The sequence below is a fragment of the Camellia sinensis genome, chromosome 12 (genome assembly GCF_055761805.1).
Source record: "Camellia sinensis isolate YWXY chromosome 12, ASM5576180v1, whole genome shotgun sequence".
In the NCBI taxonomy this organism is placed as follows: domain Eukaryota; kingdom Viridiplantae; phylum Streptophyta; class Magnoliopsida; order Ericales; family Theaceae; genus Camellia; species Camellia sinensis.
The window spans coordinates 101,947,101-102,019,189 of NC_138972.1; the positions used below are offsets into that span (position 1 = coordinate 101,947,101).

The 72,089-nt window shown below is 42.2% G+C and overlaps 1 protein-coding gene across 1 annotated transcript; it reads right to left on the reverse strand.

The window, feature by feature from the left end:
• Window positions 1-17,370: 17,370 nt before the first annotated feature.
• LOC145803778 (uncharacterized) lies at window positions 17,371-52,576 on the reverse strand. The gene is made up of 6 exons (XM_082897119.1): window positions 52,416-52,576; window positions 19,397-19,533; window positions 18,934-19,295; window positions 18,630-18,827; window positions 18,360-18,413; window positions 17,371-17,961 (listed from the first exon to the last, which is right to left on the reverse strand). Exons 1-6 carry the CDS (start codon window positions 52,574-52,576, stop codon window positions 17,371-17,373), a joined length of 1,503 nt encoding a protein of 500 aa, XP_082753245.1.
• Window positions 52,577-72,089: the final 19,513 nt, after the last annotated feature.

Here is a 72,089-nt window from a genome sequence, read left to right on the forward strand (position 1 = left end):
GAAAAACCCTAGTTAATTATATTCTCTTGCTTTCAATTTAGGTTTCAATGTTGATTTGGGTTCGATTGCTGTGAATGTTCCCAGATTCTTAATGAATTTGAGTAAAAAACCCAAGTTAATCATATTCTCTTACTTTTCATTTAGGTTTCAATGTTGAGTATCATGTGATTGCTGTGAATGTTCTCATATTTTGAGTCAATTTGAGTGAAAAACTCTAGTTAATCATATTCTCTTACTTTCAATTTAGGTTTCAATGTTGAGTATCGTGCGATTGTTGTGAATGTTCTCATATTCTGAGTCAATTTGAGTGAAAAACCCTAGTTAATCATCTTCTCTTGCTTTCAATTTAAGTTTCAGTATAGATTTTGCTGCGATTGTTGTAAATGTTCTCATATTCTGAATCAATTTGGGTGAAAAATCCTAGTTAATCATGTTCTCATGCTTTCAATCTAAGTGTCAATGTTGATTTTGGTACCATTGTTGTTAATGTTTTCAGATTCATATTGAATTTGAGTGAAAAATCCTAATTAATCATTTTCTCTTGCTTTCAATTTAGTTTTCAATGTTGATTTTGGTTTGATTGCTGTTAATATTCTATTTGAGTAAAAACCCTAGTTAATCATATTTTCTTGCTTTCCATTTAGGTTTCAATGTTGAGTATCGTGCGATTGTTGTGAATGTTCTCATATTTTGGGTCAATTTGAGTAAAAAACCCTAGTTAATCATATTCTCTTGCTTTCTATTTAGGTTTCAATGTTGAGTATCGTGCAATTGCTATTAATGTTGTCATATTCTGAGTCAATTTGAGTGAAAAACCCTGGTTAATCATCTTCTCTTGCTTTCAATTTAGGTTTCAGTGTAGATTTTGCTGCGATTGCTATGAATGTTCTCATATTCTGAATCAATTTGGGTAAAAAACCCTAGTTAATCATGTTCTCTTGCTTTCCATTTAGATTTTAATGTTAAGTATCGTGCGATTGCAGTTAGTGTTCTCACATTCTGAGTCAATTTGAGTAAAAAACTCTAGTTAATCATATTCTCTTGCTTTCAATTTAAGTTTCAATGTTGATTTTGGTGCAATTGCTGTGAATGTTTTCATATTCTGAATCAATTTGAGTGAAAAACCCTAGTTAATCATATTCTCTTGCTTTCAATTTAAGTTTCAGTGTAGATTTTGCTACGATTGCTGTGAATGTTCTCATATTCTGAATCAATTTGGGTGAAAAATGCTAGTTAATCATGTTCTTATGCTTTCAATCTAAGTGTCAATGTTCATTTTGGTACCATTGCTGTTAATGTTTTCAGATTCATATTGAATTTGAGTGAAAAACCCTATTTAATAATTTTCTCTTGCTTCCAATATAGTTTTCAATGTTGATTTTGGTTTGATTGCTGTTAATATTCTCAGATTCTTAGTGAATTTGAGTAAAAACCCTAGTTAATCATATTCTCTTGCTTTCCAATGTTGAGTATCGTGCGATTTCTGTGAATGTTCTCATATTTTGAGTCAATTTGAGTAAAAAATCATAGTTAATCCTATTCTCTTGCTTTCCATTTAGGTTTCAATGTTGAGTTTTGTATGATTGCTGTTAATGTTCTCATATTCCGAGTCAGTTTGAGTGAAAATCCTAGTCAATCATATTCTCTTGCTTTCAATTTAAGTTTCAATGTTGATTTTGGTGCAATTGCTGTGAATGTTCTCATATTCTGAATCAATTTGAGTGAAAAACCCTAGTTAATCATCTTCTCTTGCTTTTAATTTAAGTTTCAGTGTAGATTTTGCTGCGATTGTTGTGAATGTTCTCATATTTTGAATCAATTTGGGTGAAAAATCCTAGTTAATCATGTTCTTATGCTTTCAATCTACGTGTCAATGTTCATTTTGGTACCATTGCTATTAATGTTTTCAGATTCATATTGAATTTGAGTGAAAAACCCTAGTTAATCATTTTCTCTTGCTTTTAATTTAGTTTTCAATGTTGATTTTGGTTCGATTGCTGTTACTTCTCAGATTCTTAGTGAATTGGAGTAAAAATTCTAGTTAATCATATTCTCTTGCTTTCCATTTAGGTTTCAATGTTGAGTATCGTGCGATTGTTGTTAATGTTCTCATATTTTGAGTCAATTTGAGTGAAAAACCCTAGTTAATCATGTTCTCTTGCTTTTAATTTAAGTTTCAGTGTTGAGTGTAGTACCATTACTGTCAATGTTCTCGTATTTTCAATCAATTTGAGTGAAAAATCTTAGTTAATCATATTCTCTTAGTTTCAATTTAGGTTTCAATATTAATTTTGGTACGATTCTTGTGAATGTTCTCAGATTCTTAGACAATTTGAGTAAAAAATCTTAGTGAATCATATTCTCTTGGTTTCAATTTGGTTTTCAATGTTGATTTTCGTATGATTGTTGTTAATGTTCTCAGATTCTTAGTCAATTTGAGTTAAAACGCGGACTTAATCATATTCTCTTGATTTCAATTTAGGTTTCAATGTTGAGTTTGACATGATTACTGTTAATGTTCTCAAGTTTTCAATCAATTTGACTGAAAAACTCTAGTTATTCATGTTCTCTTCCTTTTGATTTAGGTTTCAGTGTTTATTTTGATACGATTGCTATAAATGTTCTCAAATTCTGAATGAATTTGAGTCAAAATCTCTAGTTTATAATATTTTCATGCTTTCGATTTCAGTTTCAATGTTGATTTTGTTTTTATAGTCATGTGTAACGCCCTCAAAATAATAACATTAAACCCATCAATATAAACATGCATTTATATATATATATATAAGATCCACATTCTTCAATTCATCAGAGTATTTCTTTACAAAAGTATTACATGTTAACAACAAAAGCAAATGCCCTACGGGCTTACAGCTTCCCAAGTTAACACTTGGTTACAAAAAAAAAAGTACTAACTCAATTACACATTAAGCCCTTGGCTTGGATTTACATGTAATACATCAAAAGGAAATAAGACAACAAAAGTCTGTCCGCCTCTAGCCTCCCAAGCTATGTCCTTGGAGGTGGCATACTACCTGTACCTGAAAATAATGTCCCACAAATGGTGAGCCAATGCCCAGTAGAGATATGCTAAACACAGTATGAGCAATAACTAAGACATTAGCAATTGATAAATGTTCAATTTTCATAAACCAATTCATAACCCATTTCCATCTCATGACCATTACGTTCATGTTTCATTTCAGTTTCCATTTCTTATCAATTTCACAATTTACATCAATGGCTCAGAACCTGGCCAACTACTTATATGAGACAGTGACTCCTATTAAACATTTCCCATTATCACAATAGATAAACATATAGGTTGTATCAACATCTCAACAGGTAAGTATACAAGCTGTACCCACATTTCAACAGATATGCATATTAGCTATATCAACACTTCCAATGACAAGCATATGAGCTGTATTAACACTTCCAATGACAAGCATATGAGCTGTATCAACACATTATCTGACAAGCATATGAGCTGTATCAGTGGAGTCCATCCCCTATCTCCTCCCAAACAACATCCGGTTTAGAGGTCTATCCCCTATCTTCCCCTAAACCGTGGAGTACATCTCCTATCTCCTCCCACATACACAATGCATATATATATACACAAAGGTCATATACACAATCAATCAATCAATACATAACGTTAATGTATTCTGTCAACCGTCATACTCTATGACATATCCAATTGATTAGTTTTAGTTTGCCTAATCATCATGCATTGTCTACAACAATCAAAACTACCCTCCATCGGTAGCCCAAGCAATTATTTCTAAACAGATAATAATAGCTCCAACAGATAAAATATCAATGTTTTCAAAAGTGAGCGATTTATAAATCCAACTCCATCATTTCACAACATAATGAGCCAATTTCATTATTTCCAACTCAATTCCATAAGTCCACAAATTTTCCCAAATTAATTATACCAATTAATTTATTCAACCAAATTAGGGTTTTCTACCCCATTTCTCAATATTGACCCAATGGTCTAAATATCAACAACCAACATCAATAACACCATTTGAAACCCAAAATACATATTATGAGCCCAAAATCACAAAACCCTCTTTAACACATTTTGAAACCCTAAGTCCCAAAATTTCCCAAATTCAACACTTTATCAAAACAACTAAAAATCTAGGTTAAAGACCATAAGAGTGAGTAGGAATCCCTACCTCAAAGATGACTCCCAACCAAGAAGGTGAAGAAGACGAAAATGCTCTAACCCACGAATTTCTCGGATCAAAAGATAGCCCTCGACGATCAACAACTTTTTTGTAAAGGCCAAAGGTGAGGAAATCACTCCTACTAGATCAATACCTAGAGAGAAGTCAAGGTTTTAGAGAGAGGAGCTCTCAAAATGGGTTTTAGAAAAAGTAGGAGAGAGAAAAGAAAGTAAAAAATGATTTAAAATCACCCAGCGGATAACTCATATACGCATGACCCGCTCGAGCGGAGAACACAACGCTCGAGCGCTAAGAACAAAAATCTGGACACGTTCGAGGGCAATAAGGCCCGCTTGAGCGCCAAGACACAAGAATAAAGCACTTCCGCTCGAGCACGAAAACCAGTCTGCTCGAGCGTAGATTTCCCCCTCCCAGAACTTATACCCAGAAAGTACGACCCGCTCGAGCGCCAACAAACCCGCTCGAGCATAAACAAACCCGCTCGAGCGCAATAATACCCGCTCGAGCGGATCGCCTAAAAACTGGACAACAAGGAATTGAAACCAAGGCCTAACCAACCTGTAACAACCCTGCTCAAAACATCCTAAAACCCAATCAAGTGGAATTAAAGGACGGCAACAAGATAGATACTACTGCCAACTTCACGGAACCGAGTTCAGAATACAACAGAATAGTAAAGGGACAACTGGGATCGCTATAACCCCCCCTTAAAGAATTTCGTCCCCGAAATTAAACACAAGTTTTTCAAAAAAATCAGGTTTTCTCCATTCTCAACAATATTACGACATAATATTAAACATTTCGACCCATTACCGGTCAATTCCATCTCTTTTCAAGAGGCATTTCACAACATATATTACAAGTGCATTATCAACATGCAATTTTCTTCCATTTCCAACCATTTCCAACATACATGGTTCACAGTTCATATCATAATCAATATACATGATACAACTCCAATTCTACAATATAGCCAACATATGCAATATCATAATCAACTCCCATATCAAGGTAAGTTCTACAACATACTTTCATTAAACCAAAACATTACCAATGTTTTACAACTTAAGACATATATAAAGCTCTTAAGTCCAACAACCTTACAAAATTCAAATACAAGATTACACGTCAACAAATAAGTCCGGATAATTCTCGTGGACCTCCAACTCACGTTCCCAAGTGGCTTCCTCCACTCCGTGATGTTTCCACAAAACCTTTACCAAAGGGATGGTCTTGCCACGCAGGACTTGATCCCGCCTATCCAAGACCCGCACCGGTCTCTCCTTGTACGAGGCATCCTCATCTACCTCTAAATCGGTCTAATCTAACACGTGGGACGGATCCGGCTCATACTTCCGAAGCATACTCACGTGAAACACGTCATGCACTCCGGACAATTGCGGCGGCAAGGCTAAACGATAAGCAACCTCGCCAATCCTTTCAAGGATCTCAAAAGGACCAATAAACCGAGGGGATAACTTCCCACTCTTCCTGAACCTCATCAAACCTCGCCTCGGTGATATTTTCAAGAAGACATGATCACCTACCTCAAACGCCAAAGGCCTCCTCCTATGGTCGGCATAACTCTTTTGGCGACTCTGGGCTGTAACAAGCCTCCTACGGATAAGCTCAACTTTCTCCGTCGTCTCCCTAACCAACTCCGGACCCAACAAAGGAGCATTACCCACCTCGGCCCAACACACTGGAGACCTACACGGTCGGCCACACAAGGCCTCAAACGGTGCCATACCGATACTAGACTGAAAGCTATTGTTGTAGGCAAACTCCACCAATGGTAAGTGCCTCTCCCACGTCCCATTAAAGTCAAGGACACAACCCTGAAGCATATCCTCAAGGATCTGAATAGTACGCTCGGGCTGTCCATCAGTCTGAGGATGATAAGCCGTACTAAAGGTCAACTTAGTGCCCAAGGCACTCTGCAAACTCTGCCACAACCTAGCAGTAAAACGAGGATCTCTATCTGAGACGATCGTCACTGGGACCTCGTGCAATCTCACTATGTCCCGAATATACAAGTCGGCGAGATGATCTACCGAATTTCTCACGCGCATGGGAATGAAGTGCGCCGACTTAGTCAACCGGTCTACAACCACCCAAATAGCATCACTACCCCGCTGAGTCCTCGGAAGACCTACAACGAAGTCCATAGTGACATGCTCCCACTTCCACTCGGCAATAGACAAGGGTTGCAACAAACCCGCTGGCCTCTGATGCTCGGCCTTCACTTGCTGGCAAGTAAGGCACTTAGACATGAAAGCTGCCACATCTCTCTTCATACCCCGCCACCAAAACTGGCGACCCAAATCCTGATACATCTTAGTGCTTCCCGGATGCACTGCAAGGCGTGAATGATGGAACTCTCGGAGTACTTCCTCTCGGCAAGATTCCGGCACAAACAAACGGTCTCGGTATCTCACCCTCTGGTCGGGATACACCGTCAAACCCTTCTCAACTTTCCCACTGGAGATCTTCTCTCGGAATGACTCTACTTCAAGGTCACCTCTCTGTGCCTCTAACACTCGAGTCACAAGTGTAGGCTGCGCAACAACAGAAAACAAGGCCGCAGCCTCAACAGATTCGCCCAGATGCAAATCAAACTCGCCGAGTACACCCAACATCCCCCATTCCCGGATGGCAATACAGGCTATATCACTAATGGATCTCCTACTAAGGGCATCGGCCACAACATTGGCCTTTCCCGGGTGATAGTGCAACTCAAAATCATAGTTCTCAATGAATTCCATCCATCTCCTCTGCCTCAAATTCAAGTCCCTCTGTGTAAACAGGTACTTCAAACTCTTGTGGTCCGAGAACACCTCGAACCACTCACCATAAAGGTAGTGCCTCCAAATTTTCAAGGCAAAGATCACTGCTGCTAACTCTAGGTTGTGCGTAGGGTAATTCTTCTCGTGGATTTTCAACTGACGCGAGCCATAAGCTACCACCTTCCCTTCTTGCATCAACACACAACCCAAACCCTCTCGTGATGCATCACAATAGACCGCGTAACCCGACCCTCTCTCCGGAATAATCAAAACCGGAGCGGTGGTCAATCTAACCTTCAACTCTTGGAACGACTTTTCACAAGTTTCACTCCGTACGAACTTGACCCCTTTCCGCGTCAATCTAGTCAACGGCGAAGCTAGCCTGGAGAAATCCTTCACAAACCGATGGTAGTACCCAGCTAATCCCAGAAAACTGCGGATCTCAAACACACTCTTAGGCTGTGCCCAATCTTGCACTGCCTCAACCTTGGATGTATCAACAGACACCCCTTCCTCGGATACCACGTGGCCTAAGAATTTGACTTCCCTTAGCTAGAACTCACACTTCCCAAACTTGGCATACAGCCTATGGGCTCTAAGCAACTCAAGCACCACTCTCAAGTGTTCTTCGTGCTCCTCCTCAGAAGGCGAATAGATGAGAATGTCATCCACGAAAATGACTACAAATCGATCCAAGAATTCCCGGAAGATCCGGTTCATCAAGTCCATAAAGACTGCCGGTGCATTGGTAAGCCCGAATGGCATCACCAGAAACTCATAATGGCCATACCGCGTACGGAATGCTGTCTTAGGAATATCCTCCTCCCTGACCCTCAACTGGTGGTAACCCGATCTCAAGTCTATCTTAGAGAAACAACGGCAACCCTTCAACTGGTCAAACAGATCATCTATACGGGGCATAGGGTACTTATTCTTGACCGTAGCCCGATTCAACTTCCGGTAGTCTATACACAATCTCAAGGCACCATCTTTCTTTTTAGCAAAGAGGGCCGGTGCTCCCCACGGTGAAACACTAGGGCGAACAAAGCCCTTATCTAGTAATTCCTGGAGCTGAACTTTCAACTCAACCAACTCTGTTGGAGCAAAAAGGTAAGGTGCTATAGAAATCGGCGTCGTGCCAGGTACTAAATCAATAGAGAACTCTATCTCTCGGTGAGGTGGCAAACTAACGAGATCCTCGGGAAAAACATCCGAATACTCACAAACCACCCTCGGTAAAACAAACTGGGTCTCACCACACTCACCACTCTCAAAGCTAGCAAGTAAACCACTAAGCTCACTCCGCCCTCGCGAATCATACCCCGGTGGTAAAACACTACCAACCCGGTCTCCCAAGAAATGGAACCACTCCCCGCTCAAGGTACATAACATGACCCTCTGGCGGTAGCAATCGATAACAGCCCGGTATGACGATAGCCAATCCATACCCAAAATAACATCAAAACCCTTCATGGGCATGATAACAAAAGGAAAAGGAAGCCTATGGTCGGCGACCTCTATATCACAATCTCTAACACCTTGTTTCAAGATCAACTCACCACCAATAGGCGATACTACACAAATAGGAGATGCTAACTGCGCCAACTCCAATTCCAAAACAGATGCAAATGCAGCAGATACAAAAGAATGAGATGCACCCGTGTCAATCAACACACTAGCAACCGAGTTGCAAAACAAAAAAGTACCTCTTACTACTGATGGAGCCGGTACTAGATCCTGCGCGGTAATAGCATACACGCGCCCTGTAGGCCCCTGATCCACCTGCTCACCTCTAGGAGCAAAAGACTGCTGCACTGACTGGGATGATGAAGCTCCCGGATTGGCCCTCGAGGCCTGCACAGATTGAGCTGGCTGATAACTCTGCGTTTGCTTAGAACCAGACGCTCCTGAAGTAGCACTCAACTGTGGGCAATACCTCTTCAGGTGCCTAGGCTGACCACACTGATAGCAAGACAAAGTCTGGCCCCTGCCTTGACTCTGGCCCTGAGGTCTAGCTAAAGAAGAAGCAGCTCGCTGACCCCCTCTCTTCTGCGGGCAAACCGAAGACTTGTGACCCAGCTGGCCACACGTAAAACAAGGCAAGCCTCCTTGACTACCTTTCCCAGCGCCCGTACTCGGCACTGGAAAGGTCGACCTAGCCACACCACCTTGAGACTGTTGAGGGTTAGAACCCCTCTGTCTCCTGCCGTCACCCTGACCATCATGGCTCCTCTTGGAGCCACTCTGCCCCTCATCCTCCTCCTGCATCATAATCTCCATATGAGCAGCTGCATCCACCAAACGTCTGTACTCTCGGATGAAAGATCCACCAACCCTCAGCTTGAGGCCTCGCCTCAACTTCCGCTCAAACTCAAAGCAACGGCGTTCCTCGGACGCCACTAGTTCAGGTGCAAACCTGGACAGACTAGTAAAAGTAGCCTCAAACTCGGCCACTGACAAGCCCTGCTGTCTAAGCTGGCAAAACTGCTCTCTCAGCTTCTCCCTAGCAGCTGCAGATAAAAACTTCTCCTGGAAAGCATTCACAAACGCCTCCCATGCACCACCAACACTGCCCTTCTCGTACTTCCACCATTGACCCGCATCTCCCTTCAGTTGGAAGGATGCCAAGGTCACCTTTAAAGCCCCGTCCTCGATGCCAAGCATCTCGAACGTCTTCTCCATCTGTTCTAACCACTCGTCAGCCTTAAGTGGCTCCTTTGGATCCCCAACAAACTCGTCCGGATTAGACCGGAAGAATTCCCTCTTCAAGAAAGAAGGCCCTGACTCAGCAACCTGATTCTCAGCTCTGAGAATACCCAAAGCTCCCGCTATCCCCCGGGCCAAGGAGCCCATAGCCTGCTGACCTGCTGGCTCGGCCACGTTGGCCTGACCAACTCCCTCCTGCACTGCCGGAACGTCATCCGGTAGAGGTACCTCCTGCCTACCATGCTTGCCACGCCTACCACGCCCTCGTCCTGACATCCTAATAAAGGTAACCAAGACTATTAGCACATTCACAAATGTGCCGAAGCTATAACACTCACGTCCTAATGCATGGACAACTGTAATTCACTCCACGTAAGCACATAAACACATAAGCACTTACGAATTTCATTTCCGGATAATAATAGTCCCGAGGCGTTACTAGAGTTCCGGTTAGAAACAACATTGATCAAGTGCCTTTCCAACAAGACTCCCAGAAACCTAAGGATCCAATCAACATCCTAGAAACTACATTCCATACCCACATATTCACATAAGCATGTTATCAATTAAGCATATAGCATATGACACTACATCTAAGTCTCTATCAAGCGAGACAAATCCATTGTGATCCTAATCACTTCCCACGTACCCAAAGTATTCAAACCCGGTATGCTCTGATACCAAGTTGTAACGCCCTCAAAATAATAACATTAAACCCATCAATATAAACATGCATTTATATATATATAAGATCCACATTCTTCAATTCATCAGAGTATTTCTTTACAAAAGTATTACATGCTAACAACAAAAGCAAATGCCCTACGGGCTTACAGCTTCCCAAGTTAACACTTGGTTACAAAAAAAAGAGTACTAACTCAATTACACATTAAGCCCTTGGCTTGGATTTACATGTAATACATCAAAAGGAAATAAGACAACAAAAGTCTGTCCGCCTCTAGCTTCCCAAGCTATATCCTTGGAGGTGGCATACTACCTGTACCTGAAAATAATGTCCCATAAAGGGTGAGCCAACGCCCAGTAGAGATATGCTAAACACAGTATGAGCAATAACTAAGACATTAGCAATTGATAAATGTTCAATTTTCATAACCAATTCATAACCCATTTCCATCTCATGACCATTACGTTCATGTTTCATTTCAGTTTCCATTTCTTATCAATTTCACAATTTACATCAATGGCTCAGAACCTGGCCAACTACTTATATGAGACAGTGACTCCTATTAAACATTTCCCATTATCACAATAGATAAACATACAGGTTGTATCAACATCTCAACAGGTAAGCATACAAGCTGTACCCACATTTCAACAGATATGCATATTAGCTATATCAACACTTCCAATGACAAGCATATGAGCTGTATCAACACTTCCAATGACAAGCATATGAGCTGTATCAACACATTATCTGACAAGCATATGAGCTGTATCAGTGGAGTCCATCCCCTATCTCCTCCCAAACAACATCCGGTTTAGAGGTCCATCCCCTATCTTCCCCTAAACCGTGGAGTACATCCCCTATCTCCTCCCACACACACAATGCATATATATATACACAAAGGTCATATACATAATCAATCAATCAATACATAACGTTAATGTATTCTGTCAACCGTCATACTCTATGACATATCCAATTGATTAGTTTTAGTTTGCCTAATCATCATGCATTGTCTACAACAATCAAAACTACCCTCCACCGGTAGCCCAAGCAATTATTTCTAAATAGATAATAATAGCTCCAACAGATAAAATATCAATGTTTTCAAAAGTGAGCGATTTATAAATCCAACTCCATCATTTCACAACATAATGAGCCAATTTCATTATTTCCAACTCAATTCCATAAGTCCACAAATTTTCCCAAATTAATTATACCAATTAATTTATTCAACCAAATTAGGGTTTTCTACCCCATTTCTCAATATTGACCCAATGGTCTAAATATCAATAACCAACATCAATAACACCATTTGAAACCCAAAATACCTATTATGAGCCCAAAATCACAAAACCCTCTTTAACACATTTTGAAACCCTAAGTCCCAAAATTTCCCAAATTCAGCACTTCATCAAAACAACTAAAAATCTAGGTTAAAGACCATAAGAGTGAGTAGGAATCCCTACCTCAAAGATGACTCCCAACCAAGAAGGTGAAGAAGACGAAAATGCTCCAACCCATGAATTTCTCGGATCAAAAGATAGCCCTCGACGATCAACAACTTTTTTGTAAAGGCCAAAGGTGAGGAAATCACTCCTACTAGATCAATACCTAGAGAGAAGTCAAAGTTTTAGAGAGAGGAGCTCTCAAAATGGGTTTTAGAAAAAGTAGGAGAGAGAAAAGAAAGTAAAAAGTGATTTAAAATCACCCAGCGAATAACTCATATACGCATGACCCGCTCGAGCGGAGAACACAATGCTCGAGCGCCAAGAACAAAAATCTGGACACGTTCGAGCGCAATAAGGCCCGCTCGAGCACCAAGACACAAGAATAAAGCACTTCCGCTCGAGCGCGAAAACCAGTCCGCTCGAGTGTAGATTTCCCCCTCCCAGAACTTATACCCAGAAAGTACTACCCGCTCGAGCGCCAACAAACCCGCTCGAGCGCTACCGCTCGAGCGTAAACAAACCCGCTCGAGCGTAAAAATCACATCTGTAGAAGTTTTGCAGGAACACGAAATACTGGAGGTGCGCAATCCTCGCTCGAGCGCAAGAATACCCGCTCGAGCGGATCTCCTAAAAACTGGACAACAAGGAATTGAAACCAAGGCCTAACTAACCTGTAACAACCCTGCTCAAAACATCCTAAAACCCAATCAAGTGGAATTAAAGGACGGCAACAAGATAGATACTACTACAAACTTCACGGAACCGAGTCCGGAATACAACAGAACAGTAAAGGGACAACCGGGATCGCTATACATGAATGTTATCAAATTTAGACTTCATGAGAATGGCATTGGATTGATTCTTTTAGGACACATTCTCAGTGTTAATATGTCGTCTACATTGATTTTCCATATAGGAAACCAACTCATGAAACCACCAAGACTAAAAAGCAATGCAAAGAAAACAATAAGAAAGTGTAAAGAATCAACTTCGATGGAGAAAAAGCAAAAGGGAAAGCGTAGAGAATGGAAACTAACTTTCAGATCAAACATGGTGACAATAGTGAAGCTATTACAGCACATCAAACTCAGGAACAAGCATATTAAAGGGTTGAAGAAAGCCCCAGCCTGGTTATTGTTTGATGTAATCTTGAAGAACAAGTTGAATTATAAACAATGCAGAAAATATGATGATATTAAATTCAAAATAATTCAAACATACCAGCCAGGCAGCAGTGGTTCTTTCCAGTTAGAATCAGAAACTGTAAAGTTAACAACAAAAAGACATCAAGTCCATCTTCTGTATATCTTGCAGAGATGAGCTGATGCATCTTGGTTATGGAAATAAAAGTATATCATCATTTCTAACAAGAAGATCCATACAAACTGAAAGGCTATCGAGCATAACCATCATGGACTTGTTGCAAAAAGCATTGAAAGGCAAGAAGAAAGAAGACACCGAAGATGTAATTAGGATGTTGTGTATGTATACTTGTTTAAAGATTTTTTTCTCTACATTAGGAACAACAGTTCGATGGGTATTTCTTAATTACATGGAAGACATAAACTCTATGAGAAAATACAAATGGGCAGAAGCAATAAGGAAGACACTGATGTCTTCAATTGAAAAATACTACAAAAATCCAGCAAAGGTCACAGGATGTGTTATGACTTTCTTAGTAAGTACATGTTTACTCTATTCTATTAGTTTGTTGTTAATAACAGAGAATATTATTTCTTATTCAAATGACAAAAATTCTTTACATTTGCTTTGTAATATTGGTTGTGTGAGCACACACTGATCATCCACCCTGAAGTTAACGAAGCATGCCCAAAGGTGATCAAGTGGAATCTTATCAAATTACATAAACGTATGAAAGTCATATCATTACATGAGCTGACAAGAAGACAGGTCACATTCTCATCTCATTTGAATTTCAATTCAAGTTGGGAAAAATCCCTATTTAAATACACTGAATTATTACTGAGAAACTTTTTAGTTTCCTAAACTTTAATTATTTCAAAAACTAATATCTATTATATGTTGACCTACAGGTAAGTAGTGCTCGATTGATTGAGTGGGGAAAGTGATGAAGAACATGATGACACTAAAAACGAAGAAGAAGAAGAAGAAGAAGAAGAAGAAGAGGAAGAAAAAAAGATGCTGAAGCAGAAAAAGAATATGCTAAAAATAGTGAAGAAGATACTGAAGAAGAAGAAGAAGAAGAGGAAGAAAAAAAGATGCTGAAGCAGAAAAAGAATATGCTGAAAATAGTGAAGAAGATACTGAAGAAGAAGAAGAAGAAGAAGAACAAGAAAAAGAAGATCCTGAAAATACTGAAGAAGAAGAAGAAGAAGAACAACAACAACAAGAAAATGGTTAAGATGCTGAAGAATGCCATCAAGAACAAAAGCCAACAAATAAAGACTTTGATGGCTTCTGCAACACTATGATCAATGATGCACCTGAGGGAGAAGAACGCATTCATCAACAAACACTTGAGAAACTTCAAACTGAGAACAACAATTTGCAACTTGACAACACAGTGAAGACCATCTATATAAATAAACTTGAAGAGGATAACAGGCTACTCATAGTACAAATACAACAATTGAAAGATAAAAATTCTCGATTGCATAACCAATTGGTTGAAAAAGAAGTCCATGAGATCACCCAAGAAGTTTGTGGAGGAAAGCATTCTGGGACAAATACAAAGAATAAAGGTCATACAATAAGAGATGAAAATTCTCAACTACTGCAGAAAGAGGTCCATGAAAATTCTGAAGTGGTGGACAAAGAGCTCCATTAGAAAGAGGTCCATGAATAACACAACAATCTTTTACAACAAAAGATTGTTAGACAAATACAAATGCGAAAGATTGTCAAAATTATCAGTTACAGAATCAGTTAGTGGAGCAAGAGGACCATGACTTAACCCAACAAATTTGTGCAATAAAAGCCGATGATCTGACAGAATCAGAACAAACAAATCTGCAGAATTCCATGATTAAAAAGATCAAAACTAAAGCAAGACTACTGAGATGTCAAATTATGAGTATGGTGGCAAGAAAGTTAGAGTCGAGAAGAGAAAGAATACAAAGATGAGACAATTTCTAACAAGTATGATGTGGCTCAATTGCTACCTCCTGAAGATAAATATAAACTACAAATTTTTTGGAAAGAAAAAGCAGACAGAATCAAGGTATAATCTTATATAAATCTTGCAATTTTTCATGTAGTACAAAAATATGAAATGAAATTGAGAAATAGCTCTGTTTTTTAAAAATATTTTGACTTAATTATTAACACATTTTTTTATTGTTTTGTAGTGCTTGTATATGGTTTGGCACAAGATATGACAATTGTGTATTTATTAATGATATCAAGAGCTTGGTAAAAAAGATCAACATATCCAGCTGTATACGTATAAAATTTGCAATATTTTAACACTGAAAAACTTCTCATTAATTCATTAACATCACTTTTGTGTTTCAATTTGACAGACAATTGATGCATATGATGAGATTCTTGAAAGAGAATCACAAGCACAAAATTCTGGTGATGGAGCAGAGCACAATGACAAATCTTTCGTACTGTCAAGTCTATATTGGGTAAAGAATAAATGTGCATTTGTCAATTCTATACATTATCTTCCTTTCGATTTTGGTTTCAAAGTTGATTTTTTGTGTTTGTTATCATTGCTGTGACTGTTTTTCAATTTTGATTTGGGTATCATTGTTGGGAATATACCCAGATTTTAAAACAATTTGAGTGACAAATCATAGTTAATCATGCTTTGTTGCTTTTGATCGAGATTTGAATATTAAGTTTTGTACAATTATTGTGAATATTCTCATATTTTTTTTGTAAAAAACAGACAATGTTGAAAAAGAAAACTTCAGGAAAAAGGAAAAAGCTTTTGAAAAATACTTTGCAAAGATTCCTCACATGTAGATACATCCAATCATTGGACATTACTTGTTATTGACAAACACTTTGGGACTTAGAAACATTTCAACTCTTTAAGACCAAGAAAAGGAAATGACAAGCACTACAACGTTGCATATCAACTGGTAAGAACAATTTCAAATAACCATTACAATAATCAGATGTAAATCATTACATACTTTATATTGATTTTTTTTATAGCAAAAATCATCAATGAATACATGAAGGATACACCTTGTTAAGCAGAAAAAGCATGGAATTGTGATGTGAAGATTGAATCAGTCAAAGACAGCCCTCAACAAGAAACAATGACGTATGCTATATTTATTCTAACTAACAAATTTTAATATCTTTTTCAAAATTTTTTATTTTTTCACTAACTGTGTGAAAAATGATTTATGTAGGATTAACTGTGGAATTATTGTTTGCTACATCATAAGACAATACATAAGGCATCAACCAATTCCAAACACATTACCACCAGGCACATTCATAAGACTGAGAGCAGACATAGTACATGAGTTCCTTAGTGATCCACAAATATCAATCAGAGTCAAGTAGAGTCAAGATTGCAACATTCAATGAAATCTTTTTTGATGTGTAACCTAATGAACTCTTTTTTGTCACACTCTGATACAATGACTAATGTTTCCGTTGATAGTTGCAAGCATATCGCCTCACAAACATGTTACAATTTCTATGATGTGTAATGGAATAGTTTATCATACTCTCAAAGATATAAGCACCAGGGCTTTCTTGATGTTTTTGTCCATATATTCAGTTTCTATTATCCTGTTTCTCACACTACTATATCGGAAAAGTGAAAATAGTGTTACAAGTAAAAATAGTGGGCACAAGACTTTACTGTATCAAAATTAGTGTTTTGTTGATGTTTTTGTTTGTTTTTTCAATTTTTATGTAGTGTTTTGTTGCCTCACAATATTATCACAATCACTTATTTTGAAATTAAAAACTTAAAACTGAGAATATTTTCAATTTTATAAAGTGTTCTCTCAATTTTCAAAACAATAATATTATGACAATAATTTATTTGCTGCCTCACAATATTATCACAATTTGAAAAACTAAAATTCGAAACAAAGAATATTTTCACTTTCAGTCCACTGTTACTTTATTCAAAACATAAAGTATTGATCATATCTATTTAGAATATTAATTCACATTTATTGAACCGATCACATTTATAACTAGTTCCAATTCATAACAAGAGCCTTACACTATTATCACAAAATCAGCTATTTTGAACTACAAACTTAAACTGAGAATAAGTTCACTTTTTATACAGTATTCACATAATTTTCAAAAACAAACATTTAATAGTCAAGTTTATTTACAAAAACCAACCAAATAAATAATTCACATTAAAAACAAACACAAAGCCAACCAAACAATATTATCACAAACAATTTCAAAATTAAAATTTGAAACTAAGAATATTTTCACTTTTAATTCAATGTCAATTTATTCAAAACATAGAAGATTATTACTCAGCTCTCAACAATACAAACTACTACTTCAAGAAATTTATGAATACGAAATTTTTACAATCACAAAGCAGCTACAAAAAATCACAAAGCCTCCTTACACGATTTCTTATTGTGACTGCCAACCTTCCCACATCTACCACAAGTAATTTGCCTTACTTTCTCACCATTGGAACGAATTCTCTTCTTATTTGGCCTTCCTGGTTGCTTCTTAGACAAAGGAGGAAGAACAACATCACTATCACCATCAACATTACAATTTGGTTTCCAAATTGAAGAAACATGATATATGGGAAAAAAATAGGACTCTAGATAACTTTGAACATAGAAGTATTGATTAACAAATAAACTCAAATCATGTCTCTTTTGTATAGCACCAACTGCATGTGCACATGGAAACCTTTTCAATTGCCACTCGCCACAAGAACATATTCGTCTACTAATGTCAGCTAAAACAGATGGGTGTGAATGCACTTCATAGGCATCATTCCGAGATGAACTAACAATCCATAGCCTCGAAGTATTAAAAGCATCATGCAACTTGGGCTTCATTTTGGGGCATATCACACTATTCCATTTATTAACAAGTTCCATTCTCTTAGCAATTTTCCTCATCAACTTAATTCTTACACTATCAATCACCTTTGTGATAGGCAAGTGGCGTTCTTCTTGTATCTACGAATTGAAAGATTCAGCTACATTTGACCATATCTCTCTAAAGCGTTGCCCTAGAAAATATGCATTACTCCAATGATTATATAGTATGTCATCTAAAAACTTTTCAACTCTTGACCTACCTTCAGTCTTTAACTCAACCAAACATTAATGAAATGTTTCTTCAGTTGGAGCATATGCATATTTCCTAAACAGAATGATCAGCTTTTCTTTCAATCCATGAAACATACCACGCAAATGATGCCTCAAGTTCATCTTCAAATGATATAAACAATAAACATGGAAAGCCATTGGAAAAACCTTTAGCAAAACTTCAACTAATCCAAGGTTACTATCTGACACGAATATAATATTTTGTTCTGGTGAAACAATTGTACTCAAATGCTTCAAAAACCAACGCTAGTTGTCTTGATTCTCTTAGCCAACAATTGCAAAACAAACAGGAAAGAACCCTACATGTAAAAAATAGAAAAAATGAGAATATTCTATTATTCTTAGAAAATGGGAACACTTTAACATTCAAAATATCAAACACTAAAATGAATAACTGAAAAAATAAAAAATACATATAGAACAACAATATTATATAAAATTTAAAACATTCAATCATATTTCTAAATTGAGAACTTTCTCAATTTCAGAACAGAGAAAACATATTTCTTGTGTACCTTAATTTCCATCTTTTCCTGTAGCAACAAGTAAATTTCTTCTAAATCTTTCCTTAAAAAATGTGCCATCAAGGAATAAGAGAGGTCAACAATAATCAAATCCACTAATGGAACCATGAAAAGCAACAAATAATCTCTTAAACCATTTAATATCATCGTCATACTCAAACTCAATGTAACTCCCTGGATTGCAACTCTCTGCAACATCCACATACCATTTTAACCAGTCAAATGACATTAAGTAGTCTCCAAAAATCTCACCTTTTGCTTTCTCTACCCTTAACCAAGCTTGATGATAACTAACTCTCAGCCCATACCCCAACTTAAAATCCCGAATAACATGAACTGGGCGTGTCAATGGATTATCACGAACACCTTCAACAATCAAATCAGCAACTAAATCAGAACTCATACGAGAATGATTCATCGTATGTACTTCAGCACCACATGTGTGGACATTGTTCAGCTTCCTTATATAAAAGAACCCATTAGCATTCTCCACTCTACCATGAACATTCCATATACAACCTTTTGTCTCTCTAAACAAACATTGTGTGGTAACACGAACTTTATCATTCTTAACAAATATGAACTCAAATCCACACTCAATAGAAAACTTCGACAATGCATTACGAAATTCAACAATTCCACCTTCAAATTTCTGTCCTATATGTATAATACTAACTGCCCAACCAGCAAACAACTGTACTTTTTCCTTGTGTCGACAAAATGATGATAATATATCAACCTCTACTTCAACCTCCAACCTTGAATTCCTTTTGGAGGATGTTTGGAGGATGTAGATGCTTTGTTTGACAAGTTCATAGACTTACTGCTGTCATGAGACAATGCAATATCACAAACTTCAAGATCCAACATTGACTCTCTTTCTGCATAATCCAATCTTTTGTTGAGATAACCACAGTTAATGGTTGAGTCTTTTACTCTCACAACAACAACAATACACTTTTCAAGGTTGGAGGTTGAAGTAGCGGTTGATATATTATCATCATTTTATCATCATTTTGTCGACACAAGGAAACATCAATACACTTTTACTCTAACTCCTCATTGTTGTCCAACGTATAACTAGGATGTCCAAGTAATGAGTAAGATAGACAAATATTATCAGATTGCAAACTATCCCATTTCAAACATAGCTTATCAACTAACTGATCATATGTAACATTTTGATCAATCTTAATTGCAAATGTGCAACCACTATACTTGCACAACAAAAAAATAGGCGCACTCGTACAACCTTCACTCATCTTTCAATCTAAACAAAGAAAAGATCACATCAATAAAAATCAGAACAAATACTTCATAACAATACTAAGAACTTTCTCAGTATTCACAAATCACGTTTTCAATTCGTAAAATACCTAACCAGATCGAGAAATCATCCAGCAAATCACGTCTTCAATTCGTAAAAATGAAATTATTCAACATATATTCATAAATAAATTCAATCAAAACTAAAGAAAATTCTAAAAACACATAATATACAAAATCGAAACAATACATACCTATAAACCAGATCAAAGATCAAATATCTAGCAAATCAATTTTGACGTGTATAAGCCCATAAAGGCCATGAATCACTATGAACAACCCAAGCCTATCACTTGGAGCCCAATACATAACCCAGCTGGTGAGGTCCAGGATAGCTGGAATCCAACATGGCATAAAGAGCCAATGACATTCAGACACATGGCAGGTGAAGGACGAGCCACATCAGCAGACAAAGATCTGCAAAGTTATTGTCACAGCACATTACCATTAATGCAGCCCATCACAGCATTTATTACGACAACACCTCTCCGTCGGAACAGGATCCCCTTACCCTGAACAAGGTAAGCTACAACATACACTTTCAGCGAGGAGATCAGGTCGGAAGGGATAGCGAAATGATTACCAAAGGATATAAGCAAACGTTGAAGACAAGAAGAAGGTTAAGCTTTTCTATCTCTAATCTCTCCCTCTACACTCTACTTCTCTTCCTGACTTGCTCGTCGGAGGGTTCACGGGGGGACTATCCCGTTCCCCGTTGAACTTGTTTGCAGGTTATCCGGTGGGCTTGATCATTTGGACCTGGGCTTAAGGAGCTTGGACCAGTTCGGTCCATTTACTGGAACAAACTGTATCATCAGTTGGCGCCGTCTGTGGGAACTGGTTCTTATCCGGACGTCAATTGTGCTCATTGTCGCCGGAGACCCTGTCCTAACAACCTTTTCCTCCTACCCATCCAAGTGTATGGTCACGACTAGATCCATGGCTTCTCACTATAATGCTGTCGACCATCAAACTGACCCTCCCAATCCAAACAACCCACCACAGTATATCATTGAGCTTACCAATAGCATTAACCGCATGGCCGAACAAAACCAGGCCCTGATAAATGCTTTACTCCAAAGAAACCTTCCGATGCCTCCTTCACCACCTCCAGATATTCCACCCAACCAAGAAAGAGCCCTGAGCCATACTGTTCCGCAACCCTATCCACCCAACTTGGAAGGTTTGTAACCTCCTCCCTCGCATATAAATCTACCACCTCCACCCCTACACCCTTCGGTCGTGGCACCAGCCCTTGAAGGGGAAGCCAGCAGTGTCTAGCCCCCATTAACTGACCATGGTGACCACATTCCCCTCTGGGACGCTGAACTCCGAGCAATGAAGCTCCAACTCCAAGGGGTTATGCAAAACATTCAGCATAAACCCTCTACCACAGTAAGCTCGCCATTTGTTGCCTCAATCCGGGACAAACCTCTGTCCGCCAAGTTCAAGATGCCCACCATTGACTCTTTTGACGGTACGACGGACCCAGTCGACCATCTGGAGACCTACCGTACCCTCATGATCCTCCATGCCTTCCCTGACGAGATCATGTATCGGGCTTTTCCCGTGACACTGAAGGGGTCAGCTCGACTGTGGTTCAGCCAGTTACTAGCAGACTCTGTCTCCATTTTCCAGCATCTCAGCGACTCCTTCCTTAGCTATTTCATTGGAGCCCAGCGCCAACGCCGCCCGACAACCTAACTCCTCAACATCCGTCAGACCAAGGGGGAGTCGTTGCGCAGTTTCGTTACCCGCTTCAACACCGAAGCCCTGCAAGTAGCGGAAAACGATGACAAGGTCATCCTCACGGCTTTTATGGTCAGGCTACGATCGTCCGATTTTCTCTTTTCCCTCTCCAAAAACCCCCCGACCTCCATGGCAGCCCTACTCTCCAAAGCCCAGAAATACATGAATGCTGAAGATTCACTAGCCGCTCGGTAGGATCCAATACCTAAAAACCCAACCCACTGAGAAAAGAGAAAAGACTCAGAACCCAGAAACACCCAGTATAATAGCCAAACATCCTACTATGCCGACCGACCCCCTCGCGCTGACCGGTCGGCACCAGCCTGACCACCTGATCGGTTCGAGCGGTACACGCCCCTTAATTCTCCCATGGAACAAGTCCTCCACCAGATCCAACGGGACTACCCCCTCAAATGGCCCCTACCCTCACAGACCCATTCCAATCGAAAAGACCAGTTCAAATATTGTCATTTCCACCAGGACCATGGCCATAACACTGATGACTGCATCAACCTCAAGGATCAGGTCGAGACCCTAATTCGTTAAGGGCGTCTCAGTTGGTTCACGGACACCCGCCCACAGCAGAGGCAAAGAACCGAGCCTCTCAGAAACAACCGCTGGCGTACCCCACCTCGGCAGCCAGCCCAACCTAACCAAGGCCATGATCGCCCCCCACAACAGCCTCGGCCGCCAGGTAATCCCCCTTCGCCAGTTGGTGAAATCCAAGTCATTTCAGGTGGCCTTGCTTGTGGCGGACCATCCCGCTTCTCTCAGAGGGCAGAACTCAGGAAGATAAGGCAAGGCTCGGACAAAGCAGTTGCCACGGTAGACCGACCCTCCAAACAGCCTAAGCAGTGGACAGAGCCCATCACCTTCATGGACACTGACTGTACAGGTATCTGTTATCCTTATGATGACCCTCTCGTCATTTCTGCCTTCCTCTCCAACTATAAGGTTAGACGGGTTCTCATTGACAACGGCAGTTCTTCAGACATCATATCCCTCAACTGCTTCTGCCAGCTCAAGATTGGGGAGGAAAGTCTGTCTCCCCTCCAAACCCCTTTGGTCAGTTTCACTGGCGACCGGGTGACCTCCATTGGCTCCATCGATCTCCCCCTCACCATCGGCGAATACCCACGTCAGACTACCAAGTTGCTCACTTTCCTTGTGGTCGACTGTTCTTCTGCCTACAACATCATCCTTGGTCGCACCGCCCTCAATGCTTTCCAAGCTATCACTTCAACCTACCACCTCGCCAAAAAGTTCCCTACCGACCTGGGCGTCGGGACAGTAAGGGGAGAGCAGACCGTAGCCAGGGAATGCTATGTCGCCTCACTCAAGGAAGTCAAGCTGAAGGAGGCCATGATCATTGAAGGACTTGACGTCCGAGATGAGGACGAACTGGTTAGAGGAGAACTGGTGGAGGAGCTCGTTGAGGTTCCCATCGATCCCACCAACGCAATGAAAACTGCCAAGATCGGCAGCCAACTATCCCCCCAAGCTAAGGCCGACCTTACCACCCTTCTGATCGAGCACAATGATGTATTTGCCTGGACCTATTCAGACATGTCGGGCATTGGCCCCTCTTTTATAACTCACCGCCTCAGCATTGAACCCCATTTCCGACCTTACCGCCAGAAGCAGCGCATCTTCCATCCAGAGCGCAATACACTTATAGCCGCAGAGGTTGACAAGCTCCTTGAGGCTCAATTCATCAAAAACGTGAATTACCCTAAATGGTTGTCAAATGTGGTCTTAGTCCGCAAGAACAATGGCAAATGGCGACTCTGTGTCGATTACTCTGACCTAAACCGAGCTTGCCCCAAAGACAGCTATCCTCTTCCCCGCATAGATCTGCTGGTTGACGCCACGACCAGTCATCAAATGCTCAGCTTTATGGATGCTTTCTCCGGGTACAACCAAATCTTGATGCACCCGTTCGATCGGGAACATACATCCTTCATTACCGACCGAGGTACCTACCACTACCGCGTGATGCCATTTAGACTGAAGAATGCTGGGGCCACCTACCAACGATTGGTCAATGCCGTTTTCCATCATCAGATAGGTCGGAATATGGAAGTATATGTCAACGACATGCTAGTCAAGAGCAAACTCTCTATTGATCATCTGTCCGACCTGCGAGAGACTTTCGCCACCCTACGCAAGTACCAAATGAAGCTCAACCCAGAGAAGTGCGCCTTCGGCGTAGGATCTGGGAAGTTTCTGGGTTTCATGGTCAGTCAGCGGGGCATTGAAGCTAACCTTGAAAAGATCAAGGCCTTGATTGAGATGCAGTCACCCAGAACGGTTAAGGAGGTTCAAAGGCTCACTGGCCGAGTTGCGGCCCTCAACCGCTTCATTTCCCGCGCAACAGATAAGTGCCTACCATTCTTCAAAGTTCTTCGGCAAACTTTTGAATGGACAACTGAATCTGAAGAGGCTTTTCAGCAGTTGAAGCAGTTCATGGCCAATCCCCCCTCCTTTCACAAGCAATTACAGGCGAGCCCCTCTTCCTCTATTTAGCCGTCTCAAGCATCACAGTCAGTGCAGCTCTTATCAGGGAAGACGACTCTGTCCAACGGCTGGTCTACTACATCAGTCGGGCTCTCAGGGGAGCAGAGCAGAATTACCCGCTGTTAGAAAAATTGTCCTTGGCCTTGGTTACCGCCTCCAAACGGCTCCATCCTTACTTCCAGGCCCATTGTATAGTGGTTCTCATCGACCAACCCTTGAAGAAGGTCATGCAACAACCAGAACTTTCCGGCAAACTCATGCAGTGGTCAGTGGAACTCACTCAGTTTGACATCTCCTACCGGCCTCGAACAGCAATTAAGGGACAGGCTGTCACGGATTTCATCCTGGAATTCACTAATCCTACCCCAACCGCTGTGCCTCCACCCCCACCAACCCCTACCGAGCCAGAAGACCCGCATTTATGGACTCTCAACGTCGACGGATCATCCCGCAGGGAAGGTAGTAGGGCTGGCCTCATTCTCACCGCCCCTATGGGTGACTATTTCAAATGTGCTCTCCGTTTCTTGTTTAATGCCAGTAACAATGAGGCTGAATATGAGGCATTGATAGCAGGACTCCGGCTCGCCAAGGACATTGGAGTCAGCCACATCCGGGTGTTCAGCGACTCCCAGCTCATTGTCGGCCAGATTACGGGGGAATTCGATGCCAAGGAGGACACAATGCGGGCTTACAGGGATATGGCCCTCCCCTTTGTTCGCCTCTTCAATACCTTCCACATCAAGCACATACCTCGGGTGGAAAACTCCAAGGTAGATGAGATGGCTCATTGGCCTCTGCAGACCAGTCCGACCTCAGCCACGGTGTTCGCCTCGAATACCTAGCCCACCTGGCCATCTCACCCGACCTACAAGAAGTGCAGTTCCTCCAAAACAAACCTATCCCTTGGGCGTCCGACATCTTCCTATTTTTGACAACGGGGAAACTCCTAGATGACTAACAGCAGGCCGCCAAAGTCAGGACCCGGTCGTCCAATTACATCCTGGTCAGTGGCGTCTTGTACAAACGTGGTTTTTCACGCCCATACCTGCGATGCCTCAATTCGGCTCAAGCAACCTATGTAATGCGGGAAATCCATGAGGGAATTTGTGGTAATCATTCGGGCGGCAGGTCTCTAGCCCACAAAATACTTCGTAGTGGTTATTTCTGGCCAACTCTCAATCAAGATGCGACTGATTTCGTGCTCAAATGTGATAAGTGTCAACGTTTTGCCAACATCCCCCATGCTCCTCTGACAGAGTTGATCACACTTTGCAGCCCTTATCCGTTCGCCAAATGGGGGATCGACTTGGTCGGTCTACTTCCCACCGGCCGAGGCCAGACCAAGGTCGTGATTATCCCCATTTATTACTTCACCAAGTGGCTAGAGGCAGAACCCCTTGCCACCATCACCGAGCGGAACACAACCAAGTTCATCTGGCAGTCGATCGTTTGCAGGTTTGGCATTCCTCAGGCCATCGTCTCCGACAACGGAAAACAATTTGACAACGCGAAGTACAGGAAGTTCTATGCTGACCTCCAGATTCAACCATGTTTCTCTTCCCCCGGTCATCCCCAGGCCAATGGCCAAGTCGAGGTCACTAACCATTCTCTCCTAAAGATCATCAAAACTAAGCTAGAAGCTGCTAAGGGACTTTGGGCTGAGGAACTACCGAATGTACTCTGGGCTTACCGAACTACAGCTCGGACTCCCACTGGGGAAACCCCTTTTCGCTTAACATACGGCGTTGAGGCTGTTATTCCAGTAGAAGTCGGTCTGCCTACTCCCAGGGTTTTACATCCGGATCCAGCACTAACCGAAGAGCTCCGTCGGGCAAACCTGGGCCTAATTGAAGAACTCAGAGAGACCACCGCTGTCAGACTGGCCTCATACCAACAGAAAATGAGAACACGCTACAACCGCAAAGTCCGACCAAGGGAGTTCGCTATAGGGGACCTTGTCTTGAGAGAAGCAACTCTTGCCACCAAAAATCCGACTGAGGGTAAACTGGCAGCCAAATGGGAGGGACCTTACGTTGTGAAAGCCTGACCACGTCCGGGCACCTACCGACTTTAGGACATGGAAGGTCGAGACCTCCCCTAATCTACTTCAGCAGTGTGGCAAACACAAACTTATAATTTTATTATATTTTAAATTTCACTCTGCATTGAGGAGTTCTTAACTTTACCCTGCATTGAGTTTTTATTACAACTTCAATTTCACTCTGCATTGAGGAGTTCCTAACTTTGCCCTGCATTGAATTTTTATTACAACTTCAATTTCACTCTACACTGAGGAGTTTTTAAATTTAGTTCTTATTACAAGTTTAACTCCACTTTGCACTTCACAATGAGTTATACACACGCCTCGCCCATGCCTCATTCATTTCAGTTGCAAAAGCACAGACAATCAAATGAAAACATAATTGTAATTTTATTTATTTAGAAATTTGTACATGAGTTCATTACAACCATTCAAAATAAAAAACAAAACAAAACAACAAACAAAACAAACACAAACACACAAGGTCTGTGCAAGGCTTTCTTCTTCTTCTTCTTCTTCTTCAAACTACTCCTCTTCACTGAACACAAGGTCTTCTTTTTCAATACCCTCATCAAGGGGGGATTGGGCCACATCGTCGTCATCGATTTTCACACTACTCAGGTCCAAGTCTGGGAACAGCTCCTCAGCTTTACGCTTGAACATTTTCTAACCACTGTCCCAGAACTCAGTCATTTCGTGCTTATAAAAGTCTGACTGCTGGAAGCTCTCAATCACTTCTGCCTCAATCCTTCCTCCAACAGTCGTCCTTGACGGACCCGCCTCCCCAGACTCCTCCCTCGCTAAGCTACTGTAGACGTCCCCGAATGCCCCGGGAAGGAATGAGTCCCCCCCGTTCCGTTCGATATTGGGCTCACTACAGTTTGGACTCAAAAATTGTCACGGTTCTAAATCTGAACCAAAGAGTCCAAATCCGGCAAATCGTTTTGAGAAAACAGATTTTGAAAGAAGTGCCAAATATGGACTGCTTTGCCAGATACAGAGTCGCCACCTAAATGTTTTATTTTGGGGAAATTTAGGAAACCCTGACTCGTTTGCCTAAGGCCACGTGTCCGTCATCACCAAAGTTGCCTCGGCTCGGGAACTTGGGTACGATTGGGGAAGGTCACTTCGTGAGCACCCCCGCTCGCCCGATCAAAGATCGGCCTCTACTAACCATGATATCTATTTTTGAAAACATTATGCGTTCTTATTCCGGTTATTAGCCTAGATTTACTATGTGATGCGCACAGCATACAAGTATAGACTGGATCGCCTGAATTGGAACAAAACATTTCATGTTTGTTTATTTGAAAATGGTTTGATGGTGCTACCCGCAAGTAGGCTAAGACGTGGATTTGCCACCCTCGGGTGGGCTTAGAAAATATGATTTTGCCACTATCTAGTGGGCTTAAAACACGCATTTGATGAATTGTTCCAATTCAAATAACCCAACCTTCACCCACAAGCATTCAGGCAGTTATATCACATAAGCATATAGCCTCATGGTAAGCATGCTATTCATGGCAGTCACTCACACGCATGCAAGGATGTTAAAGCATAAAACTTACCGAGTACTCCAAGCCAAAACAGAAGCTAATTAGAAATCCATGCATGATCCTAATTATACGGAAATGCCTAATGCAACACATGCAAAAATACAACTGTAGCAGGCTCGGCTATTTTAAACATGACATATGAAATGCTACAGCTAACATGTATTCAACTTGGAATTGAAAATACAATGCAATTAGTATGATGCGCCGAGCCCAGTGCATGCAAAACAGATGAATGAATGCAAACATGCTATCATACTGTATGCTAATTGAAATATGCCCTAATCTAACCATCATAAGTGGGTAAATAAAAGGGAGAAAGACGTGGGGTTGGAAGACATACATCACACACACGCACACTTATTACAACATTGCCCTTGCGCAGAGGGTCCGAATAAAATAATATAAAGTCCCAAATAAATAGTACAGTCTAAATAAATAATACAGTCCAAATATGTACAAAAATCCTAATTAATTACCAAATTAACTAAGAAAACAATAAACTGGCATGCAAGCTAGGGACTGCCTTGACTCTTCTTCGGATGATGAATAATGCATGTTCGGGTTGCCTTGCGCGGAAATCCATTGCGATGCCCCAATTAGCTTCTATTTGCAATTGTTCTTGGGATGCGTGCCAAGCTCCGGAGGGCTGCTGACTCTTGATTTGCTGTAACAGAGAGCAAGAAAGGGGCATGGCAAAGTATTTTCACATATGTATGCATGACTACCCTTCAGGGAGTGTAGTCCTCGATCCTCGTGCCACTAATCACGCATCTCGATGCATGATGGCCGAGGAGTCGAATTGCACGACTCAATATGAAATGAATGCACATATGGACACAACAAGGCCTAGACTCCATCATGGATAATCCGGAGGGTCGGCGACCGAGGAATTGAGACACGTTCCGTCACTCGGAGTATGAAACGCCTCTCGTTTCCCGTGCTCGGGCTAACTCCTATCCCCAACACGATGCAATATGCATGACATGCATGAAATGCAACTAAGATACAACCTATCATGCACAATGCTAGGAAATGGCGTACACGATGCATGAGATAACATGGCATACACAATGCGCTAACATACGGCCTAGCATACACAATGTTATGAAATGAAATGAAATGGCATACACAATGCAATATGGGCTTACACCAACATGAGTGGACCTCAGCCGCACTCACATAGGAGGCCATTAGATGAAAATGAGACACTTGAGATGCGTGCACACATGCACGCAAACCGAGGACCGACCCTAAGGCACCAAATGCCACTGTAACAAGACATGGCAAGGCATGGAATATGGCATACTAGCATGCAAATTTTAGTACCAAAATATGATGCAAAACAGCCCCGAAACATGGCAATATGGTATCCGATGCATGAAATGAAACCTGAAACGCAAAACTAGGCACACGCAATGGCCTATAGCTATACAAAGCATGAATTATTTGAACATGAAGTGTGAAGAAAGAATTAAGACAGTCCCAAAACAAGCATATTTACAGTTTTAAGCAAGGCCAAACAAAGGACGAAAATAGACATAAGCTAGCATGCAAAAATGGCCCCGTAAGAGAGGTAATGAAGCAAGTAACAGCTTCTGGCCCTAAATAGCGAAGAGACCTTCAACAAAGTTGAAGAGGGGCTCAAAATGAAGTACTTTATAGTTTACAACAAGCCACGGATCTAAACACAAACAGGCCTAAAACATTGTGCAAGAAATGAGCCAAAAGGGAGGCAAAGAAGCAAGTGATGGTTGCTGGCCTCAAACATAGGAGGGCCCTTCAAAAAAGTTGAAGAGGGGCCCAAAATATGGTATTTTAAAGTTTATGATCAAACCCAAAACAGTGCACATGCAAGCTTAAAATACTATGCAAAATAAGGCCTAAAAAGAGGTTTAAACACAAAGAGCCAAAAGGGAGCTTCAAACAGCAAAGATCCTTTGATAAAACATGAAAAGGGGGTCAAAATAAGGCTATTTACAGTTTGGACCAGAGCCCAAAAATGCAATCACAAGGGGCTAACAAAATATGCAAAAATAAGGCCAAAAGAGGGATAAAGAGGCAAGTGACAAAAGGAAGCCTCAAACAGTGAAGAGCCCTTGAACAATATTGAAGAAGGGCTCAAAATAAGCCACTTTACAGTTTATAACCAAGCTCAAAACAGTTTACAAATGAGCCTAAAATACTATGCAAGAAAGAGGCATATAAGAGAGGTAAAGAAACAAGTGGTAGCTAGAGACCTTAAACATGGAAGGACTCTTAATAAATCATGAAAAATACATAAAAACATGACTATTTTCAGTTAGGGTCGGAGCCCAAAAATGGAAGCAAGTATGGCTTAGAAAACATGCAAAAGAAGCTCAAAAAGAGGGAAAGTATTGCTCACCCTTGTAGACCAAACTTCAACAGCCTCTTGGCTTGAGAAAAGGTGCTCCTTGCCTCTGGAAAACCAGCTCCAAGTGTTGGAAAGGATGGTGGTGGTGTGGTGCGATGTGGTGGTGTTGAAATGGTGTAGGGTTTGAGAGGTTTTGAGGGTTGGAGTGTAGGGAGAGAGAGATACAATATAGGAGGCTTAGAGCAAAATTTGTAACCCTTCAAATGGGAGCTGGAGGGCCTGATATATAGGCAAAAGTGTGGGAAAAAGAGGGGGAAAAAAGGGGGGGAAATGAATTCAAGTTTCCCCCCAAAAGTGCAGCCCCCCCAGATACACAATCTGGGGGCAAACAGAATATATTTTGTAATGTACCTGGAGAGAGGATCAAGGCCGGCTGGTTTGCTAGGGTTTAGGTGGCTGGTCGGCCTTCCCCATGGCCGGCCGGCCAAGGGTCAAAAGGCTCAATGAAGATTAATGGCCGGCCATGCCAAAAAGAGGGCCTCCCATGTGTGCACAACACAACCATGTGGTCAAAAACTGGAGAAAGTGAACCAAGAGAGAGAAAAGGTCACTTTTAGGAGGGGTTCAAAAGGGGCAAACACAATTACTGGCCGGCCATGTGATATTGGTGGCCTCCCAGGTGTGTACAACACAAATATGTGGTTTAGGGCTGGAAAAAGTGGCCTTAGGGTGGTCAACATTGGCTTTCAAGTGAGAAAAACGGGCGACGGAGGGCGATGGAGGAATAAAATTGGTTGTCAGAACAATTGCTGGCCTCCCACCCTTCTACGACCTTCTTAACAATGAAACAGAGGTCCCTGCCAAGAATGAACCCAAACCGATGCAAAATGAAGGTTCGGGGGCCGAAACGCGCAGCCTGAGGCCCCAAAAACTGACTGTTAGGCACCGGAAGTGGTGTTCGACCACGAAGTTGGTTTCTCGAGCCACAGTGTCCCTCAAAAGGGAGCAAATAAGATGTATGCCAAAAACCGGAGCAAACGAAGGTGGTTAAGCGGTCCCGAACTGAGGCACACGGCCGTCGGCTCCGAAAAACCGGAAACCGGGCTCCAAATGGGCAAAATGGCCTACGACCACGAAACGTAGCCTACGGCCACTGAGAGATGATCTACGAGACCTCTCCCTCCCTTTGAGAAGAGAAAATAGAGCCTGGTTCACAAACCGAGGCAAAGCATGAAAGAGTCCGGAAGTTCGGAGGCAAGGCTCGCAGCCGAGACTCTGAAACTTCTGAACGAGCACGATATGCAACATCACCAAGCGCTCAATCGGTGACGTCTGAGTCTTAAGGTCGGTCAAAAATGGGGTGTCTATAGTTGCCCCTCTTTGACAGAACTCGAAAGTCATAAGTGACGGGAGTGAATGTCAAAGCCCAGAGACGACCCATTTTTGACAAGGCCGAAGACTTAGACAAACAAGCAAGACAAACAGAGATGTGCCCGCAGGCAGGGGCAAAATGCAAAATGATATGCACAAAGCCGAATGTAGCTCATGATCATGCAAATGCAGCAAGCTGTAATGAGGCAAGTATTCGCAAATAGATGCAACAGTTTTAAGCAAGAATGCAAAGCAACAACTACATTTCATGCAGTTAGGAATGCAGAGAATTATTCAATTCTCGTCGTGTCTCACACGGAGAAGATACGATACTTGTACGATTCGTCTGGTTGCACCAGCTTCAAATGAACCGTACATACAATATCGTGCCTGCAAAATAAAGAAACTTAACAAGCACAACATATCTAACAACATATGTTCAATGTGATATCGAATGCAGACAATCGCGGTGTTGATGGAAAAGTGCACCGCAATGTGGGAAGGAACGCGCGTGACGACGCGAGTTTAAGGATGGAGGCTCGGTGATATCAAAGAGCCGTGCATAACAATGCAAGTATGTGCATGAGAATGCAAGTTATGTGCATGATAATGCAGAACAAGCGTAAACCAGGATGTATGTTTGTCACAAAACAATGAGCAAGGAAATGCGCGTTTCGGCGAGGGCGACTTGATTGCGGCCTCCGGTTCACCTCCCAGAGAGGTTACAACATGTTCAAGAGGATATATCTCACTTTCGATGAGTAATGATGAGACACGCATCGGAAGTTGAAGTTGAGGCTCCGGTGGAGCGACTTCGCGACAGAAAGTGCACTTCTCTTGTACTTTTTCAGGTCCCGGGGACTCCAATCCTCCCCAAAATTTGTAGGGACCTTGGGGGGCATGTGAGGAACACTACCGGCCATCTTTATTGGGAGAGGGAGGCCACCGGCCAGTTTTTGAAAAGGGAATGGTCGACCTGCCAGAAAATGTGGCTGGTCGGCCACTTAGCCCAGATTCGGGCCAATGTTGTCTTTTCAGCCTCTTTTCTTTAAATACACTCATCCAAACACTTCGTGCTCACAAGTGCAGCTCTGAAAACATCTCCTCTAGCTTCCCAAACCATTTTCTCCCTCAGATCTGTGCTCTATACGCGTTTTCCAATGTCCCACGCAAGTTGTTTTCGCGAAATCTTTCAGTTTTAAGCACTTTGAACCGATTAAATTTTGATTTCGGGGCTTCTTTTCTCATTTTCGCCACTTGAGGTGAGTTTTTCTCAATATTTGGAAGATTTTCTTGGGAGTTGACTTTTGTTGACTTTTTCATTTCCCGAGAGTTGACTTTTGTTGACTTTTTCCAATTTTGGCTCATTTTTGCCCCTTTTGCAGATTTTTTTTGAAATGGCTGGTCATTTCCCCCACGGTGGAGGTCCTTCGGACGCCGGAGGTGATCCCGATATCATGGCTCTACCTCCGGGGGTTCGACCTTTCATACCCGAGAGGTACGAGCCACCAGCACACATTCTTCCGCGGGCTGTTTTCTATCACTTCACCGATTTCGACGAGCGAGCACCCGGGGATCTCCTTCTGCGGGAGCCAGAGTATCACCTCTCCCATGAGGCACGAGAGGTATTTACTTCATTTTTACCTTTTCTGTAACATATTATGAATTTTTCATGCATTCTGTTTGCACTTTGATCACACGGTTCAATCACTTGAATTCCTGAACACTCAGCCCATAAATTGATTGTGAACACACGGCACACATCGGTTGAGGGTTGAACACGCAGTCCACACACATATTTTTTGAACACATAGTTCGAATTGAAGGTGAACATGTAGCACACATTGATTGAGAGTTGAACACGTAGCCCAAAACATTGATTTTCTGAACACACAGCCCAAATTGAAGGTGAACACGCAGCACACATTGATTGAGAGTTGAACACGCAGCCCAAACACTGATTTTCTAAACACACAGCCCAAATTGAAGGTGAACACGTAGTACACACTGATTGAGAGTTGAACACGCAGCCCAAACACTGATTTTCTGAACACACAGCCCAAATTGAAGGTGAAGACGCAGCACACACTGATTGAGAGTTGAACACGCAGCCCAAACACTGATTTTCTAAACACACAACCCAAATTGAAGGTGAACACGTAGCACACACTGATGGAGAGTTGAACACGCAGCCCAAACACTGATTTTCTGAACACACATCCCGAATTGAAGGTGAACACGCAGCACACACTGATTGAGAGTTGAACACGCAGCCCAAACACTGATTTTCTGAACACACAGCCCGAATTGAAGGTGAACACGCAGCACACACTGATTGAGAGTTGAACACGCGGCTCACTTACTTTACTTTGCACGCAGCCTATTCATTTTATTTGCACGCAGCTTATTCATTTTATGCTGAAACATGTGTTTATTCTGAATGCAGGTGACATCTCACACTGTGCGGGGATATGGCTTTACCGCGGTGAGAGATTGGTATGCCGAGCTCCCGGAGGCTGTTCGGGATTTGGTTGACTTGGCGGGGTTTGGGCCCTTCTGTACTGGGCTATCTCGTTGTCCTGCCAGGAGGACGTTGATGGCCGCCTTGGTAGAGAGATGGTGGGACACCACCAACTCCTTCCATTTTTCTGCCACGAGGGACTTGACTATGACCCCGTTTGACTTTGCTGTACTGACTGGCCTTGAGGTGGGAGGTTGGCCCATCCCTTACGACGAGGACATGGGCTAGTGGGAGGCTGCTTGGATATATTTGCTGGGGGTTCGCCCGCCTGTTGATAGATCTTCGGGGAGAGTCCGATACACTTGGTTCTCTTCCCATTTCCGGCGGGTGGAGATGGAGCCCGGGACTCCTGAGAAGGCAGCGCAGTATGCCCGCGGCTTTCTGATGTTCCTCTTCGGGACCACTTTGTTTGCCGACAGGGGGAACACTGTTGGGCTTTATCTGTTGAGTGCTTTGGTGGACCTGTCACAGGTTAGACGGTATGACTGGGGTGGCGCCGGTTTGGCTACCCTTTATTGCTACATGAGCGCGACCTCCCGCGGACGGAGGGACTTACTCGGCGGCTATTGGAGAGCCTGGGAGGTACTTTCTGCCCTCTTGATTTACATTTCTGCTCCTCATTACTTGCACATTGCACACACGGCGCACTTTATACTCTGTATCGTGCACTTTGCCCTCAGCACTTCGTATTCTGCTTTGTTTTCCACAGTTGTGGGTCTATGTGTATTTCCCGACATTGGCCCCGGAGTTAGTGGTAAAGGGACCTCTCGTGACCCCGTACTCACTTGTATTTGAAGGCCAGCACCGGCCAAGACCTCAGGAGTCTCTCCTTTATTTGCGACAGTATTTTGACACGGTGCGGTCGACGGAGGTATTTCAGAACTCTCAGTTCTTTCTGTTTTCATCTTTGATTTGTCCTGTACATTTTCGATTTCTGCTTGGTTTATGCGTCTGTTATCCATAGATTACATGGCAACCCTGGGCGCCTTTAGGTGAAGGTCTCCGATTCCAGTTTGCTGGAGGGTGGGGTGCCTCCCGGTATAGGATCCTGTTCGAAGGGCCAGTTGGTAGGGCCTGGTTTTTGGGGGACCGCTTCTTGCGTCAGGTCTGGGGGTACACTTCTCAGGACCCTCCCTCAGCACCCCCAGTCGATATGCGGATTGCTGATAGGCTCTCTTCCCGGGATGTTGTTAGTGCTATGCTGGGTACCGATGCTTTGCTACATCTTGAGGAGGGGGATTACGCTACTTACCGTCACATATACGTGATGCCTCCATTGACGGGAGTTCGTACTTCGACGATGAGGCCTGCTGGCATGCCATCTTCGAGCCAGGCCCGGGCTCGGGCTGCAGACGTCCCTTCCACCAGCAGGGCTGGTACATCTAGAGGTAGGGGTGGATTGGTTCCCCCGATTCCTCCGACTTATCCTCATCCTGGATGGCCGGACATGTCGACCGAGTTGATGGGGTGGCAATATGGGACTACCTCTCCGATTCCGATCCCGATAGAGCCTCCGATGGTCGGCCATCGATATGTCAGAGACCCCGACTCACCACCGGTATGTTTTACGGCTTTGATTCATTACTCAGATACTTGGACGTTCATTCCTTTACTGATACCCTTGCCTTTGCATCTGCAGCCCCCTGTTGAGTACATGGATCAGGTGCTCGAGATGGTAGCCTCACTTGAGGGGATGGTCCTGCGGAGGGAGGCGCAGTTGTCCATCATGGGCTTCTAGGTACCCTTTAGTTCTCTAGCATTTATCATACTTCTGATGATATACTGATTTCTACTGCATTGATAGGCTACTTGTGTAGAGCACATCTGACACACACCTCACTTATATACTGTGTTTACATGTACCCACTTCATGTAGTTTTCTTGTATCTGCATGTGATGTACATATTTGGACTGACGTATTTAAATTGAACTCTTTATTCTTAGATGCCCCTGGTATATGCTCAGCCGCAGGCCGGGCCACCTGGGCCTTCTCGGGGAGGTGGACCATGGGGGCCTTTTCGAGGAGCTGGGCCATCCAGGCCTTTTTGAGGAGCTGGAGGGGGGCGTCTCATAGACGCAGAGCACACATTGTAGAGGAAGAGCCTGGTGAGGATGAGGAGGAAGAGGCTGCAGATCGTCAGTCGGAGACATCTGCTGACAAAGAGGATGGCTCCGGTCTTGGTTCCGGGAGTGGAGGTGAGGCTGAGGGGGATCTCGAGGATGACGACTCCGATTCAGATGATGATGATGGCGATGGTGGCGGAGAGTCTATTTCGCAGAAGAGGGCGAAGAGGGCCTTTTATTCCTGCTCTTGAGAGCACAGATGTGGCTGTTTCCTGTTTTATTTATCTTTTTTGCTAGTAGTTGTAGCACATTGCACATTATCGGACAATTTTATTCTTTGTAAAACTTGTGCCTTAGTCTGTAAAATGTTGTAACAAGTGAGGCATGATGGAATGAAACAGCCTTTAAAAAAAAGTGTTGTATTTTAAACTCTTAGCATCATATCGCATCATTTTGCACCATAATGAGATTGAATGGAAATGTGCATTGTGCATTTTGCCCAGTCAGGTAGTGAACCGACGCAACAACTTAACTTTCTAAGATATAACAAAACCTTAGCAAGTTTACAACTCGATAAGCAAGACATAATAGTATTGACAACTCAATAAACAAGACTCAAACAAAAATTGCTTAAACAAAGAGTAACAACTCAAAAACACGAAACACGACAGCTCGACAAACAACTCGATAAGCAAAACGACAACTCGATAAACAAAGCAACAACTCGATAAACAAAACTTAACAAAACAAAGTGTACTTCGGACGATCTGGGCAACGGAACGCATCTGAAACAGAGGGAAATAGAGGCCTTCGACACACCCGTTGCATGGAAATGCTTGAAATTTTCTCTTGGAGGGTAAAACAGGGCTAAAGACACACATTGAAGCATGGCCGGCTACTTTTGGGAGCCGGCCGGCCAGATTTATTGCAAAGGGGAGGCCATCGGCCAGGTTTTGAAAAAAGAAACGGTCGGCCTGCCAGAAAAGGTGGCCGACAACCGTCAAATTTTTGACACTTGTCCCCCGAATAGTGTCTTTTCCTCTTTAAAAGCCTTAGCTCCGTGGTTCATTCAATTCATCTTAGTTTTGCACAAAATGGAGGCGTTTCTCGTTGAAAATCTCACAGCTTGGATCGCTTCTCTAGATGGTTCGGAAAAGTTGAACTTCCGGGGTTTCGGCTTGAATGCACTGTTCGCGCTGAGTCGCACTTCGCTGCACCTTCCTTTCCTCCATGCCGCGGCGAGGTTTTGAACCCGGTGACGCATGTCTTTAGCTTTGGCGGGCAAGAGGTATGTCCAACTTTTGAAGATTTTCAAGTTTTGATGGAATCTGAATGTCATGAAGAGATCTTGCCCCAGTTCCGCTTTGGCCACGCCCAAGCTTTAGGGCGGATGTGTGGACTCACCGCGCATGACGCTCGGTCTCTGATCTGTAATGGGGAACTGGATATCCTCGGTTTGATTCATCGCTTTTCTGACGCTGGTGACTGCAGCAACCATTATTGGCAAGGTTTCTGGAAACACGCCCTTTGCTTGTGCCTGCTGTCTCATTTTCTGCTTTCCTCGGGCTTTGGCGGATTTAGCATTCGTCTGATTGAAGTTGCTTAAGGCTTGAAAGAAGGAAAGAGCTGCATCGCCATGACCTTGGTCGAGACGCTGATGGGCTTGGATGTTATCTATCGTTGGGAGACAACTAGATTTGCTGGGAGTCCACTGTTGCTGCAGGTAATGTTTCCCACCCAATCTTACATATGTATTTGCTCACATCACTCGGCCCTCAGGCTCGGTTTTTCTCACAAAAACCCTTTTCTCACTTTTCTCTCATCGTACATCTCTCTATTCTTTATTCTCTCATTTTTCATCCCTCCCCAGGTATAGTTGATGGACAAATTGCAGGTTGTGGACTCTTGCCCAGCCTACTCAGCTCGAGACTATTTCTTTCGGTAGCGCCTAGTCGATGCCCCTGATGAAAGGTGGTGGTTTGACTGGATGTGCAATTTGTCTGCAGGTCGTATTGTTTGGCGTTGTCCTTGGCTCAATCTCCCGGCAATGAGCTATAGCATGTCCCGGCTGATCGGGATCCAGTTGATTGGTCTGACCCACTGTGTGTTCTACTTTCCGTTTCGGTTCCTGCGCCAGTTCGGTCATGATCAGATTTGCCCGCCAAAGGGGATTGAGTACCCGGCTGCTTTCCCGGTCCGAGGTGCACAGCTTGCCCGATATGCCACAGCATGGAGGACTAGAGAGCTCCTGGCCCCTGCTTCCACTTTCAGTTGCACTTTGTCTGACGAGTGTTGGGACTGGCTTAATGAGGAGGCACAGGTCGGGCCCAGCTTGGCATCAGGGGCTTCGACCAGCTCTGGGAGGGGGCGCAGGGATACTTGACTTGACTATGCCCCGGATTTATTGCTTTATTAGTACTTTCAAGTTTTTTTTATGAATGTAATAAAAAGCAACTTCGATTGTATGCAAGAGCAGGAGAACTCTGTTTTGAAATCAATGAAATTGAAGGTTGTGGTACTGAAAATTTTCCGCTTTGGTCCAAAAATGGTCTTAGTTGTAAAGAGATTAATTTGAACAAAGTCAACTTTTATTAAAACTTTTCAAAACCATTTTTGATATGGATCAGAACTGGACACGCCTAAGATCTATCACTGAGATGCACAACCCCAGATCCCTGCAACTGGAAAGTTGCCCCTAGTCTGAAGAGTACCGCGGCACTGCATGGCAACGGAAAGTTGCCCTTAGTCTGAATAGCATTGCACCGGAGATTCCAATGGATGCTGATATGACTGAGATGATCGAATGGACAAAGTTGATCGAGGAAAAGTTTATGGCTGAACTTCAGGATGAAGTTGCCTACGTATCCCAAAGATGGGAATCAAGCCTTACGTAGTTCAGGCTCAGGTTCACTCGAGTATTTTCACTCTCCTTTTACGCTCTAACTTTTGCCAAGGTCGCCCTTTGCGGGTTTTCAACCTTGCGAGCTCAGTTTTTATATTTTCCAATTTTTTGTGCTCTAACTTTTGCTTAGGTCGCCCTTTCGGGTTTTCGGCCTAGCGAGCCTCTCAGGGGTAATATTTCTTCAACTTGTCCATGTTGATCGGTTGGGAAAATTCCAGGCCATCTAGGTCCATCAGAACCACAGCTCCACCTAACCAGATAGCCTTGATGATATAGGGACCAGTCCAATTAGGTCTGAACTTGCCCCTTGGGTCGTGGATGGGAGCTCGGTTGTCCTTGAGCACCAAATCTCCTTCCTTTAGATTCCTAGACTTAACTTTCTTGTTGAAAGCTTGGGCAATTCTGCGCTGATAGCCTTGGACATGGTACAGTGCTTTCAGTCTTCTCTCGTCAAAAAGCATGAGTTCCTCAAAGCTGCTCTGCTGCCAATCTGCTTCGGCTATTTGACACTCAGCCAATACTCGTAATGACGGAACTTCAATCTCGATAGGTAGAACGGCCTCCATCACATAAACCAATGAATACGGAGTTGCTCCGATAGAAGTTCTAATTGAAGTCCTGTAGCCCCACAGAGCAAATGGCAGCTTATCTGGCCAATCCCGGTAGGTTTCCACCATCTTCTGCAGTATATGTTTGATATTCTTGTTGGAGGCCTCGACCGCTCCGTTGGTTTGCGGCCGGTATATGGATGACTTATGGAAAGCCACGTTGTATTTCTCCAACAAGTCAATCACTTCCTTCTTAAAGTGGGAACCATTATCTGAAATGACCTCGTTTGGGACCCCATAGCGACAGATGATGTTGTTTCTGATAAACTTTGCAATGTGCGACGCTTTCAACACCGCATACGATTGGGCCTCGACCCACTTTGTGAAATAATCTATCGCAACCAGGATGAACTCATGCCCATTCGACCCCTTTGGAGTGACAGCCCCGATCACATCGATTCCCCAAACTGAAAATGGCCATGGCGAAGTCATGTTGTACAGCTTTGACGACGGGATATTCATGCGGTTTGCATGGATCTGACATTTGTGGCATCGCCGAACAAAACCGATACAATCCTCCTCCATGGTGGACCAGTAGTAACCCTGTCTGAGGATCTTCCATGCTAGCATTACTCCGTTCATATGCGTACCACATTCTCCTCCATGGATGGCCTCCATCAGGCGCTTCGATTTCTCGGCTTTAACACACAGCTTATGCATTCCCAGATGACCTCTCTTATACAGCTTACCCCCACAGATGATGAATTGAACGACCATTCTTCTGATTGCCCTTTTATCCTTGGCATTTACCCTTGGCGGGTATGCTTCCTTTTCCAAGAAATTCCAAATGTCATAATACCAGGGGTTTTCATCCTGAACCTCATCTATAGCAGCAATCGACTCGTAGGCTGGCGCAAATTTCTGGTCAATGACGACTGGACGCATCCGGATTCCAAACGGGATGTCTATCATGGAAGATAGAGTTGCTAAAGAATCTGCGAACCTGTTGTTCTCTCTTGGAAGATGAGCAAAGTTTAGCTTTTCAAACCGAGGAATTAACAAGTCTAAGGTCTGGTGGTACATCATCATCTTTTCTTCTTTGACTTTCCAGTCTCCTTTTGCTTGAGACACAACAAGGTTTGAATCCCCGACGACGTCCAAACGTCTTGCTCCTAGTTCCAGGGCTGCTTCTAGACCGGCAATGCATGCCTCATATTCTGCTTCGTTGTTCGAGACTTTGAACCGGAGTTTGAAGGCTAGAGGGATACGGGAATTGTCGGGTGCTATCAACAACACTCCTATCCCATACCTGTACTGATTTGACGCTTCGTCAAAGTACATCGTCCAATATTCGTCGTCGATGTGCAAAATGGCTTCATCTGGGAATAAGTACTCAACTGCTTCACCTCCTTCGACTGGATGATCGGCTAAGAACTTTGCCACTGCTCTTCCCTTGACTGACTTGCATGTTACATATTTCAGATCGAATTCAGAGAGCAACAGCAGCCAATGAGCTAGCCTATCCGTAAGTGCTGGTTTCTCGAAAAGATATTTGATGGGATCGAGTCGTGAAACCAACATTACGGAGTGAGCTAACAGGTAGTGCCGCAGCTTCCTAGTAGCCCATACCAAAGCTAAGCAAGCCTTCTCTAATGGTGTGTAGCGAGTCTCGTAATCCAACATCTTCTTGCTCAGATAGTAGATGGCCCTCTCCACCTTATCCTCTGATTCTTGTGCGAGCATGCAGCCCATTGTAGTCTCAGTCACTGAAAGGTACAATATCAACGGTTTCCTCGGCTCTGGTGGCGACAACACGGGCGGGTTCTGTAAATATTTCTTGATCTGTTCAAAAGCAGCTTGGCATCGGCTGTCCCATTGGAACTTCTTTCCTTTCTTCAGGAGACCAAAAAGTGGTTCACAAGTCAAGGTTAATTTCGAGATAAATCGTCTTATAAATTGCACTTTACCCAGAAAGCCTCGCACCTCCTTTTCAGTCCTTGGTGGTGGCATTTCTAAGATGGCCTTGATTTTTGAAGGGTCAACCTCGATGCCCCTTTGTGTAATAAAAAATCCCAGCATTTTTCCCGCTGTAACACCGAACGTACACTTCTGAGGATTTAGCCGCAACCGAAATTCCCTGATCCTTTGGAAGAACTTCTGTAAGGCGGTGTAGTGGCCCTCTCTTTCTTTGGACTTGACAATCATGTCGTCCATGTACACCTCAACCTCTTTGTGGATCATGTCGTGCAATATTGTGGTCGCGGCCCGTTGATAAGTAGCTCCGGCATTCTTCAACCCAAACGGCATTACTCTGTAGCAGTATGTCCCCCGCGGGGTGGTGAATGCAGTCTTTTCCCGATCTTCAGGTGCCATTACTATCTGATTATACCCTGAGAAGCCATCCATGAATGAGAGCAAAGCATGCCCTGCTGTGAAATCCACCAACTCATCAATATGCGGCAAGGGAAAGTCGTCCTTCGGACTAGCTCTGTTTAAATCCCTGAAATCCACGCACACCCGGATCCTGCCATCCTTCTTCGGCACTGGAACGATGTTGGCCAACCAAGTCGGGTATTCGGACACCAGCAGGAAGCCTGCATCGATTTGCTTGGTGACCTCTTCTTTAATCTTGAGAGCCCAGTCCGGGCGGATCCTTCTGAGTTTCTGTTTGACAGGTCGGGCCTCGGGGTCAAGGGGGATCCGGTGCTGTACAATCTCAGGATCGATCCCAGGCATGTCTTCGTAGGACTACTCGAAAACATCTTTGAAATCTTTTAATAAGGCGACTAAGCGCTCGCGTTCCTCTGAAGACAACGTGGACCTGATCTGGACCAGCCGCGGGTCCTCCTCAGTACCAATATTTACGGTAATGATTTCATCTGTTAAGGGTTTGACAAATCTCTCCTGCTCTTGCTCAATTAAACATTGCAAAATCGGAGGAATTTCTTCCTCGTTGTTTTCATCAAAATTTTGAAAGTCTGAGTTTATGCAATAAATTAAGGGCACAGAAAAGTACTCAGAAACCACAGTTACTTGATTCTCATTAAGTACATCCAAATTGTCCGAATTCTCGGTTACAACAGACTCAAACGAGAAAGAAAAAGACGACCTAGACATAACTGTGGCATCCGGGTTATCATCCCCAGGATTACCAGACTCAGACTCAGTCGAGCTGGAACCTGATTCTGACTCACAAGATTCGGTGGAATCAGATTCCGGCTCACTATCGGACCCGGCGTTGCTGGACAAAAACCCCTCCTCGTACTGCCAAGTGAGAGAGGGTGCAATAGATGCATCCAAAATAGTTGCTGGCGGGCCCGCAGCCGTTCCATTCCCGATCACGCATACCGAGAAGTTATCCCCCAAGCATTCCTGGTCGATCGGAGGATCTAAAAGTAGACACGCCAGCGCTACCTCCATTTCAAGTTCGGCGCCTTCGGAATCCACTGCCTTACACTGCCCAATCTCAGCTGATGGGTCTGTCTGCTCTTCGGTAATATCATCCCCGGGTAGTTGCAGGTCGAAGAAGATCTCGAACCCCGGCACGCGCTTTCTCTCCGCGTTCAGCCACGGCTCTGGGAAGCCACAAAATGGGAAGTCCTCCCCCTCCCGGACGAAACGTCCGTTTAGGTTACCCTGAATGGGCCTAAGCATTAATTCGAAAGGCTTCCCAGCCTTCTTTGCTCTGGCTCTCCCAGCCATCTCTTTACCCTTCCTCACCCAGTCCTCTTTGGTGGGCAGATAACCCAAGCCAAAGGTATGAGGGTTGTGTGGCACTTCGGCCAATGCTGCGACGCCCTTCCGGCCGCTCCTTTCTAATCCCATCCCAGGGATGTGTTATAACTTGTTCATAAGGTAGACGGATTGAGCACTGACGTATACTCCCTCATTAACGGCCATGATATTTTGCACAACCTGGGCCTCAGCCAAAGTAAATCCTGATAAGAACACATCCTCCATGCCGTGCTCGATTTCCAAGACTAGTGTAGACACTTCTGGCGGTGGATGGATTGATGAATTCCCCAAAACAATAGCTACCCCTTTCCTGTGAGGGTACTTTAACATCTGATGCAAAGTGGAAGCGACTGCCTTGACCTGGTGCAACCACGGTCGCCCCAAAAGTAGGTTAAAGGTTGCTGGAACGTCCAAGACATGGAATTCAATGTCGTGTTGTCCTGGACCAACCTGAGTCTGAATTTTGACAGTCCCCATCACCTCTCTGCTAGTGTTATCATAGGCTCTGATCACTTGAGTAGTCGGCACGAAGTCCACGGGCTTCAACCCGATCGCATATGCTGTCCTTGACGGGCATACATTAATGGCGGATCCCGTGTCGATAAGAACCACTTGCACCCACTTGTCTCTACATTCCACGGAAACGTAGAGGGGTTTGTTGTGATTTGTGCCCTCAGGTGGTAGTTCTTTGTCTAAAAAAGTTAATGCCGGAGAACCTCCTCCCGGAAAAACCAGCCCAACCAGCTGTTCTGGTGTAGTATCTATAGAGAGTTTGGCCTTGTCCATGGCAGATAAGACAGCCTGTCTGTGTACTCGCGACGCCATAAGCAGTCCCCAGATGGAGATGTCTGCTTGTATTTTCTTTAACTGCTTCAATACAGCCTCCTCTTCAAACTGCTTCTCCTTATATTTCTCAGCTTCTTTATCCTTCCCAGATGCCTCGGGTTGGTCTAGGTGCGGGGGCTTGAAGTACCGCCCACTTCTTGTCATGTGATCAACCTCATCGAGGTACCAGGTGTCATCTGGTTGATTGCTTCCCCAGTCTTCGTCTGTGTGGGCAAGACATAAGTCATCGTCGACCCACCACATTCTGTTGGCATTCAAAAGGCACCTGTCTGGCTCGGGCATGTTTGTACTCACAGTACTTTCAGCCTGCATGCTCACAGCATCCTCTGTTCTTGTGCCCACAGCACTTCCGATCCCCTCATGGATTTTGGCTTTCCCGGTTCTCTCAGATCCCTGTTGTTCTACCTGCGTCAGTGCAGTTTGTTGTTCAACTTTCCCTGCATTCACAATGCTTCTGTCTTGAGCGAAATTCTTTGTACCGGCGCTCTCCAGCAATGTAACCTGACTTCCGGCCCTTCCGGCCACAGTTGATACTCTCACCCCTGTCGGGCCCTGTTCTGGTTGGGATTCTTCCACCACATCTGGTTGATCATCCAGCCATCCAGTTGCCTCTGTCGATTCCTCATAATCAAACCAGTTGACTGCCGCGCTCCCTGATTCTTGGTCATCGAAAAACTGTAGGTTGGCAAAGTCCTCCTCCACAGCTGTCAGATCATTTGCCCCTTGCTCAAATCCATCCCCCTGGATCACACACAACTCTTCCTTTTCTGGCAATTCTATACCCAGCCCAATCTGGCCTGTTGACAAGATGTACTCACTTGGATCGTAGGCTTCCCCAGTAAAACTCTCAGACTGTTCAATCCCAGAATCAACAATCCCATTCTTTCCTGAAGTCTGCCCTGCCCCATCTTCGATGGTCACCACCGTTGGCTCGGGTTGGGTTGTGGAGATGTCCATCATGCACAAGAAGTTAGTGCAGTCGGGAAGGAGCACCTCCGGCTTAGGTAGATGGGTAGGAGTAATATAGATGCTAGGATCGTAAGACACGACCCCAGTCTGGATAAGATTGACTCTTTTGGGAGGTGGAGCATGGTTGTGTGTAAGGAGTGGATTGGTTGTGACGTTAGGTTTCTCTGGAGGTAGAATCACATTTTTATCAACGAGGTCTTGAATCTCGTGACGCAGCCTGAAACATTGGTCAGTATCATGACCGTGCTGCTGGTGATATGCACAGTACTTGGCTGGGTTGTGAGAGGGTGGAAGTGGATTTGGTAATGGCCTCGGCTCTAGGGGTTTTAGATGTCCCTTTCTGATTAAGACCCCCAGAGCCTTAGACAAAGGCATGTACAGTGGGGTGAAGGTTCTTTGGCCTCTGGGCTGGTATTTAGTGGTTTGGGTATTACTTTCGGATGCATCGGAGAAGGGTGTGGCTGCCATGGGCCTTGGAAGGGGAGGGGGAATGGTGGCGACCATGCTGACCTCCGAAGCTCTTGCGGTTGCAGCGCCACTCGGGCCTGCGTTATTGTTGCGGTTAAATGTTCTCCGGGGTTGCTCCCTGTCCTGGTCAATCAGACCTTGCTTCATCGCATCCTCGATTTGTACCCCCATCTCATGTAGATCCGAAAAGGTGGGGAAGGGGAGTACAATCATCTTCTGCATCAATTTTGGTTGGAGGTTGCGCACAATCATCCTGATTTGGTCCTTATCAGTGGGCCTCAAAGTCATCATCGATGCCTTCGCCCTCCACCGAGTTACGAAATCTGAGAAAGTCGCTTTGGGCTCCTACCTCGTTGTTTCGAGATCACGAGTTGTAATCTCGATCTGGGTATTGTACGAGTACTGTGCGACAAAGGCCTCAGCCATTTCATCCCAACTTCTTTTTACCTTATCTTCCAACTTCGCGTACCAGATAGCGGCCACACCCGACAGGGTTCGGCCGAACAGCGAAAGCTTTTGTGGTCGGGTTAGGCCCATTGGCCGCAGTATATCTGAGAATAATCGGAGGTGAACCATGGGATCCCCGGATCCGTCGAAACGATCAATCTGCGGCATCTTGAATCTATCTGGCAACGTTACGGCCACATCGGTATATCCGTCCTCGATATCCGGAATAGCCTTTACTCCTTGTGATTTCTTGAAAAGCTTCTCGAGCTTGCTCAGTTTCAGAGCTATATGGTCTATTTCGAACTCGAAGGGAGAGTCCGGGTGATTGGGTGTATGGGTCTTGGACAGTTGAGGCGGAAGCGGGGGCGGAGTTGGCCCCGTTGGAAGGTCTGTGTCCTCTTGGATGTTCTGGACATTGGGTAAGGTGTTCTGGGTGTTTGGCAGGGCATTCTGGACAGTAGGTGCCTGCTCGGGTAACGGGACCCCTGGTGGAGGAGGAACTTGATGTGAGGCAGATGCTACATTTTGCTGTTGCAGTCTAGTGATTAGTTCGGCCTGCTGAGCCATGACTGTGGCCTGCTGTCTAGAGAACTCTGCTTGGCGGGCAGCGTCCTCCTGCATTTGTTTCATGCTCTCTTGGAGCTGGCGCATCATTTCTTCCATCCTGGCAGTATTCTGCTGATCTTGCTGACTGACTGGTATGTGTATCTCTATGGCAGAAACTGACACCTTAACCCGACTGTTCACTGCTAGGGTAGACCACTATTCTGGTAACCTCTGCTCAGACTCACTGCGTTTTCTTGGCCTTATTCTGACAATGAGGGGTAGAGAATGGAATACTGGCTGTCCGTCAATCAGATCCTCAGATCGATTGAGCCGACGACCTCTTGTCCAAAGTGCTTGGGGAATATCTACTGGGTCGGAAGCAATTGTGCTAAAACTTCCCTAGTAAAAAGATAAATAAAGCAATAAGGAAATAAATAAACAGATAAACGGACAGCATAACAGCTTAAAGTAAATGCATGACACACAGCCGGGCATAACAACACACGGTCGATAAGCTGAATATACACTGTCCTCAAACACTGATCATTATCCCTGAATCACTGTCCCCAAAACTAAATCTCTGATACCCACAGATAACTGATTCTCAAATACTGACTGATGTCCGCAGGCCTGATGCCCCAAACTCATAAACTGATACATGCAATCCTTGTAGAGACGCACTCTAAAAGCACATAGCAGATAAGTGAGAGCCAAAACACCCCTATGTTGGGGTAGGGTTTTCCCTGTCCTATTTTGTCAGGAGCTAGGGTTTCACTACGCACGCAGCGGTTTCAAACAACCTATAAACGGGTAAGCAACCTGTCCTAGTTTGGAATGGTCACTATGGATCCGAATATGCACTAGGTCGAATGGTCAAAAAGGGTGCCCCGGTAAAACCGGGGTTTGTGTTCCCATACTGGCAGAGCCCACAACCGGTCAGCCTTATGGTCATGCCTTGACAAGACAAGCCTCCGACAAATCGTTCAGGAATAGCAGATGGCAAACATGGTGTCCTAGACGCACCAATGCAAATGCAATGCAAAGAAACACATAAGTGTAATCAAAACAAGATATCATGAGTTCGAGTCAAGTTCTCTAAATCCCCAGCAGAGTCGCCAGAAACTGTAGACGTCCCCGAACGCCGCCGGGGAGGAACGAGTCCCCCCCGTTCCGTTCGATATTGGGCTCACTACAGTTCGGGCTCAAAAATTGTCACGGTTCTAAATTTGAACCAAAGAGTCCAAATCCGGCAAATCGTTTTGAGAAAACAGATTTTGAAAGAAGTGCCAAATATGGACTGCTTTGCCAGATACAGAGTCGCCACCTAAATGTTTTATTTTGGGGAAATTTAGGAAACCCTGACTCGTTTGCCTAAGGCCACGTGTCCGTCATCACCAAAGTTGCCTCGGCTCGGGAACTTGGGTACGATTGGGGAAGGTCACTTCGTGAGCACCCCCGCTCGCCCGATCAAAGATCGGCCTCTACTAACCATGATATCTATTTTTGAAAACATTATGCGTTCTTATTCCGGTTATTAGCCTAGATTTACTATGTGATGCACACAGCATACAAGTATAGACTGGATCGCCTAAATTGGAACAAAACATTTCATGTTTGTTTATTTGAAAATGGTTTGATGGTGCTACCCGCAAGTAGGCTAAGACGTGGATTTGCCACCCTCGGGTGGGCTTAGAAAATATGATTTTGCCACTATCTAATGGGCTTAAAACACACATTTGATGAATTGTTCCAATTCAAATAACCCAACCTTCACCCACAGGCATTCAGGCAGTTATATCACATAAGCATATAGCCTCATGGTAAGCATGCTATTCATGGCAGTCACTCACACGCATGCAAGGATGCTAAAGCATAAAACTTACCGAGTACTCCAAGCCAAAACAGAAGCTAATTAGAAATCCATGCATGATCCTAATTATACGGAAACGCCTAATGCAACACATGAAAAATGCAACTATAGCAGGCTCGACTATTTTAAACATGGCATATGAAATACTACAGCTAACATGTATTCAACTTGGAATTGAAAATACAATGCAGTTAGTATGATGCGCCGAGCCCAGTGCATGCAAAACAGATGAATGAATGCAAACATGCTATCATATTGTATGCTAATTGAAATATGCCCTAATCTAACCATCATAAGCAGGTAAATAAAAGGGAGAAAGACGTGGGGTTGGAAGACATACATCACACACACACACACTTATTACAACATTGCCCTCGCGCAGAGGGTCCGAATAAAATAATATACAGTTCCAAATAAATAGTACAGTCCAAATAAATAGTACAGTCCAAATATGTACAAAAATCCTAATTAATTACCAAATTAACTAAGAAAACAATAAACTGGCATGCAAGCTAGGGACTGCCTTGACTCTTCTTCGGATGATGAATAATGCATGTTCGGGTTGCCTTACGCGAAAATCCATTGCGATGCCCCAATTAGCTTCTGTTTGCAATTGTTCTTGGGATGCGTGCCAAGCTCTGGAGGGCTGCTGACTCTTGATTTGCTGTAACAGAGAGCAAGAAAGGGGCATGGCAAAGTATTTTCACATATGTATGCATGACTACCCTTCAGGGAGTGTAGTCCTCGATCCTCGTGCCACCAATCACGCATCTCGATGCATGATGGCCGAGGAGTCGAATTGCACGACTCAATATGAAATGAATGCACATATGGACACAACAAGGCCTAGACTCCATCATGGATAATCCGGAGTGTCGGCGACCGAGGAATTGAGACACGTTCCGTCACTCGGAGTACGAAACGCCCCTCGCTTCCCATGCTCGGGCTAACTCCTATCCCCAACACGATGCAATATGCATGACATGCATGAAATGAAACTACGATACAACCTATCATGCACAATGCTAGGAAATGGCGTACACGATGCACGAGATAACATGGCATACACAATGCGCTAACATACGGCCTAGCATACACAATGTTATGAAATGAAATGAAATGGCATACACAATGCAATATGGGCTTACACCAACATGAGTGGACCTCAGCCGCATTCACATAGGAGGCCATTAGTTGAAAATGAGACACTCGAGATGCGTGCACACATGCACGCAAACCAAGGACCGACCCTAAGGCACTAAATGCCACTCTAACAAGACATGGCAAGGCATGGAATATGGCATACTAGCATGCAAATTTCAGTACCAAAATATGATGCAAAATAGCCACGAAACATGGCAATATGGTACCCGATGCATGAAATGAAACCCGAAACGCAAAACTAGGCACACGCAATGGCCTATAGCTATACAAAGCATGCATTATTTGAACATGAAGTGTGAAGATAGAATCAAGAAAGTCCCCAAAAAAGCATATTTACAGTTTTATGCAAGGCCAAACAAAGGACGAAAATTGACATAAGCTAGCATGCAAAAATGGCCCCGTAAGAGAGGTAATGAAGCAAGTAACAGCTTCTAGCCCTAAATGGCCAAGAGACCTTCAACAAAGATGAAGAGGGGCTCAAAATTAAGTACTTTACAGTTTACAACAAGCCACGGATCTAAACACAAACAGGCCTAAAACATTGTGCAAGAAATGAGCCAAAAGGGAGACAAAGAAGCAAGTGATGGTTTCTGGCCTCAAACATAGGAGGGCCCTTCAACAAAGTTTAAGAGGGGCCCAAAACATGGTATTTTACAGTTTATTATCAAACCCAAAATAGTGCACATGCAAGCTTAAAATACTATGCAAAATAAGGCCTAAAAAGAGGTTTAAACACAAAGAGCCAAAAGGGAGCTTCAAACAGCAAAGGTCCCTTAATAAAACAATGATAGGGGGTCAAAATAAGGCTATTTACAGTTCGGACCAGAGCCCAAAAATACAAGCACAAGGGGCTAACAAAACATGCAAAAATAAGGCCAAAAGAGGGATAAAGAGGCAAGTGACAAAAGGAAGCCTCAAAAAGTGAAGAGCCCTTCAACAATATTGAAGAAGGGCTCAAAATAAGCCACTTTACAGTTTATAACCAAGCTCAAAACAGTTTACAAATGAGCCTAAAATACTATGCAAGAAAAAGGCATATAAGAGAGGTAAAGAAGCAAGTGGTAGCTAGAGACCTTAAACATGGAAGGACTCTTAATAAATCATGAAAAATACATCAAAACATGACTATTTTCAGTTAGGGTCGGAGCCCAAAAATGGAAGCAAGTATGGCTTAGAAAACATGCAAAAGAAGCTCAAAAAGAGGGAAAGTATTGCTCACCCTTGTAGACCAAACTTCAACAGCCTCTTGGCTTGAGAAAAGGTGCTCCTTGCCTCTGGAAAACCAGCTCCAAGTGTTGGAAAGGATGGTGGTGGTGTGGTGCTATGTGGTGGTGTAGAAATGGTGTAGGGTTTGGGAGGTTTGGAGGGTTGGAGTGTAGGAAGAGAGAGATACAATATAGGAGGCTTAGAGCAAAATTTGTAACCCTTCAAATGGGAGCTGGAGGGCCTGATATATAGGAAAAAGTGTGGAAAAAAGAGGAGGAAAAAAGGGGGGGAAATGAATTCAAGTTTCCCCCCAAAAGTGCAGCCTCCCGGATACACAATCTGGGGGGAAACAGAATACATATTTGTAATGTACCTGGAGAGAGGATCAAGGCCGGCTGGTTTGCTAGGGTTTAGGTGGCCGGTCGGCCTTCCCCATGGCTGGTCAGCTAGCCAAGGGTCAAAAGGCTCAATGAAGATTAATGGCCGGTCATGCCAAAAAGAGGGCCTCCCATGTGTGCACAACATAACCATGTGGTCAAAAACTGGAGAAAGTGAACCAGGAGAGAGAAAAAGCCACTTTTAGGAGGGGTTCAAAAGGGGCAAACACAATTACTGGCTGGCCATGTGATATTGGTGGCCTCCTAGGTGTGTACAACACAAATATGTGGTTTAGGGCTAGAAAAAGTGGCCTTAGGGTGGTCAACATTGGCTTTCAAGTGAGAAAAACGGGCAACGGAGGGCAATGGAGGAATAAAATTGGTTTTCAGAACAATTGCTAGCCTCGCATCCTTCTACGACCTTCTTAACAATGAAATAGAGGTCCCTTCCAAGAATGAACCCAAACCGATGCAAAATGAAGGTTCGGGGGCCGAAACGCGCAGCCCGAGGCCCCGAAAACTGACTGTTAGGCACCGGAAGTGGTGTTCGACCACGAAGTTGGTTTCTAGAGCCACAGTGTCCCTCAAAAGGGAGCAAATAATATGTATGCCAAAAATCGGAGCAAACGGAGGTGGTTAAGCGGTCCCGAACAGAGGCACACGGCCGTCGGCTCCGAAAAATCGGAAACTGGGCTCCAAACGGGCAAAATGGCCTACGACCATGAAACGTAGCCTACGGCCACTGAGAGATGATCTATGAGACCTCTCCCTCCCTTCGGAAGAGAAAATACAGAAAACAGAGCCTGGTTCGCAAACCGAGGCAAAACATGAAAGAGTCCGGAAGTCCGGAGGCAAGGCTCACAGCCGAGACTCAGAAACCTCTGAACGAGCACGATATGCAACATCACCAAGCGCTCAATCGGTGATGTCTGAGTCTTAAGGTCGGTCAAAAATGGGGTGTCTATAGCTACTGGCGACTGCGGTATCCACTGCCATCTGAAATTCAGCAGACCCCTTGAACTGGTCCACTGCTGCCACATAAAGATTGGGGTAAGCCGCCCTTTCAGAGGCTACCTTAGCCCTCTCCTCCGCCAACTCCTTATCTAGGGTCGCCCTTTTAGTAGTTGCCTTGGCTTTCTCTGCCTCCAACTCCTTCTGAAGGCTCTCCTTTTCAGCAGTTGCCTTGGCTTTCTCTGCCTCCAACTCCTTCTGAAGGCTCTACTTTTCAGCAACCGCCTTGGCTCTCTCTGCTTCTAACTCCTTTTGAAGGCTCTCCTTCTCCTCCACTGCCTTAGCACGCTCGCCCTCCAGCTCCTTTTGCAGACCGTCAATCTTCACGTCTGTCTCATCCTTCTGCCTGACCAGCTCTTTATTACTGCTCATCGCCTCTTCATGTCGTTCGACCGCGACCGCGACCGTGACTGCGACCGCGCAGGCTTTTTGGACCTCATCCAACCTCTTCTGCTCGCCAGCCAGTTGGAACTCAAGCGACACAACCTGGCGGCGTGTGTTCTCCAGCTCCACCTTGATCGTTTGCAGATCAGCATGGGCACTCTCCCAACTTGCACTCTCCTTCTTCAACTTTGCAAGTTGAGCCTTGGCCTTATCTGCCTTGAGTTTTGCAGCCCCGCCTTTCTCAGCAGAGCCCCTGCTAAGGTGGTTACCTCCATTTGAGCAGAGCATAACCCCCTCAGCAGCTCAGCCTCATTGAATCTGGCTGCTAAGCGCAAGGCTGCCTCTTCCATAATTCCCACAAGGCGGTTTGCCCCTGCCCTGGCTGGGCCTTCTTCTCCCTCCAGCCGCCCAGCCACTGCACGAGCGTGGTAGATCGCAGTAGTCAGACTGACTCCCCCTCCTTGGGGTGCAGGACCCTCCTGGGGCTGTTCTTCCCTCCTTTGCTCAGGGCCCGTCGCCCCACCTTCTACTTGCACTCTGGGGGGCGGCCCTCGCTACCTCTATGGCGATCCCCACCATTACTGGGACGACCTCCATCTCCATCCGACGCGATGTCCACCACTTCTGGGACGACCACCCTTCCTGGGGTCTCCTCCACTACCCCCCTCTCTGCCTCCTTGGCCACACTGGTCTCTTCTACCCTCACTTCCCTCATTCTCTTCGGGGCAGGCTCTTCTTCACTCCTCCCCACTCTCCTCTTCTTTTTTACTACGCCCCTCACCTCCATCTCCTTCAAAGCCCTCTCCTTCAAGGGATCTGTTGGGGGCGGTCGTGGCACAAATTCATTTAAGTCTTTTTCCCCCAAGGGTTTGGGGCGAGGTCGGATCCTTTTCCTCGCAACCGGCTGTGGCGGTCGGTCTGCCTACGACTCTTTGAATTTTTGGGCTTTGGCCAAGATGGTCTGGTCCTCCGCCTCTTGAGCCTTTCTCCTTGCCTCCAACTCCGTTCGGTCGAGGTTCCCACCACTCGGCTGTGGACCCAACCCTACCTTAAACAAAGTCGACGGTTGAACGAGCTCATCCCATCTGGCCCCTTCCTTCTCCCTCCATTCCTTTACCCTCTTCACCCTCTCCTCTGCTGCTGCTCCCAGCTTTGGCTCCACAGACTTGGTGGGCACTTTTCAAATGGTGTGCATTCCAACCCCTCCACTAGCAGACACATAGAACCACCGTGGTCTCCACCTCTTGATCGACGACGGCAGCCCCGCCACCAGCCCTTTCCCTGCTGCAGCCTGCAGAGTGACCCAAGTCTCTTACTGCCCTGAGGCCTTGTAACATGCGAAGAATTTGTCTACTGTTATGGTCGCCCTTTCGTTCGCTTTCGGCCACGCACTTGCATAGTCTAGTAAGATCTTCCACGCATTGGGCATTAGTTGGCCTGGCGCTACCTCCAAACGATTTAGGACATCTACCACCACTTGCGGTAGGAGCAGCCTCAGTCCTCCCTTCAATGCTTCCTCATAAAGGGCAAACTCCCCTGGCCTGGCGTCGGACGGCCTCTCCGCTGACATCGGCAGCAATAACTCTATTTCAGCAGGCACCTGGTATTTTTTGCGAATAGCCTCCAAATCCGCTGCAGTCACTGTTGATCTATTTGCCTTTGTATGCCAGTGATCTGGTTCTGCCTGGCTGATGGGCTTTGGAGCTGCTATCATGGTGGAACCATGGGATCGTACCACCGACTCCCCAACCCTCTCCATCCTATATTGCTGCGCTAACTCCACTGCATCATTATCACCAAGTGGATCCACCCTGACATTCGCAGGTCCTTCTTGGGCCATTTCTATGGTATGTCTGCGAATCGCTTCGGATGCAGGTGCAAGGAAATTGAAAAAGTGTTGTAGAGGTGTATCGTGAGCAACAAAGGAATTCACACTTGGAATATTTTGATTTTTCGTAAACAAGTAGGTGAATCGAATAATGCCAAAAGCCCACGGTTTGCCCGTATTCCAAGGATTCCAATTAATTTTTGTCAGTTTGAAAACTTTTCAAATCATCCGCCAAAACTGTCTTTTCAACACCCATAATGACCTATCGTTTCATTTCTGATCTAACGCCTAATCTCCCCCCACCCACCCTTGGGATGTTGCCATGTGCACGACTATGATCCACTGTCTCCTCCCCTTACCCTATCTTTTCCACTCCAAATCACCACGTGACACGCCACCTCTCGAGCCCCACGCCCCTCCACCTCACCCTTCGCGGTCGACCCTCCCACTTGGTCACCCTTCGTGGTCGGCCCTCTTCGTGGTTGACCCTCCCACTCGGTCAACCTCCGCGATCGGCCCCCCTTCGCGGTTGGCCCTCCTCGTGGTCGACCCTCCCACTCGGCCACCCTTTGCGGTCGGCCCTCCTCGTGGTCGGCCTTTCCACTCGGTCACCCTGCACGGTCGGACCACCTCCTGGTCGGTTCACCCTCTCGGTCACCCCTGCCGGTCGACCTCCATCCTGCCAACCCCTAATACCCTCATCTTCTTTATTAGTATTCCCTTCGTTGGACTAAAGCTGCACTCGGGAATGGGGGACTACTGACGTGTATAAGCCCATAAAGGCCATGAATCACTATGAACAACCCAAGCCCATCACTTGGAACCCAATACATAACCCAGATGGTGAGGTCCAGAACAACTGGAATCCAACATGGCATAAAGAGCCAATGAAATTCAGACACATGGCAGGTGAAGGACGAGCCACATCAGCAGACAAAGATCTGCAAAGTTATTGCCACTGCACATCACCATTAATGTAGCCCATCATAGCATTTATTACGACAACACCTCTCCGTCGGAACAGGACCCCCTTACCCTAAATAAGGTAAGCTACAGCATAGACTTTTGGCGAGGAGGTCAGGTCGGAAGGGACATCGAAATGATTATCAAAGGATATAAGCAAACGTTGAAGACAAGAAGAAGGTTAAGCTTTTCTATCTCTAATCTCTCCCTCTACACTCTACTTCTCTTCCTGACTTGCTCGTTGGAGGGTTCACGGGGGGACTACCCTGTTCCCCGTTGAACTTGCTTGCAGGTTATCCGGTGGGTTTGATCATTTGGACCTGGGCTTGAGGAGCTTGGACCAGTCCGGTCCATTCACTGGAACAAACTGTATTATCAAATTCTTCAATTTATAAATTGAAATCGCACATAACAAACACCAACAAATTTCAACTCAAAAAGCGAACCAAACTAAGAAATCCTTCAAGATCCTTTGCTATTCGAATCAAAACTGAGAAATCAATTATGTATAATAGCGAACCAAACCAATCCTTCAAGATCGTTCATGATTCGCATCTTCAGCTACTTCCATAACTGATCTGTTAACTGATTTGTTTTTTTCTTTTTAGTAAATAACATAAATGCTATCACTACAAGAAAAAACACTTTTCGTGACCAACATTTTGGTCGCGAAAAGTACCATATTTGGTCGCTAAAACTTTTTCGCGACCAAAATATGTTGGTTGCGAGTTGGTCGCTAAAGCCTCGTCACAGATAGTTTTCTGCAACCAAAAAAACCTTTGGTCACTAAAAGTGACCATTCGCGACCAACTTTTTTGGTCGCGAAAAGTCCAATTCATATTAGCCAAAAAGGAACTTTTAGCGACTAAAAAAAGTGACTATTGGCGACCAACTTTTTTGGTCGCGGAAAGTCCAATTCATATTAGCCAAAAGTAAACTTTTAGTGACCAAAGATAAGTTGGTCGCCAAAAGTCAGCGCCTTGACCCAAAAAAAACAATTCTTTTGTGTTGCCTAGGACTTGAACTCCTAACCAAGGACTCACCATGCACCCAATCCACTCTACCAATAACATGCTTCTTGTTCATATTCGGCAAAAAAAATATATAACCCATAAATATTGGGTTATATATTATTTTCTAAAACTTTTAATGCCTAAATAGAAAAATATCATGTAATTACAGTAGTATCTTTTTTTTTTTAAATTTATCCCGCCATAACTTTCTGCGACCAACTTTTTTTTTTGGTCGCCAAAGGGTAATCTTCCGTGACCAAAAAAGCCTTTAGTCGCCAATAGTATACTTTCCGTGACCAACTTATATTTTTGGTCGCCAAAATGTGATCTTCCGCGACCAAAAAAGCCTTTGGTCGCCAATAGTATACTTTCCGCGACCAACTTTTTTTTTTGGTCGCCAAAGGGTAATCTTCCACGATCAAAAAAGCCTTTGGTCGCCAATAGGTATACTTTCCGCTACCAACTTTTTTTTTGGTTGCCAAAAGGTGATTTTCTGCGACCAAAAACTTGTGGTCGCCAAAAGTTAAATTTTAGTCGCAGAAAGTGAACTATTTGCGACAAAAAAAAAATAAGTGGTCGCCAAAACTGTTTTTTCTTGTAGTGTATTTTATATACAGCTGTTTATGTTAAAGGGCAAACACGTCTTTTTACCTACAAATGAGACTTATTGGTTCAAAAAGTTTTTGATAGGACCTAAGTTACAACCAAACATATTGATAGGATTTTCAGGTAATTATCTCTTCAAATATTTATCCCATTTGGATTAGAATCTACATATAAGGAGAAAATCATGGAAGCTAAAGCCTAGTATTATACTATTTGAAATCCTGCTCTTAATATATATATATATATATAATATTGTAAATTTTTAATAAATGTGAAAATTGAAAATGTAAACATCATACTTTTCATAGTTCAAAAAAAAAAAAAAAAAAAAAAAAAATCCTACTTTTAATAAACAAAATAATATATATTTTTAGAACGGGAGCTGTAGCCCAATCCATGCTGACCCGCGCTACCGCTCATAGTTTGAGAGTGGTGGCAGGTTACAAACCAAATTTGAATGAGTTGGGCTATACAGTTTAAAATCTTTAACTCCATGGAAAAACCCACCCAACCCTCTAATTCATATATTTTATAAATCAAACAGTTTAACCATGAATAAATCTCTTCATTTTTTTTGGACTGTCATCACCTGTTTAGATATTAGACCACTGTCAAAGTTTCCTAAGCACAGGTATATCATCAAACATTTTATTTTACTTTTATTTTGTACCTTCATATTTATATTGTAAGTTATATGATTTTAAAATGTGTTCATAAAATATGTTAAAATTTACAACTCGTCAACTTGCCAAACTTATTCATTTAAAATTGCAAAAATACTCGAACTAACTTGCTGATTGAGGTTGTATGTGTTGATGGCGGGTTAAGATTGTCTACCAACAAAAGCGTTTGGGTTGAGATTATTTTTCCTAGACCATCCAATTCGAACTTGCTCACACCCCTCCCCACTCCCCACTTTAGCCTAACCCATTTTTAACCCAAAATTTGGGGAGTACATAGATTAGAACAAAATATCAGATCGGAAAATGTTTGACCCACCAAAAATACCTACAATTATACCTACAATAATGTAGTATTATATGTGTCAACTTTTAATCTATTATACACTCAATGATATAGCATTGCTCTTTCGGGTTGGGTTTGGGGTCGGGTTGGCTTGGTTGAAGGGACGGCGCCATTTGGGGGGATGTTTGTCGCGGTTGCATGGCTTTGATGAGAGTCTCTCTGACTTGAGAAATAGGAGTGGTATCCACGGAATTGACTTCCATTCGTCAATTACACTCTGTCCTCTTTTGTATTCTTAAAACGCTTTAGCATGCAATATATAAAGTCATAATAAACTTTCAAGGCTTCAAAAATTCAAAGGCTCAAAAAAGAAAATGGGAGAATTTTAAAAAAATGGTGTGTAGATAAAATAATTTCACAATGATAAAAGTACAAGTGATTCATGCATAAATTTACATAAAAAAGACTTGTACTGTCATCATTTTGAAATTATTTTTTCTAATCTGCATTTTATTAATATTCTCTAAAAGAAAAATGAACCAAAGCAACAATGTTCAACTCACACTAATAACGTCGTTTAAAAAAAAATATTCACACTAAACGCATTCCTACCTATCCAAATCCAATGCCGCCGGGGAAAACAAAGTGACACATGTATAAAACTTGGTAAAGTAATTTTTTTTAGCAACAAAAAACCCTTTGAACACTATAACATATAAAAGTTTTAGAGGCTAAATGTTTTGACTTGTAAAAGTGAAAATTTTGTTGCAAAAGACATTTAGGGATCAATTTCTATCGTCATGAGAACTAAAAGGTCGCCTTGAAAAGTAAAAAACAAGTCTTTTAGTGACAATTTGAAAATATCACTAGCAAATAGACTTTTAGGGACAAAATAATTTATTCTCAAAATAGTTTATTTTTTGAGACAAAAAATTTGGTCCCAAAAGAATAATAATTCATTATTAATGTCTAATTTTCGTTGTTAAAATATAATAACGACACTTTTTGCAACAAAAATATTTGGTCCCTAAAAATTAATTTTGTCCCTAAATTTTGGTCTCTAAAATCTTAATTTTTTGTGGTGAAACCTAACTTCCGCAAGACACGGGGTAAAATTCCGAATATATATCATTATTCACAGCCTCACATATCGAGCGAAAGAAAAGGAGCTATCAGTGAAAAGTTTATATTTATAGGGTCATATGCTATTTGATTTAATGTTTAATTTTTTTTGTGATAATGATATGCGTTGAAAAATTATTAGAAAAGCCGTTAGAAAAATGGCCGGAAAAGTCACCAGAAAGTTTCCGGTAGACTGATAATAGTAAGGTGGACAAATAGGTGACATTGGACAGATATTGAATAGATAGGTGACGGTGTACAGATAAGTGACACTTGGACATATAGTAGTACAAATAAGAGACACAAATATGTGACATTTTGGACAGGTAGGTTACGGTTGAACAAATAGACAGATATGTAAGTTTTTAGTCAGGTAGGTGTCTTTTTGGATAGATAATGTTATTTTGGTTTAAAAAAAATAAAAATAAAAATAAGCTTAGGTCTGTTGTTCTAATAATTTTTAAAGTGAATTTCCAACCTAATGCTATGTTTGGTTGGGAGATTTGGGAAGAGATTTGGAAAGGAAAAGAGAAAAGGTAAGTGAAATATTTATTTTCATTTCATCTAGTTTCACACACCTTTTTTCTTTCCATTTCCAAATTTCTCCCTAAATCCTCTAACCAAACATAGCATAAGTGCCAAAAAAAATGCAACAATGCTATGTACCTGAGAGGGTAATTTTTGGGAAAGAATTGGGCCGAGCTGTGAGTTGGGCCCTGCGGCCCAAAGTGTGAAGGAATCGGTAAGAAGCCGTAATGTTATTTCGGCCCAGTAGAGGTATAGATACTCCGGCCCAGGAGAAGTGAAGTTATTCCGGCCCAGGAGAGGTGTGGTTACTCCGGTTCAAGAATGTGTAAAGCAACTCCGGTCCGGTGGCAGTTTGAAGTGAGTCCGGCCTTGCATTTAGTCCGGTCGTGACATATTATGGTTAGGTCGGTCAGAACTTGCTACTTGGAAGTTTGATCTAAACACACCATGGTCGAACAGGGGAAAGCCGAGATAAGGAGTTGGAGGAGAAGACCGAGCTAAGGACAGTTCGGCCTTCTCTGTGGCTCTGCGTAGCCAAGCTTATTTCGGTCATATAGTAGTTCGGCCAAAGTGAAAACCATCCCACTTGGTTTAAGCAGTGGGGGAGGGTGTAAAAGGATAAGCATTATCCTTAGGAGTATGAATCCTAGGAGGACTCTGCATGGAGAAATAAAAGTCCTACTAGGATTATGCCACTCGAAACCTATAAAAGCTCACAAGCACCACCTTGGAGGAGGTAATTGAACACAATTCTTTCTAGGAACATAAAACTTTGTCTATTTGTCAAGCTTACTGACTTAGGCATCGGAGAGGTTTCCGGCACACACCCGCCGGCTAGCTCACGTTTGTGTTTTCAGGTGATAAAGCGACGTCGTACGGAGGAGCGTGGACTTGGTCAACAGGATTATACGAGGAGAATTATTTCCTCCCCGTACAGTACCAAAAAATATGTTTAGAATTCTGAAATTTGTAAATCAAATTTATTCTGTTTCAATCCAAACAATGCTACAGATTAAAAAAGTGTCAAGAATTTTAAATTCATAAATTAGATTTATTGTGCTTTTGGACGTAAGCCATACCACGGTGAGTTTAAATTTGCACAAAATATTTAAATTGTAAGCACTTCTCTAATTTTTTTTTTATTTTTTGGTGTGGAATACAAGCATTTGAATTTGCTGAAAGGAATTCCTTCCTCCTGTTGTACTCTATAAGATCAACACAAACTCTGGGTCCAAAACAAGTATTCAAAGGCCAAAAAAGTGTGGGGTAAAAAAAACCATTCAAGAAGGCTCAACAACACAAAGTAAGCGGATTCCTACCATTCCTATGCCCACAAAGAAAGCAAAGTGAAATAAGTCAAAAGTCTAGGAAACCTAGGTGAATTTACACTTGGTTTCCAGGTGAAAGATGCAAAGGAAATGAAAATTATTTCATTCAAAAAATAGAATTTATGTTGTTTGGATTGGTGAAATTTTGAAAAAATAATTGAATTTACAAGGAATTAAATCCCACATTGGAATTCTATACTAAATGGTTAAAACCCCTCTTTTATTTATTTATTTATTTATTTATTTTTGGTGTGGACGACGGGATGGACCATTTCCAAATTAAAATCTGGGCAAGCAAAAGGCTAGGTTGAAGGAGTTTTAAGAAAATTTCCAAACCAAATTCGACAGGGCAAATTCGAGAAACAAAACAAAAAAGAACAGATTTGATATCCAATCCACATTAAGATTTGGGTGGAGATTTAGAAAGAAAAAAAAAAATATAAGTGAAATGTAATTATATTTCATTTACATTTCACTTACTTTTTACACTTTTATTTTCCAAATTCTTACTTAAATCCGTGATTCAAACACAGTCTAGATGGAATTGTAATAGAAGAAAATTGCTTGTTGATTTTTGACCCCCCCTTAGAGGATCTACAACGTTTAACTCTTTTTTTTTTTTCCATCAAATTTAAGTAAAAGTTTCATCTGATATTGCGCGTTCTAACGGAACAATTTGGAATTTCATCAAACCACTGGTTGACCGGGAGGATGACTGGGAGGATGTTTGGCCGGTCGACCGGCTAGTATAATTTTTCCACAGATTTTTGCAAGGACATGGTCGATGGGGGGGGAGGGGGTAACCGGCCGGACATCCGGCCAGTTGTTCGGTGATGGTGTATGCCCTATATCTCCAACGATTATGAACAGTAAATTGATAAAAGACTACAACCATTCTCAATTTGATGAAAACTTTAAGATATTCTGAATTTGATATTAGTTTGAAGAAAATGTTAGAGCACAAAACCTTACTGTTTTCATCAAATTTAAATTTAATGAAAGAAAAGGTGCAACGTTGAAGACACTTTCCAATGTAACAATAAGTAGTAATATAAAAGAATAATCTTTATTTCATGCATATAAGGATTGTCCTTTTATAATCTTGAAGTAAAAGAAATTTGGGTTTCTTTGGAATTATTTTCGTTTTCTGGAAACAATACAATTGATTGTTCACGAAAATTATTTATTTATTATTATTTTTTAATACACCCTACTTTTTAAGAAACATTAAAAATTTGTTTTTAAATATTCGAAAACCGTTTTCACACAAAATAAAAAATGATTCATGTTTTTTTTTTTTTTTTTTTCTAAAAATAGAAAAAACAAAAATCAAGGAAATAAAAATGATAGGCCCTTCGTGATTCACTAGGTCTAATTTAGGTACAGAATTTTTTTTTCATATTTTTTGAAGCGCCCGACTTGTACTCTGGTATCATTTTCATGAATCACATGTTGATGTAGGGTAAAAAAATGAAAGTCTTCATATGCAAATTAAGACTTAGTTTCTTCATTTACAACCCATATTCAATTTTTAATCCCTTATCAAACCTTACTAGTCAATAGTCAAAAAACCCCATCAAATGGAGAGCCAAAAAAATGAAAAATAAAAAAAAAATCTTGATGTTTTGATGCTTATAAATAGTCCCTCTCCCTGCATTAAATAGACATATAGTTTTGTTTACTCTTTGCTTGTATACCCAACAAGATGAGACCTCTAACCATTGTTTTAGTCATTCTAGCAGTACTAGCTCTTCTTCTAAGCATCAAACCACATGAAGCTAGTAGAGTCCTCCACGAAGAAGAAAACGTGTCGATGAACAAAGAAAATCGTCAGTTACAGTCTTTGCCTCCGCATAAGAACTTCAACCCTCCTGGACGAAGTCCAACCCAGATTCCTGGGCCGCCGCCCCCTCTTAGCAACAAAGCCAGTACCATTAGTCAGAAAGGTTATGCAGGTCATGTTATGCCTCACCCTCCACATCCTCTTGTGTACTCACAACTCATGGTTCGTGTGGCCAAAAATTAATACTAAATATAACTTGCTCGCAACCAATAACATTATCATTAATACATTTATCCTAGAAATGTAATAGTGACTAAAATAAAATGAGTGCAAATCCTGTAAACCTCTTTTTTATTTATATGTTGTTAATTAGGTGTCTTTTATATACTTGTTCACTGCAATAAAGAAGAGCTTAAGGATGACCTTAATGTGTATTTTGATACTCATTATATGTAATAGAAGCATAAAAGATCAAACTGATTTGTATGTCTTTGTTTCTTGTTATTGTTGTTATTGCAACTCTTTTTTGTATGGGTGTTTAATTGTCTTCCACAGCGCACTAGTACAAGGCAAGAGCAAACTCCATATATTATTCTAAATTTAGATAGTTAAATAGCGTATGCTTTATACAGCATTTTGAATTAAAAGGAAAAAGAAAAAGAAAAAAGTATAAATTAACCTTAAAGTTAATTTATGTTCAAAATTAGACAGAAAATACCACGATAAATGTCACATAACATAAAAAAAATATGTTATTATATTGGAGTTTGAGTTTGTGTCGCACCTAATAAAATATTTTATGCCATGTGACTATCAATGTGTCATTTTCTATTTAATTTTAAACATAAATTAATTTTAAAAGTAAACTGAGAAAAATTTGAAACATGAAAGATTAAAGTGAGAAAAAATAAAATTTAAATACTAAAATGAAAAAGTAGTCAAATATAACGGAAACAAAGTGTAATTTATCAAAAAGAAAATTTAAGTTGAGCTTTGTAGTATGCTAAGCTTGATAAAACATGTATGGTGTAAGTGAATTTGTGGTGGTGTGTAAGTGTAAAATTGTGGGAGTGCAAATCTCATTTGCTCCTCTCTACGTTTGTGTATTTGTTTTTTGGGTCTGGCTAAAAAATGTTATATAAATATACTGATAGATTGCTAGAGTATGGGTTATTTTGAGAAGTGTTAAAAAAATTGACTTTTTGTTTATTATGAAAAGACGTATAAAAAGTAAAGAGATATATAATGTTGTTAGAAAAATGTTATGCACTAATATAATTTAATTAATAAAATTATTAAGAGATTTACAATAAATAAAATATAAAAGTAAATTCATACAGAGTAAGAAAAAGTTGGTTTTTGAGATTGAGAGGCATGGTCACTGTCCTAAAACCGTTGTTCCTCTCCTACGTAAACGTACAACCGGGGTGCAACGGCTATAAGATACAACCTAAGTGCTCACAGCTTTTTTCATCTGATGTTCACATCTACCAGGAGGATATGAACAAGTCACGAATCATAGTTGCCAAAAAATACAAAAGATAGGTAAAACTATACTCTTCAACAAAATCTCAATATATGTTATACTCATGTATACTCTTGTGTGTCCTCTATCTTTAGAAAACATAGGAATATATATAAGTGAAAATCTTATAAGAATTAATACCTAACATTTAATCATTACACAATTATAATAATAAAACTTCATAATATCTCTGTAATTGAAATGTTTAAAACCAATATTAATGTTAATAACGGTCAAATAAATTAAATAGAAATAATTATTTTTATTTTTATTAAAATTCCAGCATTCCCTACTTTTAATAAAAATAAAATTTTAAATAATACCATAAAGTTTATACTACACCCCCATAATTTTAAAACTTTACGCTAAAACATATAAGAGTTTTAGAGATCAATTTTTTTGGTCTCTGAAAGTAAAAATTTTGTTGCAAATGATATTTAGGAACCAAATTTTATTGTTGTAATGATAGTTGCTAAAAGGTCGTCCCGAAAAGTCAAAAATAAAGTTTTTGGCAACAAAATTTTGAAAATGTCACTAACAAATACACTTTTATTGACAAATTAATATATTTTTTGAGATAAAATATTTGATTCCAAAAGGATAATAATTCATCACTAATGTCTAATTTTTATTGCTAAAAATATAATAACAACACTTTTTGCAACAAAAATATTTGATTCCTAAATTTTGGTCTTTGAAACCTTAATTTCTTGTAGTGTTAGTATTCAAAACAAAACAAATATATATATATATATATATATATAAGGGCAACTACATACTGCGCAATAGATGTGGGAGCCTTCCGGGCTTGAACCACACTTAGTATTGACAATTTTCCTTTGAAGAATCATAATGAAATATATCTTGAACTAGACCCCTTGTGCCAGAGTTCAACTTGTTAGACACACAGTACTAATATTGGATATCAGTTCATGGGTTAGTGCTCTTAAAGGCCATGCACTAGATCTTGATTCTCATGGGTTACTAGAGACTAGCCCAAGTCTCTAAGTCGTGACCTCACGACAACTCCCACTTAGTAAAACCCTTCAAAGGTACAGTGATAAAATGCACCTTACAGGAGATTGCCTACCTTGGATTCATTCAGGGTAAAACCTTTCCTAATCAATCATTTCTTTAGCACTACTGCCTTAGGGATGAGTAGAAGATCAACCTTGATATGGTGTCTCCTAAAAAATGAGTGATGGAATCAAGTCACGCTATATGGATTGTTTTTACCCATTGAACTTCCTTCATGGGATCTCCAATCACAGAAGATGGGTTACCTTCTTAGATGATTTCCTAATGGGCTTACACTCATCCTCCTCAACAAATAACAGATCTAGCCTCAACGTTAGTCCAGAGGCAAAAACTCCTCTTCTGGCTTCTCAAGCCTAACTGTTGGTCAACAATCTATTTCTCGATCTCATGAAATATATAATTATTAAGCCTTTTCCATTGCAGCACACCTTTTCTTATTTTTACACAGTTGTAAAATTTTCAAACACACTTCTCCGATACAAAATTAGTGTACCCTCTCATGATAAATATAATTTTAAATCAATACAATTACAAAATAATAAAATATCATATTTTCTTTTGATTCGCGTAATCACTTCAAATATCAATTACTTAGCGTGTCAAATGTTCTTCACATATACATCCCACTAATACCATATGTAACAGTCATGCCATTTGATTGTGATGAAATTCTGTAACCAATTTTATAACTTTCTCCTCAAGTCAAGGTCCTTCGAACAATAATAAATAATTCATTTTCAAAACATAGCAAACTCAATAAAACCACTACAAGAAAAAACACCTTTGGCGACTAAATTTTTAGTCACCAAAAGTCCATTTTTAGTCGCCAAAAGTCGACTTTTCACTTTCTCCGACTAAATATTTTAGTCGCCGGTTTTGTCGCGAATACATGGTCGCCGGAGGTATTGGTGACTAAAAAAGTTTTAGTTGGCAAAAAACAGGTCTTTAGCGACCAAAGCTTTTGTCGCCAATAGTCAATTACATTTTTGAAAATTATACATTTAGCGACTAATCTTTTAGTCGCCAATAGTCAAGCTTTTGGCGACCACACATTTTAGTCGCCAAAAGCATATTTCAGGAAAAAAAAAAATTACCCTATGCTGTTCCCAAGTTTCGAACCACCAACCTCCCACATTCTAAACCTTTAGAAACCAACACACTCTCCCCACTATGCCACTACAACATCACATGAATATAAATGCAACATATATTATTTATATAGTATATTGACCGGTATTAATACAAAACTATATATATAAAAATAATTATTTTTATTTAATATAATTTATGTAAAAAATAAATTATTTACTAAAAAAAATAGGAGACCACTTTTGGCGACTAAAGCTGTTTTTTAGTCGCCAATTCTATACTTTTTGGCTACTAATTACTTTTTTGTCACTAAAAGAATTAATTCCTGCCTAAAACCTCCACTTTTGGCGACTAAACTGAATTTTAGTCGCCAAAACCCTCCACTTTGGGTGACTAAACTGAATTTTAGTCGCCAATTGTTGACTTTTAGCTACTAAATATTTTTTAGTAGCCAAAAAGCTTCACTTTTGGCTACGAAATTTTTTTTGTTGGTAAAACACGTATAATCGGTGACCAAACTATTTTTTAGTCGCCAAAACCTATACTTTTGGCTACTAAATGTTTTTAGTCGCCAAAAACCTTGACTTTTGGCTACTAAAATTTTTTTAGTCGCTAAAACTAGGGGTGAGCAGCGGATATACCGATCCGCCAAAACCGACCGAACCGAACCGATCCGCCGCATTTTGGACGGATGCGTGATGATGAGCGGACGGTTGCGGATTGATTTTTTCCAATCCGCCAATTTGGCGGACGGATGGCGAATTTGAGATTTTGTGGCCGCAACCGAACCGCCAAACCGCCAAATCGCGAGCACCCCTAGTAATTTATAAGATTTTGTATTTTCAATTTGTTTAAATATTATGTTTGTGTTTTCAATTGAAAAATAGTTTAAATATTCTGTTGAAAAAAAGTTTTCAACTTAAATATATTTTTTGAATTGAAAAAAATAAACGTATTATTCATCTATATTTTTTAGTTTTTAAATATAACTCTAAAAATAATAAATAGAAAATATGATATATGCTAGTTGGTTTTTATTTTCAAAAACATATGTAAATACTGCTTTGTTCATGGTTTTAGTGGTTTGAATTGTTATTATATTTTAAGAATCACAGATTGTAATACTTTATGTGGATGAATCATGCTGTGATTGTAATATGTGAATGAGGCATGAAGTGATCGTGATGTTATAAAGTTTCAAACTTTCTTTCTTTGAATAAGGCATACAGTGATTGTAATACTTTTTTAAGTCATTGACTGTAATACTTTTTTTTTTTGAGGAAGTGCACAAGTTGAATTATGTTGAAAATTTATAAAATTTTAAACCGCCAAACCGATTCGCATCCATCCGCCAAACCGCCAATCCGCTCAATCCACATCCGCCGGATTGGCGGACGGATGCGGATTGATTTTCTTCAATCCGCCAATTTGGCGGACGGATGGCGGATTGGAGGTTCCGTGGCCGCAACCGACCCGCGCCCACCCCTAGCTAAAACCCATATAATCGGCGACTAAACTGATTTTTAGTCGCTAATAACTATACATTTGGCTACTAAACTGTTTTAGTCGCCAAAAGTCTACTAATTCCATTTTAGTCGCCGAAAGTGTTACTTTCAGCGACGAAAATTTTTTTTTAGTCGCCATTTGTGCTTTTTGTTGTAGTGAACTAGGCTTTCACAATTACCAAATTTATTTCAACCAAAATAAGCATTCAAATAAAGGTAATAATTTATAGTGATCCCGGCTTTGACCCGACTTTTGTGATGTTCCGGGCTCGGGTTTAATATTTTTGTATTATTGTTTATTCCCTTCTCCCCTTGTACACCTTTGAAATTGGTCTTTAGGTTGTTGTGGTTGCTTTTGGAACAGGCTGGTTACTTAGTTTTCAAACCTTGTGTTGCCTAGATTTTTGGTTCTCCGCTCAAGCGGCCATTCTTGCGCTCGAGCAGACTATGTTAATTTTGGTCCTCTACTTGAGCGGACTTTCTTGCGCTTGAGCAGGAGTTGCAAACCCTCAGTACTTTGCACGTCTGCAAAAGTGCTGGAGGAGTGTCTTTCATGCTCGAGCGGCGTTTCCTACGTTCGAGCAAGTAGGTGCTTGAGCGTCCTTTCTTGAGCTCGAATGGCTGGTCTGTTGTCTGAAAAAAAATACTGGAGGTATGTATTCTATGCTCAAGCGGGTCTCTTCTTGCGCTCGAGCAGAACAAAAGATTATGTTTGACGCTCGAGCGTTAAACCCTCTGCTCGAGCGGACTACGAGTATATCAGATCGTGAAAAGCACTTTTTCCATCACTTTTTCATATCTTTTCAGCCAAAACCCTAAAGTTGAGAGCCTCTCTCTCTAAAATACTCTCTCTCTCTCTCTCTCTCTCTACATTTTGGCCTAGATCCTTTAATCTCTCCACCCTACTCCATTTGATAAAAGGGTGGAGCTTCTCAAGATCTTCTCTTTGAACCGATTAGATTTGGATTTCGGCACTTTTGGGGTTTCTCACTTGCTTGGCTCATCTTCTCTCTATGAGGTAGGGATATTCTATACTTTGGTATGAGTTTTAACCTAGTTATATGTGGTTATGTATAAATGGTGGAAATTTTGGGGGTTTTTTGGTAAACTTAGGGTTTGTTCTCAAATTGAAAGAGGGGTTTCTATATTGTGTTCCATAAATGATTATGGGTTTTGAATATAAGGATATCTTGTGTTAAAATGGTGAATTTTGGCCTATGAGGGGGAGATTTACCCTAAATATGTTTTGAATATTATTTTGTATAAATAATGAAATTGACGTGAGAAATGTGAAATTGGGAAAAGGTGTAAATGAATGGTGTAGTTGGATTTTTTTAATCACTCACTCTTGGAAAATTTGATAAATTATCTGTTATAAAGATTATATATCTGTTTAGAAATATCTATATTGGGCTATCGGTGGATGATAGCTAGGATTGTTGTAGAAATTGTATGATGATTAGGTGAATTGAAACTAATTATTTAAGTTGTCATTGAATATGACGGTATGATTAAGGCATTGAACATGTGTTATGGATAGTTACTGTATATGACGATGAATCTAAATACATTGTATATGTATAATGTTTTTGGGAGAAGAAAGGGGATGTACTCCATTGATTGGGAGGAGATAAGGGATGGACTCCATTAAGAATTAAGTTGGCCGGAGTATCCAGGGTGAAAGTCCCGAAATCTTGTGAATACATGGGTGCCGATCCCACGGACGAAATTTTCATAAAATGGCAAGGTTGAAGTGTTTGTATGATGGTTATGTGGATAGGAAACCACTGAGTTGCAGTCTTAGTTGGATCATTTGAACCATGATGAAAGCAGAGGCAAGAAGCCTACCAAACAAGCATTAGATACCTCTCTGGGAACTCCTCGAGCTCGTATTCAGCTGGTTGACCCTGTCTGTGTAAATAAGAAAGAAAGCGCTCTCCTAGCATCGCCCGCGAATTTGAAAGAGCCTGCAGATCCTCTTGGAAAATAGGGATAGTCTGCATTGTTGGATGGTTCGGTCTCGTTAATTCCACGTGTAGGGGATGGATTCTTTGTAATGACGGGGAGTTGTAATCTTCCTATTAATGATTGTGACGGCTTTTATAGGATACGTACCACCCTGGGGTCAGATGAGCTTTTGGGGAGCTACAGTAATTACAAGCTTAGCTATGTCTTGGAATGAAATGAATTAACTCGAAATGATTAGTATTGAATGGTTATGGGAAGAATGTAAGTTGATCACGAATATTGAACATTTATCTGACACTTATATCTTAGTTAAACTTCATACATTGTATTAGACTGTCTCTACTGGGCTTTGGCTCACCCTACTTGGGAAACCATTTTCAGATACATGTGATATGCTTCCTCCAAGATCATAGCTTGGGAGGACTAAGGGCTAAAGGCTCTATTTTGTTATATTTATGTTTAAATGTTTATTCAAGCCGAGGGCTTTACATGTATAGAGAGCTTAAGATTCTTTCTTTTGTTGTAACCAATTAATATCTTAGAAAGATGTAAGCCCGTAGGGCATTTATTTTGTTATCATTAACTTGTGTTACATGCTGTAGATTTAAAATGAATGTTTGTGAATGTATAAAGCATGCAATATCTTTTTGTAATAGAAACTCTAATGAATAAAGTATATCATTTATTGATGTTCGCAGATCTTATGGAATGGATTATTTGTATTATATTTTGGTGGCGTTACAACTTGATATCAGAGCGTACCGGATTTGAGAAGTGGTTAGTACCACAATGGGTTTGTCTCACTTGTTAAAGACTTAAGTGTGAATGTTATGTGCTTATATGATAACATGCTTATGTGATTATATGGGTATGAGATTTAGTTCCTAAGATGTTGATTGGGTCTATGGGTTTTTAGAAGTCCTATTAGAAGAGCACTTAATCACTGTTGTTTCTAATTGGAATTCTAGTAACGCCGCGGGACGATCATTATCTAGGAATGAAATTCATATGTGTTTATGTGATTATGTGAAGTGAATTACCGTTGTCCATCGTATTAGGACGCGAGTGAGATAGCTTCGACACATTTATAAATGTGCTAATCTCTTTTGTTACCTTTATTAGGATGTCAGGGCGAGGTCATAGTGGTAGGCGTGGTAGGCCTAGGAGGCACGAGATGCCTATACCGGATGAAATTTCGGCACGAAAAGAAGGAGTTGGTCAGGCCAATGCGGCCAAGCCAGTAGGTCAGCAGGCCATGGGCACCTTAGCCCACGAAATGGCCGGAGCATTAAGGGAATCCATGGACATTCTTAAAGTTAGGAATCAAGTCCAGGCCCAAGTAGCTGAAGCAGGGCCATCTTTTTTGAAGAGGGAGTTCTTCCAGTTGAATCCGAACGAGTTTTTGGGAGATCTTTAGGAGCCATTGAAGGTTGACGAGTGGTTAGAATAGATAGTGAAGACGTTTGAGATGCTCAGCATCGAAGAGAGGCTTTGAGAGTGACCTTGGCGTCCTTCCAACTGAGGGGAGACGCGAGTCAGTGGTGGAAGTATGCGTGTGGGCGCATTAGGCTAACTTGGGAGGCTTTTGTTGACGCTTTCCAGGACAAGTAATTACCTACTACAGTAAGGGAGAAGTTGAAGGATCAATTTTGCAAGTTGGTATAGTTGAGCACACAGGTGGCTGAGTTTGAGGCCATATTCACCAGTTTATCGAAGTTTGCACCGGAGTTAGTGGCGAACGAAGAGCGCTGTTGTCTGGAGTTTTAGAAGCGGTTCGGGCTCATGTTTAGAGTGGCCGGATCCATGATTAAGGAGTATGATCCCTCTAGAAGCCTAGCTTCCATGGACTCAGGCTCAATGCCTATCCTGGATCTTTGTCTAGATAGAGATAAACTCCTCTTGAGCTTTATCTTTATCTAGACTGAGATCCTCTCCTATTCTAGGACTCTTGTCCCTTATCCGCTCATCTCGGTTCCCGGTATCTCCGTAGATAACCTCGGCCTAGCCGAGATCACCTCGGCATTAGGACCAGGCCATGTGGCACCTCGGCTGACACTTCGGCGACACCTTGGCCGCGTGTTGTCATTCACAAAATATGTCCCCACAACTGCCCCCTAGGTTCTATTACCTCTGCATCCTGAGGTGATGGAACCTAAACCGCTTATCCACATAGCACGTTAGCTAAGACTTACTTTACTCTTAACGACCGAGATCATCACTCATCAGATTTGTATGTCCA

Coding starts and splice junctions, on each gene's coding strand:
- LOC145803778 (XM_082897119.1), bottom strand. CDS start 52,576: ATGAGCAGTAATAAAGAGCTGGTCAGGCAGAAGGATGAGACAGACGTG. Junction 19,296..19,396: donor TCCTCCAAAAGGAATTCAAG/GTTGGAGGTTGA, acceptor TTATACATATAG/GACAGAAATTTGAAGGTGGA. Junction 18,828..18,933: donor AGTTGGGGTATGGGCTGAGA/GTTAGTTATCAT, acceptor TGGATGTTGCAG/AGAGTTGCAATCCAGGGAGT.